This window comes from Lycium barbarum, chromosome 8 (assembly GCF_019175385.1).
Source record: "Lycium barbarum isolate Lr01 chromosome 8, ASM1917538v2, whole genome shotgun sequence".
In the NCBI taxonomy this organism is placed as follows: Eukaryota; Viridiplantae; Streptophyta; class Magnoliopsida; order Solanales; family Solanaceae; genus Lycium; species Lycium barbarum.
The window spans coordinates 115,745,920-115,800,177 of record NC_083344.1 but is presented as its reverse complement, the minus strand read 5'-3'; the positions used below and the strand labels follow the sequence as shown (position 1 = coordinate 115,800,177).

At 35.9% G+C, this 54,258-nt stretch overlaps 3 protein-coding genes, 2 long non-coding RNA genes and 2 other non-coding genes across 11 annotated transcripts; 2 read left to right on the top strand and 5 right to left on the bottom strand.

Annotated features, from left to right (window-relative positions):
• Positions 1-17,208: 17,208 nt before the first annotated feature.
• On the bottom strand, positions 17,209-19,595 carry LOC132606821 (uncharacterized). Its single transcript, XR_009570085.1, has 2 exons — positions 19,311-19,595; positions 17,209-17,684 (listed from the first exon to the last, which is right to left on the bottom strand). It is a non-coding gene; the product is annotated as an uncharacterized LOC132606821 (long non-coding RNA).
• Positions 18,365-18,456, bottom strand: LOC132608539 (small nucleolar RNA snoR26). The gene has a single exon (XR_009570449.1). It is a non-coding gene; the product is annotated as a small nucleolar RNA snoR26 (small nucleolar RNA).
• LOC132608540 (small nucleolar RNA snoR27) lies at positions 18,514-18,605 on the bottom strand. Its single transcript, XR_009570450.1, has one exon. It is a non-coding gene; the product is annotated as a small nucleolar RNA snoR27 (small nucleolar RNA).
• A 1,679-nt stretch (positions 19,596-21,274) lies between the features above and the next one.
• Positions 21,275-28,506, bottom strand: LOC132606820 (ataxin-3 homolog). Its single transcript, XM_060320462.1, has 2 exons — positions 28,038-28,506; positions 21,275-22,076 (listed from the first exon to the last, which is right to left on the bottom strand). Exons 1-2 carry the CDS (start codon positions 28,296-28,298, stop codon positions 21,495-21,497), a joined length of 843 nt encoding a protein of 280 aa, XP_060176445.1. The 5' UTR covers positions 28,299-28,506; the 3' UTR covers positions 21,275-21,494.
• Positions 28,507-30,839: 2,333 nt separating this feature from the next.
• On the top strand, positions 30,840-37,256 carry LOC132606818 (proteasome subunit alpha type-4). 5 transcript variants are annotated; one of them, XM_060320458.1, is made up of 3 exons: positions 30,842-31,214; positions 35,241-36,026; positions 36,766-37,256. In XM_060320458.1, the coding sequence occupies exon 2, from the start codon at positions 35,258-35,260 to the stop codon at positions 36,005-36,007; it is 750 nt and encodes a 249-aa protein (XP_060176441.1). In that variant the 5' UTR covers positions 30,842-31,214; positions 35,241-35,257; the 3' UTR covers positions 36,008-36,026; positions 36,766-37,256. The 5 variants fall into 5 exon arrangements, with proteins under 5 accessions (XP_060176444.1, XP_060176441.1, XP_060176440.1 ...); XM_060320457.1 differs by having other exon boundaries at positions 35,241-36,030; XM_060320461.1 differs by lacking the exon at positions 36,766-37,256 and having other exon boundaries at positions 30,840-31,214; positions 35,250-36,179.
• LOC132606819 (uncharacterized) lies at positions 30,989-35,234 on the bottom strand. The gene is made up of 2 exons (XR_009570084.1): positions 35,043-35,234; positions 30,989-31,791 (listed from the first exon to the last, which is right to left on the bottom strand). It is a non-coding gene; the product is annotated as an uncharacterized LOC132606819 (long non-coding RNA).
• Positions 37,257-38,411: 1,155 nt separating the features above from the next.
• LOC132606816 (flavonol synthase/flavanone 3-hydroxylase-like) lies at positions 38,412-41,364 on the top strand. Its single transcript, XM_060320455.1, has 4 exons — positions 38,412-38,936; positions 39,504-39,757; positions 39,835-40,162; positions 40,772-41,364. Exons 1-4 carry the CDS (start codon positions 38,631-38,633, stop codon positions 41,006-41,008), a joined length of 1,125 nt encoding a protein of 374 aa, XP_060176438.1. The 5' UTR covers positions 38,412-38,630; the 3' UTR covers positions 41,009-41,364.
• Positions 41,365-54,258: the final 12,894 nt, after the last annotated feature.

The following is a 54,258-nucleotide window of genomic DNA, read 5'->3' as shown; positions in this document are numbered from 1 at the left end:
GAGGTAGTATAATTATAAAGGCACTGTTATATTGAATTTCATGTTATTGACATTGCTACAATAATTCAAATTTGGTATATGTTAATAGTTGAGATCAATTTAACCTTATTGTTTCCAAAATGGGTTAGTTTTGTCCTTATTAACTACTCTCATCCAATTTATGTGATACACTTTCTTTTTTAGTTTATCCCAAAAAGAATTATGCATTTCTATATTTTGAATTAATTTAACTGAAAACCTCATTTTTTACCCTTAATAAAATGATTTACAGACACAGAAATATCGATGGCTTGTCTTGTTTTAGACAACAAGTATAAAAAAAAATCTTTTCTTTTTTAAATTTCGTGCTTAGTCAAATTATATTACATAAACTGAGACGAAGGGAGTAACAAAGGAATTGTTTTCAATACATGAGCCATTTATACACAGAAAAAAAAACAAATTTGCCCTTAATCAATATTTAGTGGTTTTGAATTTCCCCTAAACTTTAAAAAACATGGTCACTGGCGGCAATAGCATCGTAAGTTTCAATACTGGAACCTCCAATTACCAATTCTCTATTCCTCATGCTTAAACACGGAAATCGTGGATTTGGAATTGAACGGAATCTCTTATTGTGGGTTAAGTTTGCAAGTTGGGTCGGACGTTTTTGCTTGATGGGTCAGTTTAATATGATGGGGCTGGTTTTACTTTGACAGAATTTAATTGGTGAAAAATAAATATTCATGTAGGCGCCATCATATGATAATAAAGGTGGGGACAAAAACTAACATCTCAGGATAAATATGAGCCCGAAGTAGGATAGGAAGGCTAAATATATCAAAAAATATAACGAATAGCAAATATAGTTTTTTTCTGAAAATACAAGGATAAATTTGACCCTTTTCCGTATTGAAAAATACTTAAGGGGTCCTAACCGTATTAAATTATAACTACTTTTTAATTAAGGTTAATTTAGTGAGAACACTTTTTATGTTTTATTGATATAAATGTTTTCTTAAGGGGTATGCCCAAATTAATGTTCTTTGGCTTGGCAGTGTATGTTATTGAAAAATACTTTTTAATTTTATTTTAATCGTAACTGTTCCAAAATGCCTATTATCACAGAAGAAATGTTTTTTTGGCACTTTACAATTTTTTTTTTCTTTTTTGTTTTAGGACATTTTGCAAGAGATCTTCGTATTGAGACCGAATGTGACCGAATCAGTTGGTCCGAATTTGTCGGCGTGTCGGTAAAATCCTTAGGTCGGTAGGGATTCTATTCTAGTATAATTGTAATAGTTATTTATGGTGAATTTGTAATTATGGTAAAATAGGATTTTAGTTCTTTTAGAATAGAGTTACCTTATCAGACAAACCTTACTTGCATATAAGGAGGTTATTATGACGAATGAATGAATGAAAGACAGAAATAATTTTTTCATTATTTTTGTCTCTCTAAATTTTTATTGTTATCTTGAATTTAACATTTTATTTTTTATGCACAAGAAATAGAAAAGAAAACACATAAAAAATTTAAAAAAAATTAGTTTCTTCTATTTAAATTATAAATGGGACAAGACATCTCATTTCCCCTCTATTTAATAATCTTCCGGGAAGTGTATTTAATGAGTCTGTCCTTTCTCCAGCATTTGGATATACTCCACTTTCTATTTGACCATATTATAAAAGTCTCCGAAGACTGGTCAAAATTCACAACTCAGAAGCAACTGAAATTCCCGCTGAACACAGCAGAGCCCATGTGAGTGTCACATGCTCTCAGCTCAATCCAATGCTGTTTTGCAAATTACAGCCTACTCACTCTTTAAGTGGACGATTAGGCATAAGAATTGTGAAATTTCTTATAAAAATACTCAGCAAATTGTTTTTAAATTAAAAATGATTTTGAAAATTAGAGTTTTTTTGTTTTTTTGAGTGATTTGAAATGAAAATTTTGAAAACAATTTTTTAAAGTTTTTGTAATTCCAGAATTCAATTTCAAATTAAAATTCAAAAACTTATAACAATTCTATATTCAAACCCTTTTTCGAAATATTATTCCAAAACAAAATGAAAACTATTAATAACCAAACGGGCTGATGGTTTAGATTTTTTGTTGGAACTTGGAAGTATGCCTGGTCGGCACCTTGGTCGAATGGTCGCCTAGCCTGCACAGCACAACTCTTTCGTGCCCCATGGATATACTTTCGAGTAAGATTTGAGAGTCGGCTGGATATGATTTGAAATCATGAAATAAAATTATAATGATTTGAAGTTGGAGTTTTGTTTGGACATGTAATTTAGATTTCTTAATTGTATTTTTTTTTATAGATATAAAAAACCTAAAAGTTGTGAAAACCATCAAAACTTTTCAAATTCTTATACAATCTTACCAAATGAGCAAGCCATAGTTCATAACAAAATTAATATGTTACTAGAAGGCCGTTCTAAAAAATACAATATCAATTGATCAAACTTTAATTCAATAAAATGAAAAATTGAACATGAGTTGCAGTATAATTACTCTTTAATATAATCCTCCCACATGGTTGGTAAGAGTAAATTTGTTATAATACTACCAACTTGTAGATCTTTTAATATTTGATATAAATGGTTGGTAAACATGATTGGTAAATATATCTACCCACTTATAAATCTATTTTTACAAAATATAAACTTATGAGTCAACTTTTACATTTAAAAAATTTAAAATCATGATTTGGAATCCTAAATCATGCCTTTTTAGATGATTTGGGATTCCATCTCATGAGATGAAATCGCATGTCCAAACGCATACTCTCGTTTGCCTCCATTACATTGAAACCGGTAATTTGAATTATATTTGATAGATCTACGACCTAACTTATATTTTTGCTGAAAAAACAAAATAAAACTTCAATATGGAGAAGAAAAAATCATGCATGAGGTCATTGCTCTAAATGAGATATATGGTTGACTGAAAACAAAATATTTGGTGCATATTTGAGAAAAAAATGTTCAAATTAAATATATAAAAATGCAATAATATATATACACGCGCACACACAGGAGCTAACACTACTGTGATAAGAATAGTAAGAGAATATACAACGAAGTTTCTTGTAACAAAGAATTTGAGTCCATGCATATTTATCCTAAGTTATAAATAAGCTAACTAACACAATACAAGAAAAAAAAAACAAGGTGTATTGTTAAAAGGCTCAGCCATGAACTGATTAAGAAGAAGAAACAGTTCTAGAGAAAATGGAGAAGAAGAGAACACCTTTTATTCATTCAACTCATTCTCAAATTGAGAGAAGTGTTCTAATGTATTACAAGATATTTTCATCTTTATATACTAACTACACTGATTTGGTTAAGATCAGATCCTACTAACTAATTACAGTTGTCACTCTAACTACTTGCTAACTGCCTAACTAACTCACTAACCTCCTTTAAGTTGTATCCACATTAGACCTGTAGGACCCCTCTTCTTCACTCCCCCTCAAGCTGAAGAATGAAAATAGGTTTTTCATTCCCAGCTTGGTAACTAAGTAGTCATGTTGGGGTCTGCAGAGTCCTTTTGTCAGCAGGTCTGCAAGTTGCTCTTTAGTGCTAATGTGATGTGTTGTAATGATTCCTGCTTGGATTTTCTCCCTTACAAAGTGACAGTCAATATCTATATGTTTGGTCCTTTCATGAAAGATGGGATGAGCTGCTATTTGTATGGCAGCTTTGTTGTCACAAAACAGCTGAACTAGTGTTGCAACAGTTATTCCTAACTCTGAAAATAATCCAGTCAACCAAGTGATTTCAGCAACAGTTGAGGCCATACTTCTGAACTCAGCCTCAGCAGAACTTCTAGACACAGTCTCTTGTTTCTTTGACTTCCATGAGACTAAGTCATCACCAAATTTTACCACATAGCCTGTTATTGACTTCCTTGATTCTACACAAGATCCCCAGTCTGAGTCACAATATGTTGTTAGTTTGTTTCCTCTTGAAGATGGCATGAACAACCCAAGGCCAGGTGTGCCCCTTTATGTATTTAACTACTCTCAAAGCAGCTTCTAAATGAGATTGTTTTGGATCATGCATATATTGACTCAGGACCTGTACAACAAAGGCAAGGTCAGGCCTAGTCATGGTCAGATATAACGGCCTTCCAACAATTCTTTGATAGCATCCTTTGTCTTCAAGCTGCCTGTCATTTACAGAAGTGGTTTGCTGTTGCTTATCATCTTTTGATGCATTTTCACTGATGATAGAGTCATATTCCACAAATGTAAGCTTATGGTTAAACTCTAAGGGTGTAATGGCGAGTTTACTTCCTGATAGTCCCAACTCAGGTACTAGTTCTAAAGAGTATTTTCTTTGACACATGTGGATTCCCTTCTATGATCTAGAGAACTCTATGCCAAGGAAATATTTTAATTCCCCCAAGTCTTTCATTTTGAACTTGGTTTGAAGATCCAACCTGACCTTCTTAATCAGAGGTAGGCTGCTGCCAGTTACCAAAAGATCATCAACATATACTAATACCAACAAGATCTCAGTGACAATTTTTTAAGTAAATAATGAATAGTCATAATGAGATTGTTTGAATTCCAGATCCACCAGTGCTTGTGTAAGCTTGAGATTCCATTTCCTAGGTGCTTGTTTTAGGCCATATAAAGACTTATCAAGTTTGCACACCATTCTACTGCACTCTCCCTGGCTTGAAAAGCCATCTGGCACCTTCATATAGATATCCTCCATCAAATCTCCTTGCAAAAAAGCATTGTGGACATCCATCTGAAAGATGTACCACTGAGATGCAGCAGCTAAAGCAACCACTGATCCGATAGTTACCATTTTAGCAACAGGGCTGAAAGTTTCCTTATAGTCTAGGCCTTCTTGTTGAGAGTACCCTTTTGCCACAAGCCTGGCTTTAAATCTTTCTACTTCACCAGATGATTTGTATTTGACTTTATACACCCACTTGCACCCAATAGGGACCTTGTCAGTAGGAAACTCAACTAGAGACCAAGTATGATTTTTCTGTAGGGCAGCTATCTCAGCCTTCATAGCATCCACACATTGGGGTTGGGAACAGGCCTCAACATAGGATTTTGGTTCTAGTACAGGAGAGTAGGCAGAGAGGGAACATCTATATGCAGGAGTCAAATTTTCATAAGAGACAAAGTGAGATAGGGGATAAGCACAGGAGGTAGAAGATGGGGGATGACCTATGTAATCAGCCATCCAGATGGGAGGTTTAGATGGTCTAGATGATTTTTTGAGGGAGCAGGATTATGAGGAAGAGAAGGAATAGATGGATTAATTGAGGGAGCAGGGATAAGATCAGTGAGATCAGGCATATGAGGATCAGAATGCTCAGCAGACACAGCTGAGTCAGGTGAGAGTGTGTTTGATGGATGAGTAGATGATGGGGAAGATTGTGAGGTGGGAGGTGGAGATGGCATAGAATAGGGCTCAAAAGTAGGTAGGGTCAAGACTGGAAACAAAGGAGACAAGGTAGAATCAGAGGAACCATCTTTGAAAGGAAAAACATGCTCTTGAAAGACAGCATCTCTGCTAACAAAGAACACTTTGGAGATGAGATCATATAGGACATACCCTTTTTGAACAGAAGAATAGCCTAAGTGGACGTATAGCTCTGGGACAGAACTTGGCAGATTTTTTCACATTTGTAGCAAAACAAAGACTCCCAAACACTCTGAGGTGTTGCAAGGAAGGAACTCTGTGAAATAACCTCTCAAAGGGTGACATACCATTTAATAGCACAGTAGGCAGTCTCTTGAGAAGGTACACTGCAGTTTCAACACATTTACTCCAAAATTTTAAGGGTACATAGGCTTAAAATCTGATGGCCCTATCCATATCAAGAATATATCTGTGCCTCTTCTCAACAACTCCATTTTGTTGAGGAATGTAGACACAAGAACTTTGATGGATTATACCTAGGTCTGTGAACAATCTAGTAACTTGTTCATTGAAGGACTCAGTGCCATTGTCAGACCTGAGGCATTTAATACCACAACTAAACTGATTCTTCACAAATGATACAAAATTTCTCAATACTACAATTGAATTAGCTTTGGTATGCATTAGGAAAATCCAAGTATACCTAGAATTGTCATCTGCTAGTGTCATGAAATATCTTTTACGATCATGAGATGGCACCCTATAGGGACCCCAAACATCAGCATGTATAAGATCAAATACATGAGAGGATGAAGAAGAGCTAATAGGAAAGGGCAGTCTTGTCTGCTTAGCAATAGGACACATAGTACATATATGATCTTTTGAGGAATTACACTTTAAACTATCAATTTTCTTAAGAACAGACAGATGAGCATATCCTAGTCTCCTATGCCATATAGACAAGTCACTGCAAGACTTATTTTCAACAGAATTACAAGTCACATTGTCACCAGTAGGACATTCAGTTTCCACAGCACTGGAACTATTTTTTGTCTTGTTATCTATACAAGTACTATTAAGCACAGAAGAGATAACAAATGGAGTAGCAACCTTCACATGATCAGCATTAAAACCAGCTTTTAGAATGTATAAACCTTGATCTTCCTTACTAATCCCTATCACCTTCCCATTGAGAGTGCCTGGAAAATGCAAAAGTTAGGAAGGAATGCCACAAGACATTGCAATTATTTGGTTATTTTGGACACATATAAGAGGTTGAATTTGAAGTCTGGGATATATAGAACATCTTTTATGGATTTATCCTTGAAAATAGAGGCAACTCCTGTGTGAGTAATAGAAACTTGACCACCATTTGGTAAGTTGACTTTATTTTTATGCATATCTGATAGTTTTTCCAAAGTACTTAGTAAATTTAGGTTATTTACCATATGGTTTGAAGCCCTAGTATCCACAATCCATTTACTATTTACAGGTTTAGACAAGCAGGCAATAATATTACCTGATGCTCCAACTAAGGCAGAGTGAGCTGAGTGTGCATTAGAGTTCACTCCTGTGTCCTTGTTCAACATCTGTAGGATTTGATTGTACTGATCCTGGGTAAAGAATGGTGCCATAGTTGGTGTGGAAGGACCAGCTCTGGCACTATCCTGCATATCAGATGATGATGATTGGCAGCCTGCACTTGCCACATTGTTAGCATAGGAGTGAACAACAACTCCTTTCTTCTTGTACTTAGAGTCAGATGGATAACCATGCAGTTTGTAGCATGTGTCTCTTGTATGTCCTTTAAAGTTGCAAAAATCACAGATGAGTGAGGACTTATTGTGATAGCTTTGATTGTTCTGATAGTTTTGGTTTCCAAAGTTGTTTCTAGGCCTGTAACCACCATTAGTTGACCAATTTTGAGATCTGTTATAACCTCCAGTATTCACACCACCAGAAATTCTGTGGTTATTGTTCATGTAACTGCTTGAGATGAAGCCTGGTTCCTGTTACTCAGAAGAGCAATTGACTTATGTTGCTCAGAATGAACAACAGAGTTGCTAATACTGTTTCTCCTTTGGATTTCAACATTAACTATCATTGCATAGGATTGGTTTACATTTGGCAAAGGTACAGTCATCAACACTTGACTCTTAGCATGGTCATAGGATTCATTCAATCCCATTAGGAACTGCCACAGTCTTTGTAGGCGAAAATGATCTTTGTACTGTTTTGACTCAGGGCAAGGACATGAAGGTGGTGGGATTAAGGCTTGAAACTCATCCCAGAGTTCTCTAAGCCTTGAAAAGTACACAGATACAGATGAGGTTCCCTAAGTTGAGGTAGTAATCTCCTTGTGTAGGTAAAAGGCCCTAGAAGCATTTACTTTATCAAATATTTCCCTAAAATCTTCCCAAAGTTTGTGAGCACTAGAAGAGTGAATTAGAGTGCTAATTAGATCTTTGGACATTGTATTCATAATCCAAGCTAGAACTATAGTATTGCATCTATCCCACAAATCATGCAAATTTGGTTCATAGTTTTCTTTCATACATGTACCTAACACAAATCCTAATTTGTTTTTACCACGCAGAACAAGCATCCATGATTTACTCCATAGAGAATAGTTTTCTGTACCTTGAAGCTGTAATGAAATGAGTACTGAACCTTGTGTATCTGACGGATGAACGTAGAGAGGATGATTGTGGTGAACTTCATCAATTCGTTGTGAGTTTCCATTTGCTTGAGTTGCATTTACTGTATCCGTAGCAGTTTGTTCACCATTGAGAGATGATTCAGTCCTTTCTGGATTTGTCATGTTGAATTTGGTTCAAATTTGACCTAGATTTTGCGACTACTTCTTCAAAAAAACTTGAAGATTGCGACAACTTCTTCGAGAATGTGAAGATCGGAGTGATTATTTCACCTTATTCACTTGCAATTTCACTTCCAAACTTGAATAGACACGCAGATACAGCTGAATCGCAAGTTTAATGGCTTGAGAACAGTGAATTTTGAATTTGAACAATTTTGATAATTTGAAGAACCAAATCAGAATTAATTTGAGAAATTGATTTAGCTGAGCTTTAGGATCTACGCGCAAAGCTCTGATACCATGTTAAAAGGCTCAGCCATGAACTAATTAAGAAGAAGAATAGGAAGAAGAAACAGTTCTAGAGAAAATGGAGAAGAAGAGAACGCCTTTTATTCATTCAACTCATTCTCAAATTGAGAGAAGTGTTCTAATGTATTACAAGATATTTTCAGCTCTATATACTAACTACATTGATTTGGTTAAAATCAGATCCCAATAACTAATTACAGCTGTCACTCTAACTACTTGCTAACTGCCTAACTAACTCACTAACCTCCTTTAAGTTATATCCACATTAGACCTGTAGGACCCCTCTTCTTCATGTATGCTATTTAGACACAATATCGTGCAAATTGATGAGATTAGCAAAGGTATCAACCAAAAATTTGTACAATGAAAAAACACTCTAATGATTGAGGTTTTTGGTATAGGTAGAACAAAATTGTACATATAATGTAATTAGAGCAATCATAAGAAGAGTAAAGTTTTACAGAAGGATATTTATCAAAAGTAAAAGGTAACTTTTGTAGACTATCTATTAGACCAACAGTTCTATATTAAGGAAGAATGTTGGCTTTTAAAGGTCAACATGTCCACAAAATAATAGCAAAGGTAGTAGAAGGAATTTCTTGACAACCTTGATTAGTAGTAAGTAGTAACCAACCCTCCAGCAGTCTTAGAAAAAGAAGTTTCCACCCAAAAAGATTTAAATATTAAGATGGATGTGTTGTTAGTACATAAATAGACAAGATTACAAATAATACATATATAATATAAAATGGGGAAGATTGTTTGAAATATCAGTAATCTTATTGATCTCCAACTACAATTGTCTTTAATTATAAATTCATAGTGAATGAAGGTGTTAAAAGGAGTAAATTAAAATTGTATTACATTACATTGATTAAAATTTGTCGTTTTAGAAAAGTAAAAAAAAAAAAACATGTATTGACTAAATAGACCAAAACAAAAACATGAGAGAGACGCAAACCAGCCTGAAGAAAACTAAACAGGGAAATATAAAGTGATTTTATGTTAATAAATTCCTTAAATTGGAGAATGAAATTATAAAAAATGAAAGACAATTAAATGATTGTCAATTATTTCCCCTCTTTTCGCGAAGGCGAGAGTTTGTTTACTATAGTCACATGAAGGATAATTAAAATTAGGCATAAAGTATCTCTAATAATTTTTTATATATGTTTATTAGTGTAAACTAGTGAATATGTTCGCGTTTCGATCGATTATAAAAGAATTAGTGAACCTACAAAATGATTAGCAATCTAAATAATACAGTTAGATATTATCCCTCTTTCTTATGAGAAAGAAAATAATCATAAAGACATACATTTGATTGATACATACACAAATTCAAATATTTCGATTACTAAGGAAGATTCAAAAGAAGCATTACATACAAATAAAAAAAATTGAAGTAAAATTGGGTAAATCTTATTTTACAACTACAAATCATCATACGAATAAAATTATTTAAATTACTGAATTGCATGTTTTTGCATCACTTGAGATAGAGATGAAGATAATGCTAAGCACCACTCACTCCCCTTCAGTGAAATATTCACAACATCATGGTTAAGTTCTTTAAGATTTGTTAGGTTCTTAACAAGTGCTTTCTGATCTGGGTTCTCAAGCTTTAAATTCTGGCTAGAAAGGCCAAGAATCACTAACTGTGTCAATCTAGACAATTCTATTGGAGTTTGCCCGTTAAAACCTGCATATGAAAAATTCAGGTATGTCAAGTTTGCGAGCTTATGAATTTCTGTTTGTATTGGAACGGATTCTTCTAGGACATTATAAGTCAGATTCAGCTTCTCAAGATGTTAAAGATCGAAGAGACTGCTTGAGTTATCAATTCCACCATAAAGTGTTTCAGTTCTAGTACAATAACATTACCTTGCCGATCACAACTTACACCTGTCCACAAGAAACAGTCGATGTTTTGATCCCACCTGACCCGTTTGATTGACATAGAAGAATAAAATGTAAGGCCATTCTTGAAATTAATCAAAAAGGCCCTTTGGTCCTGCAAACATTGGTCATATATTGGAGAAATAATAATTAGAACCAATAAGAAGTACTACCAGGATGTTGATGAAAGAAGGTTGTAGCATGAGTGATATTTTCATAGTGATCAGGCAATTTCGTGAGTGAACTAATGAAGTTGCTCAATAATGAGGAATTTCCCTTATAGAAATGGAATGCAACTTTAAAAAATGGGAAACGGGTCAAAAATACCCCTCTATTTTGGAAAAAGGGCTAAAAATATCCTCATTACGAATTTGGGTCAAAACCCTTCTGTTATTAAAGTTTTCCAATATACCCCTCTCTTAACGGAATCCCCAAATTCCCTCAAAATAACTCATTTTTATTTTTTAAACCCGCTCCATTATCTAACCAGACCCAACTAAATAATAACCATACGATCCCCTTAATCCCCCCAAATCTCTCAAATGTTTTCTACTTTTCTTCAATGTTGCTGAAGTGTGAACCTCACTTTTCTATCCAAAATTTTATCCAAAATTTTAGCTCAGAGTATAAACGGTCTCCAAAGTACTGACTAATAATTACCAAGTACAAGTTCTTCTGAAGAAGATTTTTTCACTCTCTATATGTTTACTCTCGGACTTTCCTGTTATGTGCAAATTCCTCAAAAAATTTAGTGTCAACCAAATTCCCGATGAAGTGATCTTGTTCACTTTTTCTCTCAATTACCCATCATGATGTTCAATTTCATTCGCATTGTAGGATTGATTTTAACTTTGGCGATGGAAATTAAAGTAACTATGTTATGTTTGATCTTAATGAATGGGTTTCTATTGCTTTCTATTTTAGGCCCCGAAAGAAGATGTGATGGTGGCCTGTCACATAATTTTCTATGAAATGGTTGTATGAATGGCATAAGGGTGAACCTCATTTTTCTATCCAAAATCTTATTTTAGAGTAACATAAGTGTAAACCTTACTCTTCTCTCTCTCTCTAATGTTGCTGAAGAGAAGTAGAAAATGTTTGAGAGAATTGGGGGGAAGGGGAATAAGGAGATCATCTGGGTTATTATTTAGTTGAGTCGGGTTAAATAATGGAGCGGGTTTAAAAAATGAAATAGGGTTATGTTGGGAAATTTGGAGATTTCCATTAAGAGAGAGATATACTTAAAAGTTTTAATGACGGGAGGGGTATTTCTGATCTAAATTCATAACGGTGGATATTTTTAGCCCTTTTCCCAAAGTAGAGGAGTATTTTTGACCCTTTTCCATTAAAAAATTGCATGGCACATGGCATAGTCTTCCTTGTTATTCATTTTATCTCTTTTTGTAGAAACGCATACTCGTTTGCCCAAGTAAGTAAGTACAATTTTAGAAAATACCTGTATCTTTTCTCATTTAAGAAAATACATGTATCTGTTTAATGAAAAGGTTTCAAGTATATTCAATAACTAGCTTCTACTACATCACACGTGCACCAGGTGCATCACGCGTGCATTCCGTGTGTCACACGTACATCTCGTGCGTCACACTGCAATAGGTGTCAATTAATAATTTTTTAAAAACAAATTACATATATATTGTTAAACACATATGTGTGAGGTATAAAACAAAATTAAAAGTTCATAATTATGAAGGATGATCCTATTTCAGTGACTTGATATTTAAACTAAAAATTACTCGAACATTGTTAAAATTTATGATGATATAACAATTATAAATAAGAGTAGGTTGGCTTATACATTAAATTGTCTTAACTAATTAATGAATTGTGAAAAATAATTAGTAGATATGGTAGCTTAGCCCTTTAGAGGGGAAAAAATAAGATTGATAAAAGAATAATTGGGTTACACTAACAGATGTAAGAGAAAGAAATTTATTAACTATTAATAAATAAATATAAAAATAAAAATAAAAATTGTATACATAACAATAATAACTTTTGAGGCCTAAATATTTATTAGGCCTAAGCCCTTACTTTAACAATTAAAATATGTTCTTATTTTTTTGAGTAATACATTGCATGTAGAGGTGTCAAAATAGACTGACCCAACCCAACCCAACCCAGCCCTAAAGGGCCAAAGAATTAAATGGGCTAGGACGGGCTGACCCTTTTAATTGAAGGGCCTGCAAAATGGCAGCCCAATCCAGTCCTAAACGGGTCATGGGTTAGGACGGGCCAGCCCTTTAAGTTTTTTGTCTTTCGAAATAACATTTTCTAAGTGATTTTTGGTACAATTTAAACATGATTGCAATATAAAATAGAATCTTCTACCACCCATTCTTGCGCAAATCCATATCATAGAAGAAAAAAATTCAAGAGAACAAATATAAATTATTATTTTTTAATCACTAATTAAGATCATGTTTAAACGAAATTAAACATAATATAAATTCTAAGACTAAAAGTATTACTCCAGCTTCTAATTACTACTTAGTAGTAAGTACATTCTTTTTTCTCATTACTTTTTATCTTTTTGTTTAATTTACTTATATATTTTTTTAAATGAATTAATTTATTATTCTTTTCTGGCTTCAAGAGCTGGCCTCAACCCAACCCTTGAGGCCGGCAGGCCAAGAGAGGTTGGACTTTTGAGCCTCACTTCTATATGGGTCAAAAAAATCTTAGCTCAACCCTACTTAAATAAAGGGTTGGGTTGGGCCGGTCTCGCGGGCCAAGCCCATATTGACAGCTCTAATTGCATGCAATAGTATTGGTATTATCGACTGATGACCATTTATTTATCTCTTTCAAGTAGTGAATATGCTAGGCTTCATGGCTCAAAACATCACTTCTCGAAACACAGCTGGAGCTAAGAATCAACAGGCAGTAGCTTTAAGGGAAACTGCTAATTTCTACACCTTCTATAGGTGTCAATTTGACGGCTTTCAGGATTAACTTATACACACTCATGACAAGCGGTTCTATATATAAGGAGTGTAAAAGTTTGGACCCCATTGATCTTATTTGTGGCGATGTAGTAGTGTTCTTAATCAAAGCAGTACGTATTTCGCTGCATAGCCAATACGTTACCATCACAAGGCAACAGAGAAATATTGAGAACGAACTAGCAGGACTCGTGTCGCAATATTGCACGTTAAAATTAGCAACTCCGAACGTGGGTAATGTAATTATGTATTTAGGTCGGTCATGGGTAACTTCTCGAGTAATGTGATTATGCAGAGTTACATAGACCTGATGATAAATTTAGGAAGATGCATAGAATTTGAGGGAATGCGCCTAGTTCGCCCATTCTATATGAAATACAAAAATAGAGGACCTGGTGCAAACACAGAGGGACATGTGAAGGGAGCATTAATCACTGGTGATCCCAAGATCTCATTAAATTTCACAATTAGGAATTTTACAAACGGTGACAAATTCGTAGCCTTCAAAGTTCCACATTTTTTGGATCTCCTATAGACAAAAATAGTACTCTCTATGTATCAAATTATTTGTCGTGATTATAAAAAATAGTTGTCTCAAATTATTTGTGGTTATAAATAGAGTAAATATTTAATAAGAGAGAAAAATAACTTAGACATAAATAAGGGTAAAGTCAATGAAATACCCATCTAATTAATATATTTCTTAGCGGGTGTATGAAACGTAAAAGCGAGATAATTTGAGACTAGGGGAGTATTGTAATGAGTTATATCAGATTGGATAGTACATATCATTAATATAATATATATAATTGTAACCTTTTCTCTCCCAGCAAAATATATACTTACGTAGAAACATGTTAAATACTCGTTGTCTACTTTTTCTGTTACGTTACTGAAATTCATATCAGAAGGAAAATTGTGAGGAAATAGGATCTTTTGACCCCTTATAATTTGAATAGAAGAAAATATCTTTCTCAAATCTCTTATGTGTAAAAAATGAAGATCTCTTGTAAAAAGTTCATAAAGCAAAAAAACGTTTGTAAACGGTCAAAAATCCATTTCTCCTGAAAATTATTCTCAACATATCATAAATGAGATATATTAGCAAATTAAACTACAAGTGCAGTTGTCTTAAGCAAGAAATTCTCCATATATGTATGAGAATTTCTTGTATACCGTATATCTTTGTACGGATCAAATATATATCGTATATATTTATATATCCAAACAGTGGCGGATCCAGGATTTTCACTCAGGGTGTTCGGAAAAATAACTGAACCACTTGAGCTAGTCTTTTGCATTTGTTCAGGGTGTTCAAAAGTTAATATATGTACATGAACACAAAAAATTTATCCTAAATATATACTGTAATTTTTTACCCAGGATGTTCGGGTGAACACCCTGGGCAATGACTAGATCCGCCCCTGTATCCAAAAGGTCGTTTGCCTCTCCAAATAGTAAAATGATCACATAAATTGAAACAAAAAGTCGTTTGACTCTCAAAATAGTCGTTTAGGCTCGAACATTTTTTGTAAAATTTAGAATCCAACTTCAAATTAGATTTGGCAAAAATGAATTATTGTATAACTAAACACTGAGTTGAAAAAATTACACTAGTCAATGTGAGCTCATTTTTTTTACACATGAATAGTGAACGTGAGCTCATGAAATAGAAATGATAATTATGAAAAGAATGTATATGATTAATTAAGGGCATTTATTAAATTGAAAAATTAGCAAATTATATTTAGCCCTTAAATGACCGGTCAACTGTCGATCAACTTACCGGTCAATGACCGGAAGTTGAGATGGGAATGAAAATGTCAAGTGTTTAAACTTTAATGTTTTTCTTTTACTAAGATACTCTCCTTTTCACTGTCAAAATGAGCAAGAATGTTGGCTAATTATGCTATTGCTTTCTTGCTTTTTCTTTTCCATCGTTTTTTGTTTAGTTACATTTAGCCCTTAAATGACCGGTCAACTATCGATCAACTTACCGGTCAATGACCGAAAGTTGAGATGGGAAAGAAAATGTCAAGTGTTTTTAAACTTTAATGTTTTTCTTTTACTAAGATACTCTCCTTTTCACTGTCAAAATGAGCAAGAATGTTGGTTAATTATGCTATTGCTTTCTTGCCTTTTCTTTTCCACCGTTTTTTGTTTTAGTGATTAGCTTTCTCCATACGGAAAAGGTCCAAAAATATCCCTGAACTATTGAAAAAGGCTCATAAATACCCTCCTTCCACCTTTTGGTCTAAAAATACCCTTAAGGTTTGTTTTTGGCTCAAATATACCCCTCAAACTAACAAAGTTAAAGTTAACTCTTTTAAAAAGCCAAATGGCATTTTGTGATTGGACACATATATTATTTAATTTAAAAATTAAAAAATATGAACAAAACTGTTTTTTTTTTTTTTTGCATTTTGTGAATTAATCAACGAAATATGTTTTTTTTTTTGCATTTCGTGAATAAAAAAACGAAATAGGAAATTATAATTTTTTTTTGCATTTCGTGTATTGAAAAATGAAATAGGATAAAAAAATTAATTTTGTTCATATAAAAACAAAATTGGAAAATATATTTTGTCCAATTTTCCAATTTCGTTTTTATATGAACGAAAATAATTTTTTCATATTTTTAAATTTTTTAGTTTTTAATTTTTAAGTTTCCACACAATTTTTTTTTTTAAAATATGTAAATTACGGAATTTTATTATTGGCAATTTTTTTTTTAAATCTGGAATTTTTTTTTAAATTACGGAATTTTATTATTGACCAATTACAAATTGCCATTTGGCTTTTTAAAAGAGTTAATTTTAACTTGTTAGTTTGAGGGGTATATTTGAGCCAAAAACAAACCTTAAGGGTATTTTTAGACCTAAAAGGTGGATGGAAGGGTATTTTTAGACCAAAAGGTGGAATGAGGGTATTTATGAGCCTTTTTCAATAGTTCAGGGGTATTTTTGGACCTTTTCCGTTCTCCATATATTGTCTTCTCTCATTTCAGATTCTATTTGTTATGGAGTTATGCTGCATTTTTTCTCACTTACTAAGGTGCTGTTTGGCCATAAAAATTATTCACTTTTTTTCGAATTTTTTTCCCACTTTTTTTCCGGAATCAGCATTTGCCATGAAAATTACCAAAAACTCAAAAAACTTATTTTTAAAAAAAAAATCACTTTTTTTTTACTTTTTTTACAACTACATTTCATTAAAAACTATAATTTAAAAACTATGGCCAAACATAACTCTAACTCCAATTCCAACTCCAAAATTTTAAAAAAAAATTAAAAAAATTGATATCTATGAACAAACGGGGGCTAAATCATATCCAAATGATATTCAGGTGAAGCCTTCTCTAAGTAGGATCTTGCTCAAAGGGTACGGCTATTATCCGATATGGACCAGATGAATTTTTTTTTGTCAAATTCAAAAGCACCACGATGAGACTATTAATAATTCTTTCTATAGATATTTCAATGCGCTCAAACAAAGTACAAAATTGTCCACATAATAAATTCCACCTCATCTTCAGACCTCAAATTTTATTTTATTTTTCTTTTTCAGGTGCAGTGATTATTTTTCAAATTGTGTATTTCTTCTTCTTTTTTTGGGTCCAAATTTGTATAATGCAGTTACGTTATCTTGTCACATAAACAATTCTAGCAAAAATAGTAAATCTTTAACTATTTTATTTTATTTTATTTAATGTTTAGGTGCAATGACGAATTACCATAACTTTCTTCTTTTTAGGGCTAAATAGTAATAAAACTTTTTTGTACTTTGCCTTTACCGTAAATAGATGCACTTTATTGAAGAAATATAAAGGTAAACTAGTCAAAAACTATATTGCCTCTGATTAATATCATACAATATTTTTTTAGTCTGAGCATACTCCTTAAGAAATTTACTCAATCTAAATAAATACTAATACATTTTCACTAAATTAATCAAAATTGACATAATGGGAAATGAAATTTGAAATATTAGATGATTGAAATACACAATTAACGAGGAATTTGAAGCATGTTTTTGGTGCATAGTATACAAAATACATGCTCAACTTAATAGCTCCAACAGATTACACTAAATAAACTTTCTGCCGCTGCTTCGTTTATTACCACTATTTTTTATTTTTATTTTTGATAACATGGGAACCAGCTACCCTTCGGGTGTGCACAGGGTAAATCCAGCTCCTGTACACTAGCTCGCAAACAACACAAAAGAGATAAGCCGCACTAGGCAAGCCCCGTACGACGAGCTCGACTCAAAAGGCAAATCTCGCTGTGCAGGAGGTTTCAAACCTGAAACTTCAATTATGAAAGCCCCATGCTAAACCAACTGAGAAACCTTGCGAGTTATTACTACTAATTTTAATCCTTCAACACTTAGAATTTTTAAGAGGTGCGCTCAACCTAAACCTCAATATAATTTAGACCAGAGGAAATATGAATAAATTTTAATAAAATTAATACCCTGTTGATTATGCAAATTATTTATATTAGACTAATTTCAAATGCAAAATATCACATTTAATACTACTTGTATATAATATGAACAAGAGGAAAGCAGTTGTCAATTTCTTAAAGAGAATTTCTTACAGAGAGCTAAAACAAAAACACAATAATTAGATAGGTTGTTCACGTTTAGAAGGCATTTGGCCATAGATACAATTTTTTTTTCGCTTCATTTGAATTTATGAAGTCGAAGTTGAAAATAGAGTTGTGTTTGATTATATTTTTTTTGCAAAGGATAGAAGAAAACAGTTTATCTATATTTTTTGAAGATGGTATGAAGCAACTTTTAAGTTAAATTTGAAATTTTTATAACCAAACGGCTAATAATGGTGAATCGAAGTAAATGAAAAATGAACCAGTTCAATACTAGTACCTATTTGCATAAACTTAAAGGTTCAAATGAGGATCTAATGGCATAAAGATAAATAAAGCTTTCCAACACCATAAATGAGTGGAAAAGTACGAAAAAAGAAAAGCATCTCAGTGTTATAATTCCCCGTGTTATTCTTCATTTAACAATCAAAGTGCAAGGATAACGTTTTGGATTACTCATCATTGATGCTTTTCTTGTATAGTGAAAAAATTGCATGAAAGTTTGAAAAAAAAAAGAACAATTGAACAGATTGGATCTCAGTAACAAAAATCTTCTTCAATCCCATAATTGGGAATTCAGAAAGATAACGCAGTAATAAAACTAATCATCATTGATCCAAATAAACCATCCAATTTCCAAATAACCTCCCAAAAAAGCAAATGGTTTAAACCACCTTGCTTAAATCCAAGTTTAAAATGCCTGCTTTTTTTTTCTTTTCATTTTTCACTTACCTAATTCCAAACAAGGTATTAGGGGTCGTTTAGTTTGCCGACTAAATTGTCCATTATAATATTTAGACACTAATTTATCCCACATGGGAGGTAAGATAAAATAATCTCAGGAATAAGATGAGATATACTGTGTTTGTTGATGATATAAATCTATCTTACCGTCAACCAAACACAGTATAACCTTAATCCTGATATATCCCACCTTATACCACGTACCAAACAACCCTTAGGGAAAATACATATTAAATAGGATCTCAGCTATAGAGAAAAGTAGTCTACATTTCCAATAAGGAAAATTCAGAACTCGGATAAATTGTTTTATCACATCCTAGATCCCATATGAAAAACATGACCAAAAAAAGAAAATCAGTAAATATGAAAAGTGATAGGGTTGGATCTCAGAAAAGTGAAATACCAAAGAATTAATATATCCACATGGTTGAATATATTTCAGTCTTTTCTGTTTCCTCATCGATCCATACCAAAAATAAACAGAGAAAAAAAACATAGATAAACCGCACAACAAAAACTAAAATCAACATACTAAATGCGATGTCAGTATAAATAAAGCACAGATTAGTAGGACGAGTTTACCACATGTAGGAGAGCAAAGGGATAAACCCTAGCGCCGATGGAAAAGAAGAGCTGGTATTCGCTGTATTTATATAGAAACTTTGAGAGAGTGGGTGTTACGGCGACGTTTTAACTGAATTTGGCACTTATATTATATTGGACGAACCCTAGCTGCATAATGGAAAGATTGAAGTTGCAAGACAAGTCCTCAATTGAATTTCTCGGCTAAACTTGAACCTTGGACTTCTTAGAATTATTCTTAGGTACCTTTGGAATTTGGGCTGGGCTTTTCACAAGAATGAAAACATTTTCTTTTGCACGGATTGTTCTTCAAAGGCGCTGCTCTTTAATTTTTGGCCCTCAATTGATGGTCTTTAACTTTTGTACTTTGCTTAAAAAAATGGCTGAAAATATCTTAAGGTTCTGGGTTCAAACCCTCGGTTAGATAAAAAAATAAAAAATTTGCAAGGCAAGGCTTCGCGAAAACTCTGTCTTAAAAGGCATAATTTGCCTCAAGAGAAAAAAAAAAAAAAAAACCTCTGCTAGAATTCCACAAAGGCCTAGCTTTTGCCGGAATAAGCCTAATTTTGCAATGAAATTCTGCCTTGAGATTTTTTTTTTTTTTTACTAAGCCGGGATCCAAACCCAGAACCTCGGGATATTTTAAACGAAGGACAAAAATCAAAGACCAGCAATTTGAGGGACAATAATTAAGACCACCCTCGAATAAGGACAAGCGTGCAAATTGGCCAAATCCAAACTTGAGTTTTTCAGTTTTTGCAAATTGTTGTACTGTTTCTGTACAAGAAGTTTATTTTTCCAAAACTCATTTGTTTTAAAAAAAAAATTGCATTAGTTCAAGAACAGTTCTGAAGCAGTTTTTTTTAAGGGAAAAGAAATTGGCTGATTTTGAAAAAGTACAAACTCTATAGAGAACAGTACAAGCAATAGTTCGCAACTATTTTTTGGGGGCAAACTTAGTTTTTGAGAATCACACCCTAAACAAACCTCTTCCATAATAACGGTTTGATATCCTCTTATCAAGAGTTTACTTTCTTTTTTTTTGGGTATATTTTCCCGAGTTTATTACTAATACGATGCTTCCAGCTAAAATTTCAGTTAAGTAGCACATGCCATAACAAAGCCAAAAGCATCAGGGTGTGTTTTGTAGTTGTAAGGAGGAAAATATTTTTCAATTCTCCCATGTTGGTTGGTCAAAAAGTTTTGAAAAATGTTCTCTAGCAAAATAAGTTCCTCAACAATAAGAAAAATGAATTTCTTAATGGAAGTAGAAAAAACAAATTTCATAATTAACATTTCAAGTTCATTATCTTCCCGACTCACCCACCCAATATGCTCCCAACCCCAAACCCGAGCTATCGCTAAATCCTCATTCTCACCCCACTTATTTTCCAAAAACACACCATTAAAGAGCGAAAAGAAGAACTAGAAGGAAATATCACAAATAAAAAGAACAATAATTATAACCAGATTGTTATTGTGAAAAAGAGATTGAAAATGAAAAGTAGAATTAAACAAATTTCTCTAAACTATAAAAGAAGGGTTAATGAATTGGGCAAAACTAAAGGCAAAAATGTATAAGAAAAGATTTCATTCAAGGACATAGACTCAACCCAGGAATAAACACATATATATACAAAATAGATTTAGTCAATGTGTCATAGAAAGAGCAAAAAGTGACTAGCATAGAATTACTAATGAGCGAGTGTGTGAGATCATTTTCTCTTATGAATAAAACAAGCATTATTCGGCTAATGACTATCGAGTGACGAAATCACAAGTGACAGACATAGAATTAGCAATAGTCATTTACCTATAAAGAAAGAACTCAGAAGTTAAATAATCAATTCATACGGTATAAAGCAACACTTACATCCAGGAAATGTACAAGCAGCAAATAACAAAACAAGAAAGAAAAAAGACGGAATAAGAACTGTACCAAAGAAACGACCACAAAGTACAAATTCCAGGAAGATCAAGGTTTTTCATTTTTCTTTTCAAATTGTATAAAAAATCTTGCTCTTATCCAACAAACATCACTGTGTATTTTTCTTTTTCAAATAAGAATATCACTGTTTATGTCGCAGATTTATGAACTAGTATCCAGTATCGGATGCAATTATGAAAGGAATTAAACAGTTCACAAGTTTTTTCCAGCTTAAAACACTGAAAAATGTTTTTTTGTCATGCATTAGCTGCACTATTGTCCTTATTTTCATTTTCCAGGGTGTCAGGTTTGGTGCTGACCGCAGGAGAAGAATCCATCAAGCTAGCAGCAATTGCAGCTTTCAGATCCTCATCATCTTCTTCTAAAAGCATGCCTTGTTGCTCGTACTGGCGATAGGGATCAGAAGGCCACTGACTTTGACCACTTCTACTACCTGTTCTCTGTGCAGCGTTGCAGGACTTGGTAATCCTCTCTGCATCTTCTGGTAATAGCCACTGTCCATATCCACTAGAAGCTTCAGAAGAAGTGATCGGACATTCCTTGGGAAATTTTCCTCTCACCAGGAAAATGCTCCACCCGAAGCCTTTCAAGGAGTCTAGATATGCTGAGAGGTAAAATTTGGAAAGGTGTTCAGGGGCAGCCTTAAGACTGTCAAAGTTATACCACTCCCCATTTACTTTCCTGATACAGAACCAATGGTCCTGCAAGTGACAGATAAATGCATTTTCCAGTTCTGGGTCAATTTGAGCCGGTTCAGCAACTGGGCTGTCTAGTGGAATGATTTGTAGATCCCACACCTCCAACGCCTTTTGCAAAACCTGCCACCCACTCAAATTTTAGCTCCTAAAGCCAAAGCAGAATGTTATTTAAGGAAATCATTGGAAAAATAACATCATTGTCACAGGAACAAGAAGTTGTATGGTCATGGTGCCTAACTCCACTAGTGAAAACTAGTATCTCACATGTTATTTGTCTCACTCAAACTCAAACACATTAAACAAAACCTTGGGCTAGATAAATGAGCAATCAACACAGGCTAAAGCTAGATACTGTACTTGCTAACAGCGCAAACTAGAGTTCTGCTTTTCCGCCATTCCTCCATACTTTGGTTGTCTAGTACTTCAACTTCTCACATGGGTAGTTGGGTTCACTAGCTAGTATGTTTAATGGTAACCTCAAAATCATTACAACCAGCATATCCATCAAAGAGGTGATCATTCAGCAGAAAGAATGAACAACATGAGGACAAAAAAATGCACATTGCATTGAAGACAGGAGAAATACTAAAAAGTAACCAGAACTTTTAAAGTCCAAATCAGCATACAGACATACAAATTGGAACATTAGAATTTTGGTCCCCTTTTAGTAATTCGACCTTTAACAAAGACAATTAATCGGTATTTTCAGACATAAGGCTAAGTGGCGGTAACAAGCAGTAGCCCTGTCTCTAAACATCTTCCTTGGTAATTACGTTCTGTATAAGCTTTCCTCACACAAACATGCTCTTATTACACTAAACCAAACCACAAGGGATGCTGATAATTATTATCGTTTCTTCTATATTTGTTGATAGAATAGGCTTGCTGGGCTCTACCGTTGTCATAAAAGAAGGGGCTTGCTGTGCTCATCTTTTTGATTGATTGAATCGTTGAAATCGGAACTCTATCAAATATTTAAAATACTAAGAAGCATTTTTTCTTTTGGGGTAAGACGCATTTTTTCTTTTGGGTAGAAGCATTTTTTCTTTTGAGGTAAAAACGAAGTTTTTAGTTGTATAACTAAGAAGTATTTTCCAAAAATTTGCAAAACAATAGGAACCAAAGAAAAGCCTCGCCAACAATTTTGTGAACAAATTACCAAACAAATACATAGTGATTTCCAACTATATTATGTTCTCTCTTTATTTTTGCTCAAATTCTATCACTTATTTTTTCTTTTGTTGAGTCACATTTAGAACATGCCGTATTTTTGTCCACTGGTGATTAATCACTAGATAAATTGATTTCATTCTTGACGGGCATGAATTGCTGCAAATAATCTAGTCTGATTCTGGTCTCCTAAAATTGGAAACCTCATCTTTAGTTTTCACAAACATAGGATTTGTTATGTTTGGTAGAAAACAGAAAGCCCACAATAAAATTAGACCTTGTTACCTGAAGAGAATATAAAACCAGAGGACAAATCTTGCACGCATAACAGGTGTTTTAGCCTTAGAACCTAAGCCAGACAGGAGTGACACATCGAGCCTTCTCTTCATACAGACTCAATTCATGTCCCAATAAATGTTAGAGAAACAGTCGATACAATAATTTCATTTCTTTATTGTGCTGGAATGTTGATATCAATCTTATACATAGACATGATATCAACATATTAAACCTTGATATGCGCTCTTTATATTCAAGATTTCGTTACAATAGAAGGTTGGGTTCTGTTCCTTCATAATAAATCTTTATATGACCTACCCAAAATTGACCAGATATTTCCTTGCTTTATACAATTCCTACAGTCATTGAAGTTCAGTTATGGATAAGCTGACTGTTCAGATTCCAGAAAGAACATAATAAATTCATCTCACAAACTTCACCCAGAAATACAAAACAGATTCCCATCACCACCCACAAAGGTCCGTTAATGGCATGTGATTCAACCAGGTAATATTCGTGCTCCAGAAAGGCTTTTCAACATTCCTATTGGGTACTGTAAGTGACCATGATAACTCTTTATACAGGAAAGAGATGATTTTTGATTAGGAAAGTAACATCACACAACATTTACTCAAGACTAACATCACAGCACATTTACTGCACTCACATCAATGTATTTTAATCAAAACTCTTTCACAACTAAAATACCTTAACTCGACTTAAACTTTCCAAATTAACTTCCAACGTGACGATTGAAGGGAAAAATTAACCAAAGCAGAAACCAGAGTCATCTGCAAAATGAAAAAGGATCAGGGCTTTGTTAACAGAATGGAGACTAATAGATAGTGATCGTCATCTAAGTTATGTTCACCTCTTTCTTTTTCTATCCCTTCCTGTTTAAGATGATCTTTTTTTCCATTGGGGGTTGGGGTGATTATATCTAAATCATGCCATATATGTTGCATAATGTGGTGATTATTTGCTAGATATAAGAATGAATGTAAGAACATCTCAAATTTAACAGTTGAATCCATCAGTGCACACTGAACCAATAACTTCCTTATGTTGAGTCAGGTAGTTCTATGGGGCAAGAATTTGATTTAGTGACATGATATTACAGCCAACAACCTAGAATGAGTCTGCTGTCCTGATTAGGGACCCAATCTTTAGTTTTCAATAAGAATGAATGTAAGAACATCTCAAATTTAATAGTTGAATCCATCAGAGCACACTGAACCAATAACTTCCTTATGTTGAGTCAGGTAGTTCTATCGGGGAAGAATTTGATTTAGTGACATGATATTGCAGCCAACAACCTAGTATGAGTCTGCTCTCCTGATTAGGGACCCAATCTTTAGTTTTCACTTATATAAAATAATCATCTGTGCCTAACCACATCACAAAAATCTCTTTACTTTGTTAACTGAAGACAACATAAGACCAAAAGACGACTTGCACGCCTAGCCTAATAGGTAATTTGGAACTAGAACCCAGCCCATAGAGGAGTAACAGAAGAAGCCCTCTCTACAGTCGAAGATCTGTTCAAATTGCTCAAAGTCCCTTGTGCTGGTACTTTGTGATCCATTTCATTTTCAAAACAAGAAAGATATCACATGAAAGTCGGATGCTTTCCGCAAATGTCAGTATATATGACATTTAAAATTGATACATATGTGTTTACATAATTTGTGGGCTACGGGGCTACGGTTTTTCTTTTTGGTGGGGGGTGGAGGAAAGTGGTGCAAAGACAATACGTTGAGGATCACCTTTTGAACATCTACAACATTTCGTACCAAAAGGAGATGACAATCAACAAGTTCGGAGATTACTCGAGGGGAGTGTAATTTGGGATCGCAAATTTAGAAGTGACTTTAACGTCCTTGGATTAACGGAGTTCCAAAATCTGCTTCAGACGTTCAATAAACAACCTGACTGGTAGAGGATTAGGGTTCTTGGAAATGGGAGTTAGGGAGCAGTGCACGGTCAAAGTAAAGAGGTAGTACCATAAGTTGCTGCTCCCTCTGTCCCAAAATAAATGTTGTTTTAGCAGTTGCCCATTAAGAAAAACAACAAAATACAAGGTATCAATTACTAAGTTACCCCATTAGATGTTTCTTGAGAATTGAGCACTATTAAGAAGTAATAGTTCTTTAATATAAGGGCATAGTTGGAAACAATTACTAACTATTGTCTTGCATTCCGAAAGCAACAATTATTTTGGACAAATCTTTTTTGCTAAAACGGCACTTATTTTGGGACAGTGGGAGTAGTTAGAGAGAGCCAGGTTACCTCATCTGTCAGTTTGGACCCCCTAGGGACTAGGGCACCAAGAAAGGTTGTTTTTTTGCTAGGTTGGTGTTTAGGGGTGCGATTCTGACAGCGAAAAACTTGAAAAGAGGACAATCACATATGTTAATTGGTGTTTCATGTGAAAACACTCGGGTGAAGGCATGGATCATATCTTACTGTCTTGCCAAGTAAAATCGTCTGTGGTGGGAGCTTTAACTATGGTTTGGGATACAATGGACCATGCCTAGTATCGGAAAGAATGCACTATTTAGTTGGATGTTAAAGGACAGAAGAGAATAAGTCAGTCACGGATTGTCACTCTATTATCACTTATATGGGTAGTATGGAGGAAAGAGATAGGAAACTTTTGAAGGGAGGAGCGTTTTGTGCATATGAGGAAAACCCCCCCGTTTTTAATTCTTTGTGGTGCATCCATAATGTTGCTATTTGTATAGAAAATCGCATGTCTTTCGTAGAGAATTGTACCTTTTGTAGATTCTCTACTTTTTGGTATACATCTGTCCTCTTGTATAAATGAGCTTTTTCATTATAAATAAAATTAAACTTGATCAAAAACACTTCGTTTACTCATTTTCTCAAATCTAAAATTCGAGACTGTTTCTGAAATCTTACTTTGGAAGAAGAGTGGTGGAGCAGCGGTAAAGTTGTCTCTGTGTGACCTATAGGTCACGGGTTCGAGCTGTGGAGCACCAATAAAGTAGCCTCTGTGTGACCTATAGGTTATGGCTTCGAGCCATGGAAGTAACCCCTAATGCAAGCATTAGGGTAGACTGTCTACATCACACCCGTTGGGTTGCGGACCCTGCTAACGCCGGATGCTTTGTGCACCGGGCAGCCCTTTTCTTGAAATCTTACTTTGCCTAAAATGAATAAAGCATAATACAACTAGAACTTGGACCAAATATATTTAGCACAGACTTAACTAAACCAAAAAGTACTTTTTTTAATGATGTGAGTTTGGGCTAGCTTGTGTGCACCTCAACTATTCTATCGAATACCTACTACCTCCCACTAGGCCAAGTACTGACAAGCTTTTGTCCCAACAGGTTGTGCAAACGAAAATCCTACTAGTAGATAAGAACACAACCTAATCAATTCCCAAAAAATAAATTTGTATCAAATTCGAACTAGTAACTAATTCCAACATAGAAGTACTGAATAAACTCATACAAGCAAAAAATCTCAAATAGCCTTGATCAAGATTCGAGGTAAACTCTGTCCGCCAAGAATGACTAATACTGACTCCTTGAGTTGCACCAATAGTCATCCAAAGTAAAGCACAAAAAAAAAAAAAAAAAAAAAACACCAAAATAAGCAACTTCCATATCAATTATCCGAACAATATCTTATCTTTACTTCTGTACACTCAATGAAAAGGCTACCATCACTAACTACGTATAAATTTAGCTTCCATTCATAAATCGCCACGAAATCATAAGAATTCAATTTTCAATTAGCATAAAACACATAAATTATCGATAGTAAGTAAATGCTTCTCGTCTAACTAGGCTTTGGTGGTACATTTATCGATACCTATAACAGTGGATTAGTGGAAGTGTGCCTAAAGCTGCTTAATTTAACCCAGAACACCATGTTATTCAAATTAATTATAAAACAAATAACGAATAAGCATAAAGTAGACAAGTGAGGACGAGAAGGGTTGCTCAGATGGTCAGCACCCTCCACGTACAACCCTAGGGTCGTGGGTTCGAGTCACCAAAGGAGCAATAGCTCCAACAAAGTTGGATCAAAGGGGAATCAGAGGGTAGGGGATTATTAAAAAAAGAGAATTAGTTTCCTTTCATGAATAACCGCAAAATCATTAAGCTTCAATATTCAATTTGAACCGAAAGTGTCTAATTGGAACACTTTATTAGGAGATGAGGTGTTCAATTGGAACATAACTTATTTCGAGTGTCTAAATGGAATATCCATGTATTAAGCCTAAATTTATCATACCTATACCAGTGGATTAGTGAAGGTGTACCCAAACTGCTTAACCTAACCCACACCACAATGCTAGAGAAGACTTTTAAACTTGTGGTATTAAATGAGTCACATCTATTTTATGTGGCTATAAATCATTGCATAAAAGCAAATTGATCCCAAATATAGAAAGGGGTTATTCTTTTTAACACGGACTAATAAGAAAATATATTCACATAAATTGAACCGGAGGGAGTAAAGCATGACCAAGCAGTCTAACAGGAACAATAACGTAACTAGCACAAAATCATACATACATACGCTAATCAAAGTACAAGAGTAATCCTATGAAAATCATAAGACTTAATATTTCGAATTAGACAAAGTGAGATGAACCTGGATACTGAAATCGCCGTCAAGGGAAACATTATGAGACTGTTCTGGGACAAAGTCACCACCACCTTGTACCATCATTTGGCGTTCGGTACGGTCAAGATCGGAAGCAACTGCCGCTAAATCGAACTCTGAGAAGAAAGGACCTTGTAAGACGGTGTTCACACAATGTACAGCGCATAGCTTTGATTCTTGTACCTCGTGGTACAACATCCCTCCATTGCTCATCACTCCTTCCTTTCTTTCTGTCCCAAGGGTTTCCATCAGTCACACGCTCTTTTAATTTATCTTCTCTTTTTCGAGAAAATGTGATGTGAAAAAATAGGAATGTCAAGTTGAGTTTATTTTGGAAGGGTAGAACCGGTGAGACTTCAGAAGCACAAAAACAGTTTTTTTGTTTTTTATTTTTTATCAGTCTATATTATAATATTCAAATTTATAACGCATAAGGTCCCATTCGAGGATTTTTTTAATTCTAACGACTCGAGACTCTGATTAAGGTAGGAACACACCAAATCTTTGATTGTATAAAATAAAATGGGTTTTGGTCGCTTCCCTTTCCTTTTCTTACTTGACACGTCGGCATCCTATTCTCTGGCAGACTGGCACAACCCCAAAGGAAAGGTTAACCCAAAATAATTCATAAACGCTTCTCAGACGAAGGACCCGTTTGGTTATGAAAATTATTCATTTTTTTTTAAATATTTTTTTATTTTATTTATAAATCAATATTTGATTATAAAAATTTTAAATACAATTTGGAGTTATATTTAAAATTTGAAAAACACCTAAAATCTTGTTTTCATTTTTTCACTTTTTTTATTTTTAATATATTCAAACAATCAAATGTTTTCTTACAAAAACTATAACCAAACACAACTTCATCTTCAAAAATTCCAAATAAAGCGAAAAATATTTGGTTTTTATGACCAAACGCCTACTAAATAAATGCATGACATTCGTCTTGAAGTGAACTTTCATTATTTAACTTGTTTAGATAAAATTTTATCGATATATAGATTTACATTATTAATCACTCAATAATTAGTTTTAAAAAACTACTTGAATCTATGCAAGCATCAAGTATGAAAAATATTTTGCGAATTGACTAACTTTGAGCGTTATCTATTTTTCTAAAAAATTAGGTAAACAATACTTAATCTAACTCAATCCTTCAGAACAATTTACAAAGTGAAATAGCCCAATGATATACTACAATACATGCTCTCAGATCTCAATCATATGAGATTATAACTAGAGCTGGGTATAAATACCGAAAATCAAAAAACCGAATCGAATCGAACTTCAAGAAATCGAAACCGAAAGAACTGAACCGAACTAGTTTGGTTTGGTGTTTGGTGTTCACCTTCAAAAAATCGAAACCGAAATAGCCGAACTGAACTTTGATGAAACCGAACCAAAGAACCGAAATTTAAACTGAAATTTATACATCACCCAAAAAAATTAAAATAGTCCAAACCCATTAACTTTAAGCCCAAAAAAACTCAATTGTAATAAGCTCTCTTTTGCTTTTGTATCCCTAATTTCCACTTCAGTTGAGAAAATCAAATATCCTTAACAAAAAAAGGTGACTAGGATGCGTCTTTAGGATTAATGTAGGTCCTTTATGTGTTTTCTTAATTATTCTTGTTGTATGTATATAACACCTAGTAATTCGATATTATGGTTATGGTTTTTTGTTCTTGTGTATCCTGTTTGTTTGATTTTGATTTTAATTTGTTAGTTTTATGTTTTGTTGCTTTTGAGAATATGAATTAGTGTAAATGAGTCGCTTCTAATATCATATCAAAAAAAACAAATTGAAAAAATCGAAACCGAATCGAACCAAACTTCAAAAAATCGAAACCGAAAGAACCGAACCGAACTAGTTGGGTGCGGTGTTCGGTGTCCACCTTCAAAAAATCGAAACCGAAATAGCCAAACCGAACCGAAGAACCAAACGTCCATCCCTAATTATAACATCTCAGGGAACACTCATGATTGGATATTGGGGCGTGAATAATTAACTAGTAAATTGGCCCGCCGTTTGCGCGGTTATAAAACACTCGTACATAAGTAAATTATCTTCAAACTTACTTAAAACAAATAATAAAAAAAAATTAAGTTTTAAATTTCAACTCTGAAGTATTTCACAAAACTTATATTTAAAAAATGCAGCCAAAATAACAAATCATAATATAATCTTACGAAACAAACTTATTTTTTCTTTTACCTAAAAGAAAATTCAAAATTGTTTTCCTCTAGTTTTTATCATTTAGAAAAAACTCCTACTAAACTTCACAAAATTTTTCATTTTAGGTGAAATTACTTTTTCATTGTTGTATCTTTTTGAATATTTATTGTATTACATATATATTTAATATATGTCGTAAATAAGACTATAATTATCTTCAAAAGATTTTCTTAATGTAACAATAAAAGAGCAAAATACAAAAGGCAACAAATAAGGAAAGTAATATGAAGTATAACTTGATATAAACTCCGCAATTTGCGGAATGTACAAAACAGCACAAATTTTGCCTACAAACGGACATGGATGATGCAAATTGCCACTTACCATTATTTTCACTCCGTATTTTGTCAATATTATTTTAATTTTTTTTTTAGATAATTCTCGCCTAAAATCAGTAAAATCCTCATTTTACTCCAGATTTTATGAAAAAATGCCCACAATTCTTCCTCTTTCTTTTATATGTACTTTTTTTTTTTTACCATTCAATACTTTATAATTATTCTATAAATTCATCACTGTCCAAAAAGAAAAAATGAAAAAAAAGGAGAATAGAACTCCTATTAAATCCTTTGATAACATTATGGCATATTCTTTGTACAAGAACCAACAAAAAAAAAAAAAAGAAAAAAAAAAAAAGTCCGTGAATTCTTAATCCACTCTTCTCGCCTACCCTATCAAACTCATTTCCAACTTTTTCTTCTTGATCAAATAGTGTTGACGCAGCAAGGACAGCCTTCTGGAAAACAGTGGCTAATCCACGTACAAGATTTTTACCATCTTCTTGCTAATTCTTGAAGGGAAGGCCCAAAAAAGAGAGAAGTGAGACAAAAATCTTATATAATAAAGCCAAAACTAAGCTGATTTTGAAGTGCAAGAGGATGTGTGCTTGAAATCAAATGCTAGGAGTAATATTTATTGGTCTAAAGGTAATTGCATTTATATATATATATGTATTTTTTTTTATCAATGATCAAAGTAATGGGATTTAATGGGGGTGAGAACGTGGGTACAAGAAGAAATATTCATCTGGAATGGACAAAAGCTTTGATAAGGAACGTGGGTGAATGAAATAGGAGTAAATGATAATATTAAGGGATGACGATAAATAAGGTGTATATATTTATTTGTTTGCAAATTTTGTGGATGTTAAATAACTGGGAAAATCAATTTATAACAAAGAGGTTTAAAAAACGGAAGACAAAGAAGGGAGAAGGAAGGTTTCTTGGAAAAAGAAATAAAAGTACTAATAATAATGAAGAGAGAAAATTTTACCAAATTTTGTGAAGATTTTTTTTATCATTAAATAAGAAAAAATTAAAAATTGAGAAAATAGATAAATAGAAATGTTGGCGATAGATAATTTTCTGTACAGAGTTAAGATTGAAATTGGTTAAAGTGTTGATAATGGTGTTGCAATTTTAGTATTTACCCTTGCAAAAAGGGTGAGGTCATTAGCATTTCGCAAACTGTGGAGCATTTCCAAACGCATATCAAACAAAATACCTGGTACTTTTGGGTCAAATTGCGTCCAAAAATGCTGCCGCATAATGTGATCCGCGAGGGATATCGATCCAGGGGACTGCTCTGCGACCTTTCAGTAAAACAGTCATAAATTTTTACTCATAACTTTTTTCGATCTCCATCTTATATCATTGGAAAGATAGTTCAAAGGGATACAACTTTCATGTTTTAAGTCTTCTAAAATTCTTAACGTATTTTCACGTAAACAGGTTGGAAGTCAGGCCTACCGAAGATTTAGTCGATTCTATCGAATCTTACGCACCCTACTATTCCGTGTTGATCTTAAAACAGCTATTTTCACCCAAACTCATCTCGATAGGACTACATATATCTAAAATGTCACATTAATACTCATTTAACATGTTCACACCTAATCCAAATTTACAGGGTGTTACATTTTTAGTCTTTTATTCATAACAACATTCTTAATTTATGGTATAAAATCATATATATATATATATATATATAGGTTATGTAATGTAGGTAATGTAGATTGTGAAATATGTTACTCATTTGCTAGTATTTAGGTAACTTCCCCTTAAAATTTCCCACTACTTCAAATTAGATTCTGACTAAATTAATTTAATAAAAAAAATGGACCTAAATCGAACCATATCCATCACACATGTGACCAAAAAATTTCAAACTTATAGGCCCACATTTCTACTAGCGGGTCTAAATTCGGACCCAAACTCCTTTTAATTTCCCACACGCTTCATATTCGTTTCTTCTTGGACAAGTTGAGACCACTTTACTGACTGTGTTTTAAGGTATTCTCCTTTTCGTTATGCTTAGACTTGTTTATTTAATGTTATTATTATTAGGTGACATACATAATCTTACTCTTTTTATTCTTCTAGCTAAGTTTTGATTGCAGGATCTAATTCTTAAAGATTAAGCTAACAGAGATTCATACAACTTTTGATTAGAGAGAGATACTGGTTGAGCTTTGGATTACTTCTGCTAAGTGTTTACTTTTGATTTTTGTTATTTATTGTATTTACAGATATTACTTAACTCAAAACTATCATTTTTGGTATAATTATATCCCAATACATTCGGGTGATATATCCAGCAAATGTAAAGGTATACCTGTATATTTTTACTTAAATATACATATAATATGAATATACTATACATACAATATGCATTTTTTTATGACATGGGAACCGCAGCCGCTACCCTTTGTGTGCACACAGGGTAAACCCAGCTCCTGTGTAATAGCTCGCAAATCACACAGAAGAGATAAACTCGACCCAGAAGGCAAATCCCCTGCTGTCGTAGGCGGGGAGTTTCGAACTTGAGACCTCCATTATGAAAGCCCCATGCTCAACCGAGTTACCCTTGCGGGTCATATAATATGCATATACTATTACGTATAATATACATATCAGTGTAAAGGTTTGTATATTTGGGCTACTGTCCATAATTAAGTTTGGCCAAGGGGCATAAATGAAAGAATCCCATTTTTTTTTTTTTTTTGATAACCTTGGTGTCCAGGCAAACTTGCACACCTTGACTAATTCGACGGCTACGCCCCATCCGCATAGGTACCGTCTATACATGGACACATGACAGATATTAGCTAATGTTTTTGTCTCCTATGTTTGCCCCGGAGACCTCATGGTTCTTAACCCACTTCATTGACCACTAAGCCACAACTTTGGGTGTGTTTTGTGGGGAATTATTGGTATGCATCTTATCCTTTTGAGGTCCAGTGAATGATTTTGGTGTCCAATTTGAAGGACAGAATGCTTGAGAATAAAAAGAAATTAAGAGACAAACAATTGGTGGTAGGACTTGTATCCATTAATTGAGCGTTCAGTGTTTAAAATACCATTCTTCATAGTAGGTGATGCATGATAAACTGGAGAAAGGGAATGGGTAAATTCAAGCAATTATGCAACATAAAAGAAGATAACTGGTTTGATTTCAAAAGCTCAAAATCAAACAACAAACACCAACAATTGAGCGTCAATCCCAAGCTAGTTGGGGTCGGCTCGTCCATATGAATCCTGATTATGTGTCCCGCTTCATTTACATCCATCTCATTCCAATGTTCAATAAACTACGTTTTCTAACCTTTGAAGTTCACTACGTGTTCTACTGATATACAAACTCTCAACAAGATTAAATAGACATGTTACAAATATTGGACTAATGTAAGTGTACCAACAACACTAAGTCTGATTTCAAAAGTTCAACTTATTAAATTTCTTTTGAGTTTAAGAAGTCAATAGGGAAATGATTATGAAGGTGAAAATGCGGGACAGGGCACCTTAGTATTGTGAGTCTGCATTAAAACGCTGAGCTTGTAGAATTCATCATAGATGTCGGTGGCATTGTAGTCTTGTGAATTACATGCAAATTCTGTGGATTGCAGGATTCTTATGGAAGTGACTTTTAAGTACTGAAATCGAAGAAAGAGTAATGAGATGGCAAATGCTAATAATGGAAATGTGATCAACTAGAAAAAAAATGATAGAAGGTGGGAAAACTTTGGTCCTGAGCATAAAGATAATGTTCACTGCATATGAAGGCGGGCCAGAAGCCAAAAATAGAAAAAGAGGAGGAGATGTGGGTTATATTCCTACCTTATGAAGGCTGCATATGAAGGCTGGCCAGAAGCCAAAAATAGAAAAAGAGGAGGAGATGTGGGTTATATTCCTACCTTATTCAGAAAAAGAAAAAGATGTGGGTTTTATTCCTCTTTGGAGTGTACTGCTCTAATTTTGTGTTTGATATGCTGTGATCACTGTTTATTTGGGAAACCATGGATGAGAGTTGTGCAGAAGTAGCAAAACTGCATCTCAAAAGGCTGCCCAAAGGATGGCTGCCTTTAGATTATTTTTAAGAGCTGCAACAAGACGAAAATATCTTTTAGATGGGTTCATATGAACAGACTTCACTATGTTTTAATGTAACGAGTCTGGAAGCTATCTTCTATACAACAGTTAGACTTCCCTCAGTTGCCGAACTATCAGGTAACTAGATGCCTCGATTAAGCTGACTGAACAATGCCGGATATCCAGAAATGCTGATGGCAGGCTACAAGAAGCATCACTAACGTAGAAGTTCTAAACAACAGGAATTTTGTCATTTAAGTTATCATTTTTGCCTTTTGATGGGAAATGCATGCACACCAGGGAGTTGCCTATGGATTTAGTGAATGATTTAGTTGTGGCAACATCTAATGCACTGTCATTCCCTTCAGTTCATGCATCAAATTTAACCTGTTTCAAATGTGTGTTTCATTGTGGCATCTGCCACCTGAGGACTTTGTGCTTACAATTGCTTGCATAGGTAGTTTTTGTTGGATAGTTTGGGTTGCACAAAGTTAACTTTTGAAGTTTCTTGAACTCATACTACATATGCAATATAAATTAGACAACACTAAGATCTTGACTGTACTCTATGAACTTTTTTGGTAGTTGCTGCAGAATTCACAATGTCAAGAAGATATGACAGCCGCACAACTATTTTCTCCCCAGAAGGTCGTTTATATCAGGTTGAATATGCAATGGAAGCTATTGGAAATGCAGGGAGTGCAATAGGTATCTTAGCTAAAGATGGTGTGGTGTTGGTAGGTGAAAAGAAGGTCACTTCAAAGCTTCTTCAGACCTCAACATCCACCGAGAAGATGTACAAGATTGACAACCATGTTGCCTGTGCTGTGGCTGGAATAATGTCAGATGCCAACATTCTCATTAACACTGCTAGAGTTCAAGCTCAACGATATACTTTTGCTTATCAAGAACCAATGCCTGTCGAACAGTTAGTTCAGTCTCTGTGCGACACCAAGCAAGGCTACACGCAATTTGGTGGGCTTCGTCCATTTGGTGTTTCCTTTCTTTTTGCAGGCTGGGATAAGAACTATGGATTTCAATTGTACATGAGTGATCCAAGCGGCAATTATGGTGGTTGGAAAGCTGCAGCAATTGGAGCCAACAATCAACCAGCACAGTCAATGTTGAAGCAGGACTACAAGGATGACATGACAAGAGAGGAAGCTGTTCAACTTGTTCTGAAGGTGCTCAGTAAGACTATGGATAGCACTAGTCTTACTTCGGACAAGCTTGAACTGGCAGAGGTATACCACACCAATGGTAAAGTCAAATACCAAGTGCACTCACCGGAATCCGTGAACAGGTTGCTCATACAGTATGGATTGACCCAACCTGCTCCAGAGGCCACCTAAAACACTTCTCTGAATTTGGGCAGGTTTCAGCTGTCTGATTACTGGATAAGTTGTTCACTGACTTGTCCATATTTTATGCTTAGAGATTCTGTTTTTATTTCACTTCCTAAGATGGCAATGTCTGTTGAAACCTGCGTTATGCAAAATGAGAAAATGGAAATCCATTTGGTTACTTTTTGGTGCTTAATTACTATGCGTGGAGCAGGCAAGTTGCTTTTGGAGAAGCTTATTTGAGCTTAGTGGTCTTTGCGTTTCTATGAAATATAGAGATAGAATATAAGTTCCCTTTATCGAGTATGTAAGTGCTTTAGATGCTGGTGCTTTTCTTTCGCCTGAGTGGTTAACTGATTCTGTTGGACATTTTATGAATGATGATGACTTTATCTCCCACAACTTCCACCAATAGAATTCCAGGACATTACAAAGTAGCTCAGTACAAGATATTGTTTTTAAGTCTGACATTTTTCACCTTTGGTGAATGCCAATATACTTGGCTTCATACAGCTCTGTCTTTTTGATTTTACAACCACGAAAGTTTTTGATTCACCTGTTAATCCGAAGTGCATAATTGTCAACTCTAGTTCTTGTTTAGCTTAAGGATATTCTGTCGAAATATTCCCCCTTCCCCACCCCTTCAGATCTCTCTTCATGTCTCATTCATATCCACTCCCAAAAATATCATCGAACGACTCCCTAAAGTTCTACCTAAATTAGCACGCCCCATTACTAGCTCTTGATGATCAGTCTTTTGTCTGCAGATGATGAAGCTACTGTTGATATTAATGCTGAAGAAAAGCCCAGCATTTGGAAGGAACTTATGATCTCCTCCAAGAACCGCATCGAGCATTTCATTGCAGATTAAAATCCTGATTGAATTGTCGCCGATTTCGCCCCACATGTAGTTAGAGTTTTGTTGAAACTTATGCCATCCCCATCATTTATTTCAGTACTTCCCCTAATGCAGCAATAGTGCTGCAAGAGCTTCAGGGACAATTCTTGAAGTTTTCATTTCACTGGTGTCTAATTATTTTGATTTTCCATCAATTTTGACTTATCGAAAACATGAAGCATTAGAGAGCCTATCTTCTTAAGTTTTCGATAAGACGCCTCGAATTTGGAGAGGGTATTTTCTTTTTCTTTTTTTGGTTCTAGTAGGGGGCTGGGTGGAGAGGGAGGTGATGAAAGTGAAGAAGTAACAAAACACATTTTTAAATGGAAAAATACACTGATCTAGGGCTTTTTTTCGGTTTCCATGCGCTTTTATTTCGGGTCTGTTTGGAAAGCTAATTGGAATTGGTGTAATTACTAGTGTAGTAATTACGACGGCCTGTTTGTTTGTCATAATATAATTACACTATAATTACATGCGTACTGTTTGGTTGCACAAGTGTAATTACACAGTTAGATTTAATTTTAAATAAAGTAATTATCAAAATTTAAAGTTAATATGATAAATATATGTCTATAAATGATTTTTTTTATATAAGTATAAATGATGTTAGATTTAGTTTATTAAGATATATATATTTTTTCTAGAAAATACATTAATTACTAAATCATATATTTATAACTAATGTATCAATTCTAACTAAAAAATGAACAACATGCAATGTGAAATAACAAGCCAATACTACTAAAGCAAGTGAATTGGAACCATAAATATAACATAAGTTTAAAATACAAAAAAAATAATTATTTAACATATGTCAAATTCCAACATAATATAAAATAAGTTTCAATATAACTAAAGTAAATATAATTCAAGAAAAATGAAAAACATTATAAGTTTATAACCTCATTCAATAATGAAATTCTATTTTAATGACATCACTCATTATATGCCAAATTTGTTAATTACTCATTATTTCTAATATTAGAAGGTGTAGATTCAAAAACTAGAATAATAACATAGTTACCCTAAATGAAGAAAATAAAACAAATAAGAAATAAAAAAATACTTGCAATTACATGGAATCACAAGAAGTAAAGGTAGAGAAATAAACGATAAATAATGTAAAAAAGAAAAATATATTTTAAAAATAAATTTGAAAATAAAAAGTAAAAATAAAAAAAGACATTAAAATGATAGAAATAAAAAAAATATAAAGAAAATAAATTAAAATAAAAACAAAAAAGGAAAGACATTAAAAGTAACCTTGTAATTACACAGTGTAATTACCACCAATTCTCACCTTCCCCTTGAGAATTGGAGAGTGTAATTACACCCCTCCAATTATACCCAATTCCATGCTGAGCAAGTAATTACTTGACCAGACAATCGTGTTAAACTGTGTAATTACATCCAAATCCAATTCCCAGGTGGCTTTCCAAACAGGCTAGTGTCACACCCTACAGCCACATAGACGCAAAAGGTGATATTGATACCACTTTGTATCAGTTTTGGGGTGTATTTGGACCAACAAATTGAAGAATGTAATTAGAAAAGAAAGAAAAGGAAAAAAAAAAAAAAGGTTGAATGGGTTCTTATATATAATCCCCACAATTTCTATAAAATAAGGAAACCGAGAAAATAGTGCAGTATTCCAATAAAGAATTCGATTTTATGACCAATTGACTGTATTGCCTAGCTTCAAATAAAGTCCAGCCACCTCCTCTCCTTCATATGGTTTTCCTTGGGAATTACATCAACTGTGTTAAAAAAACAAAGCCAACAACAAGCTTAGATTTGCTTCTTACTGAAACCATGGCTGTAAATCTAGAGACAGTTTTCAAGTCGGTACAAGAACTGGCAAATAGCAAACAAGTTCCAGAAAAGTATATTCATCCAGAATGGCCAGTCAATACCTCTCCTCCCCTGCTAGATGTACCAGAAGTTGACCTTGGCCTTATCATATCACCAACATCCCCTGCTAGAGATGAAGAGCTCAACAAACTTCAATCCGGTCTCAAGTCTTGTGGCTGCTTCCAGGTCTGATTTTGATGAGTCTCTGGTATCACAGTTGATGATCTTAACACCCCCCCCCCCCCCCAAAAAAAAAAAAAGAAAAAGAAAAGAAATTAAGAAAACATTTTTGTAGTCTTGGAAATGGTCCATTTACTTTCAGAGGATCAAAACTAAACGAAAACATGGAAAACCAAGTTATGTTTACTGGATTTTTTGGTTTGCAGGTCGGTGTTGAGTCATGGTAGTAGAGTTGGGTCCATTCTGACTCATTGTTTATTTGATGTTCTGCCCCATCTTATATTGTTCACGCTCCAGATGTCTAGACCTGGGCGTGCGGGGGTGTTGAGTCTCACATCAGCTTTTTATGGGTGGGATGGTCTCTTTATATGGTGTTGGACAATCCTCACCATAAGAGCTAGTTTTTATCGTTGAGTTAGACTCAAGATCCATTTCTTTAAAAGTGAAAAAAACTACAGTAATAAACTATAAATAAAAAGAGCGGGTACTTAAAATAATTTTACTACAAGCTATCTATATGGTTTCTGCACTCTTGGTTGCAATATCCGTTTAAGTAACATATTGGAAATTCAGGTCATAAATCACGGGATAGAAGATTCATTTCTTGACAAAATGCATGAAATCAGCAAACAGTTCTTTGCTCTTCCTACTGAGGAGAAACTTAAATACGCCAGAACAGTTGATGCTGATGCCATTGAAGGGTATGGAAATGATTCAGTTCTTTCAGAAAAGCAAACACTTGATTGGACCGACAGATTGTATCTAAATGTGTTCCCTGAAGATATAAGGAAACTCCAATTCTGGCCCCAAAAACCTGAATGTTTTAGGTACATGTTCCTTCTGTGCAGTTTTACTCTGAAATGAATAAGTTAAACACACAGGGCTAACAAATTACTACTTGCAGGGAAGTATTTGAAGAATATCTCAAGAAATTGAAGTTGTTGAGTGAGTCCCTCCTAAAGGCCATCGCAACGTCATTGAATGTGGAGGAGAACTGCTTTCTGGACCAGTGTGGAGAATGCAGAACGATGGTTGCAAGATTCAACTTTTACCCTTCGTGTCCAAGGCCTGATGTTGTTCTTGGAGTGAAACCACATGCTGATGGATCAGCCATTACCATCCTGTTACAAGACAAAGAAGTTGAGGGGCTTCAGGTTCTCAAAGATGATCAATGGTTTAGAGTGCCTGTTGTCCCATATGGTTTCCTCATTAATGTTGGAGATCAAGTTGAGGTACGAAAGTGTAAACTAAATCATGCTGAAGGGCTTCAAATTTGTTGGATTTATTTTGAGTGATTCAAAATTTAATGTGTCTTTTGGTAAGACGCAATTCTTTTATGAAAAGATGCGTCAACAACCTTTTTAGGACACATCCGAAAAGATGTGTCCAATTGTTGTAAGGACGCGTCATGAAAGGTACGATCGCTTTCTATATAGATTAATCCCATTGCAGAAAATCTGTACTTGAGATCTTACATTATTTGGCTCTTTATGATTTCATCTCCTTCAGACGACCTTGTCCTTCATTCAATATTGTACAAAAGCAGTCCAGAAATTTAAGAGTTTCCCAAAACTTCTATTTGAGTGCATATTAGAAGATTTCCTGAGTTGTTTGTTGTATTTTGGGAGTAAGCTGTCACTTTACCATTTGCACTCGGGTAGCTATGGAAATCTACTATGAAGTCAATGCATTTTCCTATCCAATATTCTCTGTCTTCTTTTATTATTATTGTTGCGACTTGGTTGTTGATTAAATGTTCTTCTTTAGCATTACTATCTCTAATATTTTCCAACAAAATGTTGTACAGCATGTAAAATTCTCAGAATTGTTGTTCCTTGCAGATAATGAGCAATGGCATTTTTAAGAGCCCCGTGCACAGGGTGGTGACAAACGCAGAACGAGAAAGAAACACTCTTGCTGTTTTCATTATGCCAGATGCAGATGTTGAGATCGGACCAGTGGAGAAGCTTATCAATGCGGAAAGGCCGAGAGTGTACAAGAACGTTAAGAATTATGTTGAACTCTTCTTCCAATACTATCAGAAGGGGAGAAGACCAATAGAAGCAGCAATGATATGATAAGAACTCCATTAGCTGACAACAAATATGTCCCATTCTTGCTTTTCCATCCAACCCCTTCTGTCAGGGCCAAAAAACGAAAACGAAAGAGAGATGTTGGTTCCTTCTTCCTCTATTTGTACTTTTTACTAGCCGTGGTTGCCTCTTATGTGCACGAAGAACTCAACTTATACAATACCACTGAAATTTACCACCTGAAGCTGAATGCATTAAGAGCTGAAGATCCATCATCTCTACCACCACCTTTATTACTTTGGCCCTCATTGATAATGCCTCGGTGTATGATGGAGTTCTTCCATAATGTTTCTGTTTTTCTTCAAAAAATATTCCAAATATTGTTTAGTTATACATTAGAATGATCTTTTAGTTAGTTTCTGAAGGTGTTTTTCAAATTTAAAAATTAGTCTTTAACTTTTTTTTTTTTATTTTGGAGTGAAATGCATGTTCAAATATAACTTCAACTTCTGAATACCATTTTCCAACTTCAACTTCAAATACTATTTTTTTTTTCTTCTAAATATCACTCAATTCATGTTCGTGCCTACTAATAGCGGTAAAAATAAAGTAATACTCAGTCATAGTATCACAGATGAAGAAACAAATGTTATTTTAGTGTTGGTCTTAACTTGCTAATAGAGGTAAAAATAAAGTAAAACTCAGTCATAGTATCACAGATGAAGAAACAAATGTTATTTTAGTGTTGGTCTTGTGATTAAGTTTTAACTAGCATTTATATATTTCCAAAGCAGAGATCACACATGATAACATATGAGAACAGAGGTAATTAAAGCCAAATAGACTCAAGTATATATTCTACCTTAGCTTTGCTCAAAAGCACATTTTGATCTCTTAGCTAGCAGCCAGCAGTGTTAGGGGTTTTGTCTTGATTTTCTTACCATATTTGAGTTTTACTTTTCCCTTAAAGGAAAGTCAAAGTATTACCATTATTGCTTTTACTTTTCCTGAAAGGAAAATATAATTTTCTTTCATATTTGGCTAATCCTTGTCTTGGAGGAAAAGTTTTTTACATCTATAAATTGACGACCTCCTTCTCACAATTAGAGAACACACAAAAGAACATCCACATTCGGATTGTTGAAGTTAGGTTTGTGGCAAGCCGTCCTTCGGGATGTTGAAGCCCAGTCCTACTATGTAAGAAAACTATTGTGCTTGCAGTCTAGCCGTCTTGCTCGCTGTTTCCCTGCCCTCTACACACCCATGGTGATCATTAAAAGTCTTTCGTTCAGGGGGAGATTATTCTGTCATATTTTTTTTTTTTTTTTTTTAATATTAGGTTTCATGATGGTCACTTGATCAAATCATATTATAATATAATGTCTTTTTAGTATATCTTCTTTGTCGTCTAATTTATAGTTATTTAAGATTTACAATGATTAGCTTCCGCATGACCCCCGGATTATTTCAATCACAATAAGCAGGAGTGTATCCTGAATGTTTTATAACACTTCTTCCAAATAGTATAGGTGATCTTTAATGACACATTTTAATCAAATGTCATAAAAGGATAAAAGCACAAACCTCATAATATACAAATAGAAAAAATTGTTTATCGGTGCTTGCAAGTTGGTAGCAACGTTGATCAGCCCAAATGGCTTAACCTTGAACTTGTAGGCTAATTTATGCAAATATTTCTTTTATGTCATCATTAGATTTTAGCCCTATATTTAAAAATTGTTCAAATATAGCACTTTGGAAATTACCTTTCAGACAAAGTTAGACTTGGCTTCAATATTTGTTCATATATTGCTCGACCTTAATTATAGACAAAATATTAGACTGTCGTCTAACGCTTGCAATAACTTATAATTTTGGACTATCGTCTAATATTTTCTCATAAGATTTTCCGTTTGCTCAAAAGAAATCTTTACTTCGTGATCTAAAAGGTGTAAGTTGCAAAAGAAATAAAAAGAAGATCATTCTCTAAATAACAGTCTTAGTCGAATTTATAAGTCTTAATGTACCATTCAAATTTTGAAAGAAGCACCTTACCCTCTAAAATAGACTTACTGTTCCATTCAAATTTTGAAAGGAGCGCCTTACCCTCTAAAATAGACTTTCTTGACACAATTCTAAATTAATTGTATCAGTGTGTTTCAGATGCCGAATGCTTAGATTTTCTTTTGTAACATATTTCTTTTCTTTTTTCCTTTCCATATCAATTAAGACGAACCACACAGGTTGATCGATCTAGATATTCGACATGAACGTGAAACATAATCTACCATCTGCTAGCAGATTGAAATCCCTTCTCAACAAAGAATGATGAATCAGTTGATCACCAAATTCCTTTAATTTTCTTCTTGTCTTTCTATGAATTTTCTCTTTTTATTAATCATATATGTATATCTTTGGGGATGGGTTGGGAAGGGGAGGATGATTAGATTAATCTTAGCTTTGAAACAATGTAGTATAACGTCTTGCAGATAGCAAATATTAAATGATACAGAAACCAATTAGCAACCACAATTACTCTTTGGTTGGTATATTACCAATTGTCCTCTCAACAAGTTATGCAATATTATGATTACTTCTCCCTCATATGCAAAATATAATAACAAAACATCGGATTTCTATCTCTTTTTTTTTTTTTTCCTCTTTCTTCTAATAATTACATAATTTTCATTCAAATTAGGTGAAACAACTCCTTGGGGAGGATGGTAAGGGTGGGCACAAAGGAGATTTGGTTATTGTTTTATTTTACAAGTTGTTAATTTTGGTGTACGGAAAATTGAAAATTACGATTCAAATTGTTGGTTTCAAAAAGTTGGTACGTTTCAACTTTCAATTGACATGAGGACACTTCCATCCTCTCCTCGGCCCCAATTACCTCTGCGTATAACTTAAATTCAAACGGAAATAACATCTCTTGCGTTGTTGTATTTCAAATATCTAACTGTTACCTCCATTTCTTTTACTAGAAATAATAATTTGAAAATACTTGATGTTCTAAAGAAGTAAGAGAGAGTTAATTCCTTTTAATGATTAATTTAACCCTTACACTAATAAGGGCGGAGAGAGATTGATGTAATGAAAGTAAAAGCAGTACTCCTTGTTAGTAAACTGTATTCGCAAATAAACATAAATCAGAATCTGAAAACAGTATCAAAATTACGTAAGAATTAAACTGAGCGCACTGAATTCACAATGTGGCCTTAAGGAAATTAATCCCCTCAATGTACCCGAGGTGTTGGTATATATCCTCCCAGGATAGAACGATTTATTCAGAAGATCATAAGGATATATATAGCCATGGAAGTGTTGGTTCAGAAAGGTGCAACTCAAAGGTTACCTTTCAGATGGGCGGGAATATTTGAATTAATCCGGGAAGGAGAAACGGAAAGCGGATCCGGGAAATCGGGTCATAATTTGAATAATTAATTAATTAAATTTGGTCAAAAAAGATTATCAATCATATCATTTGATTGAAGCCGAAGCCGAGCGACGACGACGGCCCGAGAGGAGGTCCTTTTCTCAACTCTTTATGAGCTAGAAGAAATGCTTCTACATATATGCACAAGAACTTTCCTTTCTACAACCAATGTGGGAGAAATGCTTCATCCAAAAAAGCAAAAAAGGAACAATTCAAAATTTTCATTTTCCCTCCATATTTTCTTCCCTCCATTTCCTATTCTTCTAACACTTAAAACCAACAATCCCCACATGAATGGGGAATGACTATAAGAGAAAGGAATGCACAGACAAGTGTGTGATTTACATGTAAAGATTAATTGCATCTGGATAAGTAAGTTTCCCTTTGAACTTTCCGTAGTGAACTTATATTGGATATACTCAGTCAATCGGTAGATATGATATCTTTGAACCGTCGAGCTTTGTTGTACACCTAGACAACATAAGTCACACAATTAACCCTTAATCGTCTATGGTTCTCATGGTTGTGTTCTTTTTAGCCATGAACACCGCCTAATTCTATGAGTGCATAGAGAATGGGCCTTCACTATCATTCTTCTTGAAGCGGCTTACACTTCACATTCACATAGGTGATTTCTAAACGTGCAATCATGTAGATACACTATTTGGTCATATCTTGCCAAACTTAGAAACCATTAAAAAAATTAATGCTTTATTAACTCATTAAAAAGCCTTAACATTTTATCCTTGTTTCTGAACATTATCTTCATTATGAGAATGAGTTGAGTTATTTGACAATATTGAACTGTCATTCATAACTTTGTTTGATCCCTTCGAACCTAGCTCTTGGAATCTCCAGTCTACCAGGTAGAGTTACCGCCATGATGACTTGTCCTAGGCCTTAACCCCATTCCCCTTGATGATCTTTCAAACGCCTCTCTAGTTAGGCTTTTTGTAAGTGGATCCGACACGTTATCTCTCGACTTTACATAGTTAATAGTGATAACACCACTACAGAGTAGTTGCCTAAGGGTATTGTGTCTCCGTCATATGTGAAGAGATTTTCTGTTATACATAACGCTCTCTGCCCTACCTATTGCCGCTTGGCTATCACAATGTATACATATAGGTGCCAAAGGATTGGGAAATGGAAATGTCTTCCAAAAAATTTCGGAGCCATTTAGCTTCTTCGCCGGCCTTGTCTAAAGTTATAAATTCAGATTCCATTGTAGAGCGGGCGGTGCAGGTCTGTTTGAATGATTTCCAAGACACTGCTCCTCCACTAATGGTGAAAACATATTCACTTATGGATTTAACTTCAGATGATCCAGTGCTCCAATTTGCATCACTATATCCCTCAATTACTGCGGGATATTTATTATAGTGCAAGCATAGTTTTGGGTGTGTTTTAAATGCCCCAAAACTCGTTTCATTGCCATCCAATGAGTTTGATTGAGATTACTTGTCAACCGACTTAGCTTACTAATAACACATGCTATATCTGGTCGTGTACTATTCATGATATACATTAAGCTTCCCAATACTCGTGCATAGTCCATTGTGAATCACTTTCACCTTCATTCTTTTGAATTGCAAAACTTACATCAATTGGAGTGTTGCAACATTAAAATTCAAATACTTGAGCTTGTCAAGTACCCTTTAAATATAATGAGACTGTGATAATGCTAGACCTTGTGGAGTTTTATGGATCCTAATTCCTAAGATCAAATTAGTAACTCCTAAGTCTTTCATATCAAATTTGCTAGCCAACATGTACTTAGTAGCATTTATGTCAGCAATATATGTACTCATTATCAATATGTCGTCAACATATAAACAAACAATGAATTCATGATTTGGAGTATTTACATTAATCTTAAATTCATTTTCCAACATTGTTTTGGTCAAATTTTGTATGTCATTGTTTGGGTGCTTGTTTTATTCTATAAAGCGACTTAACAAGTTTGCACACTTTCATTTCTTTACCAGGAACCATGAAACCCTCAGGTTATTCCATGTAAAATTCTTCCTCCAACTTTCCATTTAAGAAAGCTGTCTTAACATCCATTTGGTGGATTTCAAGACCATACACGGCTGCCAGTGCTACTAACATCGGAATGGATGTTACCCTTGTTACCAACGAGTATGTGTCAATATAATCAAAGCCTTCTTTTTGTCTATAACCTTTAACAACAAGTCTCGCCTTGTATTTTTCCATAGTGCCATCAGCTTTCATTTTCCTTTTACATATCCATTTCGAACCTAAGGGTTTATTTCCGGGAGGAAGATCAACCAATTCTCATGTATGGTTGTTAAGATTGATTCAATCTAACTATTGATTGTCTCTTTCCAAAATGGTGAATCTGAAGAAGACATGGCTGTCTTAAATGTTTGAGGCTCATTTTCAAGTAAAAATGTCACAAAATCCGGTCTAAAGGAAGTAGATATCCTTTGACGTTTGCTACTCTTTGGATCCTTTTTACTTGATGTATTTTCCTTTGGTTCTTCCCGTGGTCGTTTAGACTTTAGATCTTTCGTTAGGAGACTCAAATTCATTTTTATGCGGATAAATGTTTTCAAAGAATTCAACATTATCTGATTCAATTACCATACGAATGTCGGGATTTTCAAATTTATGAACCAAAAACTGACATGCTTTACTGTTGGTAGCATATCCAATCAAAACATAATCCACAGTTTTTGATCCAATTTTGACCCTTTTGGGTATAGGAACTTGTACTTTAGCTAAACACCCCACCACTTTGAAATATTTCAAGTTGGGTTTTTTTCCTTTCCATTTTTCATATGGAATAGATTGTATTTTGCTGTGAGACACTCTGTTGAGTATTCGGTTAACTGTAAGAATAGCATCCCTCCACAAGCTCTGCGGCAAACGAAACTTATTAAACCTTGATTCTTATTATACCTAGTTATTCCAATTTGAAGAACATAAAAGCCTTGATGCTTATTATACCTAGTTATTTTGATTTTAAAGAGTGTGTGTGGAAAGTAAATCGGAGGAAAAGTATAATATATTTCTTATTCTGATAACTCTAAAAACTTTACTAAAGGAAGGTCTATGATTCAAATCTCTCTTTTCATTACCAAATTAAATTTTCTTTTATCTTGTTAATAATCTAGCTAGAAAGCAAAACAGGAAAATATAAAAATAAAAAGACAATGTTATTGGACTAACAGAGACAATAAACCACCTTAAGTCTCTACATGTTAATTGTCTTCCCCTGAAGGTGCCTTTTCTTTTAGTTTCTTTATTTGTTTATTTTCACATCTTTCTTTTTGTTTTCACTTATTTTCCTTTTTATTTTTTTATTGCGATTGGGGAGGAGTGAATCTGGAAGTGAGGCTGTGAGGGGCATGGCAGATTAATTAATACTTACTGTCGTTATTATTTTTGTTACAGAAAAGGATATGCTGAAAATTCATGAGTCCCTTTATTTGTATGTTTACTTATAATTCTTGAAAGAGGAAGTGCAAAATGGAGGGATGATGCACTTTCCTAGCAAGGAGCCATCTAATTCTTCTCTATGTTCATATCAAAAGAGAGTTTTGTTTACCCCGAATTTGGATAATCAATTGAATTTGTAAGTGGATATAGGATATGTGTTTTAAATCTCAATATATACCGTAGGGAATGGAGTGTATGGACGTTATGTAACAATGCGATTGATGAAGAGTGTTAGTGCTTGTTAAATGACATGCAACACTTATTTGAGGAAATACAATGAAAGTGCAAATGGTCACTATGGACCGAATCAGATCTTGGAGAGAGAGAGAGATTGTATATATGCTTTGATGTTACAAGTGTTCTTGAAAATGAATAAGCCAACCCCCTTCAAGGAGAAGGGTGGTCTCTATTTATAGGGTTGCCTTCATGGGCTTCATACAATACTAATCATTTAAAAAATAAAAGAAAGGACGACTCTGAGCGGATTTGGTGGGATTAGGTTGGCCGTACAGCCTGACACATGCATGGTTGGTGGTTGACCATGGCAGGATGCTACTGACGTGTGGCTCGATGCAACGGATGTATCGGACCAACGACACGGATACTCGGGGTAACGACCTCGACCGACTCGGTAACGAAGGAAACGGACCGAACGGTCATCTGGATTAGCTCCGGACAGGCGTTCCTCCGGTTCAGAGGGAAAGTCTTCATGTATCCCCTAGTTCCCTTCTTCCTTCGGTTCCTTGTTCCTCCGTCTTGACTCATATTCGGTTTTTACCGTATACAGATAGTCCCCACACTTTCCGGACCAACGATCTATCGGAGTAACGGGAAGTGGATGAATCATGAAACCGGTGACTCTACTGGCTCGTCGTTATCTTCTTATTTTGGCGGGAACAGTTGCGTCACGTCCCCTCTTTATCGGCCACGTGTCTCCTCCTGAATGGCCGGTTCTGACAACCGCCGCACGCATGTCGCTTCGAGTAGTTTCTTATTAATTACGGGGGACACGTGGCATCCCCTGGTTGGCTGGGGGATCGTAACCGTCACAGTCCCATTTCTCCTTCATTTTTCACTCTTCACTGCATTTTCTCTTCTTCACCATATTTAGTTGTCCTCTACAGTCAGTCTGTCGCTGATTTATTGCACGTACTACGTGAAAAGGGGCAACCTCATCACCATTTCTGCTAACTGTTCTCGTGGGAGTGTTACTTTGCACTTTGTCATTTCCTGAATTACTAGTTCCCTCAATCTTCTTGAACTTTTCTTCTGAATCCTCTTCTTTTCACATTTTCGAAATGTCGGAAACCACTTCTCATGACATTCCCTCGATCTCAACTCCAGGAACCGAGACCGTATCTCCGGTTAAAGCAAAGAGCTTCTTTGAGCCTACAGCTTCGGATGTCATACCAGCCAAATTCAACTTCAACAAAGACCTCGAGGTTGAAAAGCCTTCGTCGGTGTCCGATAGGGGGTTCGATGTGAGATGATACCCCTCCTCCATTACCGAGGATAAACTCGACCTGGTCCGGGCAGACTGCGGGTGGAACACACGCTCGGTTCAAGTTTTCGCCCCCGGTCCTGATGAATCAGTCACCGACCACCGGAGAGGTTTTTTGTACGTTTACACCTACCCCTTTACTCTCAAGCTCGACCCTCCGATTGACCCGGTCATCCTAGACATGTGCCTGACTTATGGAGTGACCTTGGCCCAAATTGGTCCGATTGTTTGGAGGGTCGTGGCATGTCTCCGACTGCTGGCCAATAACGCCGAGAAAGAGTTCACGTTGGCCCACTTGATAAGCCTATATTCCCCGAGGATATTTCGGGGCGGCGTAATAAAATTGACCAAACGCAGCCGAAACCCCTTTTTCTCGAAGATGGACGAGGACAGAGACCGAGGCTGGCTGGAGCGGTTCGTCCGGGTGAGGACCTGGGACATCATCCCGGAAGATTACATGCCATTCCCTGAAGAGTGGAACGACAAGCGTAAGCTTGAACTTCGAGCTATTGCCTTTGTATGTTTTGTCCTTTTTCGGTTTCATTTTTTCACCGCTTTTCTTATTTTGATTAGCCAAAGGATACGTTCCCCCGATAGTCCGCAATCTGAATGAATGGGTCACGGCACTCCTCAGCCAGTATGACCATGACAACCGGACGTGGGACCACCTATCACGTGGCCGATGGGTCGCCCAAAACCACGGTAGTACTATGCTTTCACCCGAGTTTAATGCATTTTTTCACAGTCCGTACTCATGGTCTCTTTGGCTTTTAGGTTTACCCAAGGGCTCGGTGGATCCGAGACCGGAGTCGGGCGCCGAACCCACAGCGTCCGCATCGGAGTTTGACTCAGCGGGTGCGTCTCGTGCCCTCGCTGCTGCTACTGCGGCCAAAAGAAAGAGGCCCTCGGAAAGGGGGCAAAAGCCGCAGAAGAGGGCGAGGAGCGCAGCCCGGTCCTCCCGGGAAGAAGCAGATCCCGATATCATCATCCGGAGAGTTGATGCCAGTTCTCCCGTTGCTCCGATCCCTTAGGAGGCCGCCGCCATTTCACCTCCTTCTTCCGCTGCTGAAGGACTTCTGATTCCGGCCCCACATACAGGTGCAGAAGAAATTCTTTCCCCGACTTCTTTAAGTTCGATTGACTTTGTCGACATTACAGGTGAAACTTCTTCTGAAGAGGCTCCCCTGCAAAGGACAAGGAGGCCCGGGGAGGCGGCCGCCGCTGAGGTCGGTCAAAAGGCTGGGCCGGTTCCTGAGATCGAAGTCCCCGTCGACGTCGATCTGACGCCCGAGCATGAGCCTGCCGCAACTATGGTATCCCCGAGCTTTCCCGAAGATATTGAGGCTGCTCCAAGTTCATCTACCCCGGCACCACAGCCCGACGATTTTGACGATATGTTCTCGGGCACCCCTCCCGCTACCGGTGAAGCTGCGGGATTCGGGCATCTGCCTATCCCTCGAGCTACGAGGTCGGCCAACCGGACCTCCGAATCTGGGGCTAGGGACGGCTTGGTGCGTGTTTTTCCGGAGCCAAGCGTGGAACCGAGGAGAACCAAATCGGTTGTGGTCACCGTCCCCGAGGACTGCATCTTTCTTTCTCGCCCGGTGGGCGTAGCGAGCTACCTGAGGCCTGTTGTCTCAGATTCGGATAAGCGGAAAATGACCGGGGTTACCTGGCAATGCCTTATCAACGAGGGTATGCATGCGAGCAACCGGGTAGGTTTCTGAGCCGTCTCTACATACCTTTACTAAGAATTTTAATCCTGTTCTCGTTTAAGTTTTTTGACTTGCCTTCTTTTGCAGAGTGTGGTGCTTGTTAACGAGGCCTTCGTCCGTGCCCAGCAAGAGATGGACGATCTTAAGGGACAATTGGATGCCCAGGGTCGGGAAACGGAGAAGTATGTGCATCTTCTTCGGGAGAAGGAGGAGGAGCTGAGTCGAGCAGTTGCTCTTTCCCATCTTCAGCCCGAGCTTGACGCAGCAAAGGCTGAGAACCGTCGGCTGAGGAGTGAACTGGTCGCTATGACCGAATACAATCGGAGCCTCGAAGCCGAGAAGATCGGCCTTAACCGGGATAATGCTCAAATTTTCTCGAGGCTGGGTGAGCTTGAGACCTCTTTCTCCCAACTCCAGGAGGAGCTGGATGTGGTGAAGTCGGATGCTTCTATCTTGGCCAAGAGGAACCGGCTTCTTGAATCTGAGAATTCCCGGTATCAGGAGCGTGCCAGAGTGTTCGAAGAGAAAGCAGAGAACAGGTCTCGAATGTGTGATGACTTGAAGAACGAACTCAGGGAGACAGCCGATACAAATGATGCCCTCCAGGCCGAGCATCAATCGGCTATTCAAACGCAGAATATTCTTGGGGAGGCTCGGGATGCCCCGGCAGCGAAGTTGGCTCAGGCCGAGGCTGATTTGGACGAGGCTCTGAAGAGCGTCGAGGCCGCCGAGGCTCAGGCCATTATTGTTGCTGAATATGAGAAGTGGAAGTCTCGGAGGATTACTCTCGAGCAAGCCGAGCATGGCTTCACTGATCTTCCGGCTCTTATTGCAGAGGCTAGAAGGGTCGAAGGAGAGGCAAAGGGTGCTCTTGGTTCCGACTCCGATGACTCCGAGCGGACAGAGTTGGAGCGCTCCGGTTCTAATCATTCCGAGTAGATTAGGGGACTTTTATTTTTTTGATGTAAAAAATATCCCTTTGTATAAATTTTCATGGACGAGAAATGCATCTCTCTTGTTTCCTTGTTTGAATGTTCATTACTATTTTTGCCAGTTTTGTCGGTCCGTTTTGAGGGCTAGCTGACTCGTGGTCGTTAGCTTCTCGAGCCTGTAGGACTTATCTAATGCCTTTTTAGAACAAGTAGACTCGCAGTTGTTAATTCATTGTGCCTGTAGGACTTACCCTTGGTGCCGGTATTTTTGGCAATATTTTAGGGCCGGTAAAATTTCGGCGTTGGCCAAATTTTGACGTAGTAGTCCCCGTTTGGGGAAGTCTATCGAATTTTGGCTCGGATCATTGTGACCTTGCTGCCTTTATCGAGTTTCGACCATAGTGCCCGGTATAGGGCGTGTGAATGAGGCAGTGCCGAAATACGGCGATTGTCGCCGGGGTAAAGTCCATTTAGCAGAAAGACACCCGAGATATTGTTATCCGAACTTTCAAAAGTTTCGTGTTTGCGAAATGTTTATACATGTGAGAGTTTTCATTCTTTTTTGCCGTAGCAAATACTAAATGGGACACGATTCATTATGATCGTTTGGTCCTTACATCGAAGGTGATGGCCGATGGCCGGGCCTTTGTTTTGCCGTGGCAAATGCTATATGGGACACGATTCGTTATGATCGTTTGGTCCTTACATCGAAGGCCATGGCCGATGGCCGGGCCTTTGTTTTGCCGTGGCAAATGCTATATGGGACACGATTCGTTATGATCGTTTGGTCCTTACATCGAAGGCCATGGTCGATGGCTGGGCCTTTGTTTTGCCGTGGCAAATGCTATATGAGACACGATTCGTTATGATCGTTTGGTCCTTACATCGAAGGCCATGGCCGATGGCCGGGCCTTTGTTTTGCCGTGGCAAATGCTATATGGGACACGATTCATTATGATCGTTTGGTCCTTACATCGGTGGCCGGGGCAATCAAGTGTTGAGTTTTCCCGTCTTCTTTGACCGAGGTAGTCTTCGATGTGGGCATAGTATTCCCCTAGCATTTATCCGAGCTGCTAGGTCGGGTGAGTGCTATTAAGTCCCCACTCAGAGAGTGTGACCTCGGTGGTCCGGAAGCTCGTCCTTTGTTTCTGCCAAGTAACACGTTGTACTTGTTGCCTCATTAAAAACCTTGTCGGAAAACCCATTCTGGGATAAAACCGTACTAAGGAAAAGAGTGCAACACGTGTTTTCAGTTCTGGGTTCTCTGCTCTGCTTGGTACTTGGCTCTCTGCAAAAAGAAAAGGTCAAAAAGAGAGAAAACATGGGGCTTCCTTACCTTAACAATAGTATCTCTTTAGATGAGCCACATTCCAGTTATTGCGCAAGCGCTGCCCGTCCATGGACTCCAGCTGGTACGACCCTTTGCCCGTTATCCCGGTTATCTTATACGGGCCTTCCCAGTTCGGACCCAACTTTCCCTCGTTGGGATTCTTGGTGTGCAAGGTAACTTTTCGAAGCACCAAGTCCCCGACTTGGAAATATCGAAAGTTGGCTCTTCGATTGTAATATCTTTCCATTCTCTGTTTCTGGGCCGCTATACGGACCAATGCGTTTTTGCGCAGTTCATCCGTGAGGTTAAGCTTCACGGCCATGGCTTCCTCGTTTGATTCTTCGGTGGTATACCTGAACCGGAGGGTCGGTTCGCCAACCTCCACAGGGATAAGGGCTTCAGCCCCGTACACCAATGAGAATAGGGTCTCCCCAGTGCTTGATTTGGATGTGGTTCTGTAAGCCCAAAGCACTTCCGACAATATTTCTCTCCAATGATGCTTTGATGCTTCGAGTCTTTTCCTCAGATTTTGGATTATCGTCTTGTTGGTGGATTCCGCCTGTCCGTTTACACACGGGTGATATGGGGTCGATATAATTTTCTTGATTTTCAATCCTTCGAGGAAATTGGTGACCTTAGCACCCATGAACTGGGGGCCGTTATCACAAGTTATCTCGGCGGGGATGCCGAAACGACAGATGATGTGATCCCAAATAAAGTCAATGACTTCCTTCTCTCTGATTTTTTCAAAGGCCTGCGCTTCCACCCATTTAGAGAAATAGTCAGTCATAAACAAAATGAAACGAGCCTTACCTGGTGCCCAGGGTAACGGACCCACGATGTCCATTCCCCAGTTCATGAAAGGCCAAGGTGAGACCACCGAATGGAGCAGCTCCCCGGGCTGGTGAATCATCGG

What these genes read in the sequence shown, in the direction of transcription:
- LOC132606820 (XM_060320462.1), bottom strand. Translation starts at nt 28,298, where the DNA reads ATGGAAACCCTTGGGACAGAAAGAAAGGAAGGAGTGATGAGCAATGGA. An exon ending in ACGGCGATTTCAGTATCCAG is followed by an intron (nt 22,077 to 28,037) that starts GTTCATCTCACT and finishes AGTGGGTGGCAG; the next exon opens with GTTTTGCAAAAGGCGTTGGA.
- LOC132606818 (XM_060320458.1), top strand. Translation starts at nt 35,258, where the DNA reads ATGTCAAGAAGATATGACAGCCGCACAACTATTTTCTCCCCAGAAGGT.
- LOC132606816 (XM_060320455.1), top strand. Translation starts at nt 38,631, where the DNA reads ATGGTTTTCCTTGGGAATTACATCAACTGTGTTAAAAAAACAAAGCCA. An exon ending in CAAAAACCTGAATGTTTTAG is followed by an intron (nt 39,758 to 39,834) that starts GTACATGTTCCT and finishes TACTACTTGCAG; the next exon opens with GGAAGTATTTGAAGAATATC. An exon ending in ATGTTGGAGATCAAGTTGAG is followed by an intron (nt 40,163 to 40,771) that starts GTACGAAAGTGT and finishes TGTTCCTTGCAG; the next exon opens with ATAATGAGCAATGGCATTTT.